The 72,089-nt window shown below is 37.0% G+C and overlaps 1 pseudogene; it reads left to right on the plus strand.

Moving 5' to 3' along the window:
• Nucleotides 1–31,924: 31,924 nt before the first annotated feature.
• Nucleotides 31,925–34,968, plus strand: LOC114085845 (histone deacetylase 3-like; annotated as a pseudogene).
• The last annotated feature ends 37,121 nt before the right edge of the window (nt 34,969–72,089 follow it).

The following is a 72,089-nucleotide window of genomic DNA, read 5'->3' on the forward strand; positions in this document are numbered from 1 at the left end:
GAATTAAAAAAAATCAGATAAAATAGGGAAATTATCAATCCAGACAAGGAAATTGCTATTTCAGAGAATTCAATATAAAATCATAAAGCTGGAAAGATTTTTATTGAATCCTTCTGACATATAAAGGACTCTACCTTCATAATGATAATTCATATTTCTGTTTAAAACTCTTCAGGGAGTCTCTCTAGCCATCCTTAAGGGTCCTCATTTCAGTTAAAACCAATAACTCTTTAAAAATCTCTGAAAAGTATTCACAAATAAACTGTTAATATTCTTCAGCGATCCTTAGTATATATCAAAACAGAGCAGGCAAATGGCAGGAAATCAATGTTAGTTGAATGGTTACATGAACGAATTTATTTGCATCAATAATAAGCTGAATTTTATTAGTTTGGGAAAAGTAGAATATATTAAAAGGCAGAGGTTTTCCAAATGAAAGAAAGAATTTAACAGATACCTCTAAGATGAAGAACTATAAAGACAAACATGAAAAAAAATGGAAATCATTCTAGAGATTCTAGCAATAGTTAAATTGTATTGAATTTTTTTCTAGTTTATATGCTACTATACAATTCCATAAATTATTTAACTGATAATTTCTGTTTTCTAAATTTCAAGACAGTAATGAAAATTGCCTAAAGTATTTATTTATAAGACCCCACAATACTTTAGTTCCATTGTATTATCCCTGAGTCAAAAAGTACTTCAAAAAATTCTATCTTTTCTACTCCTGTATAAAATTCTAATCATTGCAAAATGGGTGTCCTATTTTTAATACTGTAAATATTTCTTTATGTAAAAAAAGTTTTGTAAGGCTGAGGTTGTGGCTCAATGGTAGAGCACTTGCCTTGCACATGCAAGGCCCTGGGCTCGATCCTCAGCACCATATAAAAATAAGTAAATAAAGTTATTGTGTCCAGCTACAACTAAAAAATAAATTTATAAAAAAAAGTTTTGTGAATTTCTGGATGTCTCTAAAGCTGATAAAAATGGATAATGTATTTAAGTCTATTTTTAACATGCCTTTTCTTTTTCAGCCTCCAGTGATTACTTTGGGGGAGACCCTGAGACCCTTGAAAGCCCCCAGTCAGGGCAAAAGACCTAGAGTTCAAGTGACTGAAGAGCTTGGAAGGAAAAAGATCAAGCAGAGTAGAGAGAGGGATGGAGGAGAGAGGAACTTGAAGAGGTGCTTATCCTAGGATATAAGGGAACTGAAGGAAAGAACAAATCAAAGGAGGCAAGAGGACGAGAGGGAGGAATAGAAGGATGAGAAAGGGGAGGTCTTAGAGATGCTAGCCTGGGGTTTTCCCAAAGAGACCAGTGGAATCAAAACTATCCTTAGCAAAATTACTCTAACAAGAAGGAGCTGGGGTAGCAAAGCAGGAGGGATTCCAAAAGAGGGGTCTGGTCAGCTAAGAAGATCTCAAGAGAAGCAGGATGAAACAGAAGTCTCACAAAGGGCAGGGAAAACATTGTAGCCTATAAGTCAGGGAATGATCCCCACTTAAGACAGAAAGCCAGGAAGAAAGGCTTCCAACCCAGGAGGTGTCTTTCAAAAGAAACCTGATGCTAATGCAGTTTTAGAGACAATAGTCAAAATGATCAAGTCAGACTTTGTCCTGACCAGCTTCACTAGATGTTTTCCTAGAACAGTGTTTCAGGAGTCAGTCACCAGTGACCTTTGACCATTCAGTGAGGGGTGAAGGCAGATTCTCCAAAGATGCCCACTTGAAAATGAGAGCACCATAATTGATAAAAAAATAAAATTACCCGTTCATTTGTTTAAAATGGTAGGAAAGACATTATTGAAGAAATTCTATCATGACAAATATACGGATCTCTACAATGGAGTGTTGCAGTCGGGGAGAGAGACTGAGCTCCACAACAAATATTGCAAGGAGGAGTGGTTGTTTGTAGACAAGGAGCAGGGTTGGATCCTTGAATAGAAAATTGCTAAGAGGAAAGAAACATCAGGGTTAAGGAGGAATGCTAGCGAAACCAATGTAGTAGGATTCTTAATGAAGGCAAGCCAGGGAGATCAGACATCACCCAGTGGTAGAAACTGAAAAACCCAATTAAATATTGCAGGTGAAAGATTCTGGCTAAACTGTCTTAGCAGGATTCTTGTTAAATCAGGACAATGCAGAGATAAAGGTGGAAGCCCAGAAGGGCATAGTTGAGAAGAGTGTTCAGAAGAGGCTCATTAGAATCTGGTCAAGGACAGAATCTCTGACACCTTCCACTCTCACTATGAGCCACTTTGCACAAGGCCTTGTAGTCTTGTTGTTCCACTCCCCATGGCCTCCTGAGAAAGCCTGACTACACCCTGCATGCTCAGCCTTGCCCAGCCCAGCTCCATCACTCTTCAAAATCTACCTCTGCTTTTACAAAGAAAGAAGAGGAAAACGGGATGAAGAAAGAGGAAATACTAATTGTATTCTACAAAATTATAATCTACTTCCTTTTTCAAGAGTGGAGAAAGTTGTCTCAGATTTTTAAAAAATTCAAAATTGCAATATCATAGATTCCATGTCAGAGTATAAAATTATCCTAAAATCAACATTAGGAGCCTCTGTCAGTCTCTAAAATATTCTATACCCACCCTATTTAATTGCCTACTTATTTTATTTTCTAATTGAGATGCATAAACAATTCCCTTTACTCCCATTTTTCTAAATTAGTAAAGATTGTTTTTCATCTGCTGTAAATGTCCCACAGACAAGGTATTAAATGTGTGAGAGCTGACACCTATAAACCTGAAAGAAGAAAGCTGAGCCCTTTAAAAAGTGAGAAAGGGAGAAGATTGCTGTAAGACACAAGTCCTGGAAATCCTCAGTTTGCAGATAGGTGAGTTAATGATCATTTTTTATCTCAGCTGGAACCATCCTGTACTTGCAATTCATTATGCAGGCAATTACCAGTAATAAGAAGCTTCACCAGAAACACAGCAACTACTTTTTCAAGACTATTTTAAATTATAACAGCAATGGTTACCTGTCCGGAAATTAATAGATGACTAGCAACAGGAATATGTTAACAAGCAGAGTTTAAAGACCAGAGAATTTTATAAAGTTCTTTCTGTGTTACATTCTTAGGGGGGGGGATCAATACACTGTGAAAAGAGAGACAAATAGATCAACAGCGGTGATTAAGGTGCATGCTGTTCTCACTCACGTGTTATTAACCCATAGATTTATTAGTGCGATTTGAAATACCATCCACTCCCCATGCAGGAAATGGCTTAATTATAAGGTTAGAGCACAGAAAACTAGCTCCACATTCCTACGTTTTCTTTCCAATCCTTTACTGCCCTCTTATGGAACCGACATAGGCCCCTGGTCCTTGGATCCTGATTTTTCACAATTTGTTTCAGTCTTATTGTCAGGAAAATAGAAGAGTTTGGGAAGTTATAAGAAAACAAGTACCATATACCACACTGTGGTCTCTGAAATCCACCTTAGCCAAGAACTTACTAGAGAATGCTATTTACATTTACAAAAACATGTGTGGTTACCAGAGTTCTGAAACTTGTCATGACCATTGCTATTATTGAGTGAATCTGTATACCGAGGCTATCATCAACATAAAAAGGCTTTTTAGTATGCTTCTAATGCTTACATTGCAAAGAGGTGGTTTGAAATATGATGCTATTCCTATCAGATCAATTTCAAAGAGTGTGAAGTAGAAAGCCCATCCCAGTAGACTTCCAAAACAGCAGTATTTGGAGTTTGAAATATATAAGATTGCAGGGAAGTCGTCAAGTATGTACATCTTGTCCAGTTTATGTGGATAGAAAATCATAATGAAAATAGAGGAAGATGAGTGCAGTGCAGGACATATCTGTTTTATTTCTTGTTGTATGATATATGCACTTATTATCATAAGCTATAAGATGCAATGATCGCATCAATCACCTCAGCAGCCTACACAGTACACACAATGTGCTGCTTATGCTATAAAATAAAATAAAGCTATTAATTTCTTTGCCTCGGTCAATGAGCCAAGACCGTGAAAATGAATTGTCATTGTAAACACTTGCTAATATCACCCCACTAATATTTGTTAAAATATGTGAGGATGGCAAGTCAAAACATGTGAACTCTTGATTTTCCCCACACAGCAGTTGGCCTCAGATGATTCCCCTTCACTGATTTTTTTCTATCTTAAAAATTCTAACATGAGAAGTAACTCCAAGCAAGGAAAGGAGAAAAAAAAAAGTCAAAAGCCAACACTGCTATTTGTGATGTATATAATTCTGAGTCACTTCAGCACCACTTGCTCATGTAGACAAAGAAACAAGTTCCATTGATTCCTACTAGTCTAACCTAGTACTGTTTCCTTTAGGAATTAATGAAAACCAATCATTTCCTGCATTATAATGACTCTGTCTCCCCAACAGCAGTGCATTCATTGCTGCATTTTGGAAGTCTACTTGAAGTTCATAGTTCTTCTACTAATACTGTGATGAATATTTGGTACAGCATAATAAAATAACCTACAAATTATAATTTCACTTTCTGCTCTGTATAATTATAATTACTTCCCTTAGGAATACAGGGGAGCCTTTTGTCAATTTGCTAACCCTTATTTTTTTTTCAAATGGAGCAATAAACAGATTTGAGATGAAGGATTTTGAGTGAAGAGTGTTTAAATCACTCATGTGCAGAGGCTAAAAATAGCAACAGGAGCAACAGCGTTTGAAATACAGAGAAACCCAGATGGATACTCAGATACCTGTGGTTTCGGCACCTCTTAAGAAAGTAAGTTTTTGTAAAAATTTATCTCACAGCTTCATGTTCAACAATAAGAGCAGCTAATGTCTACTGAATCTCCAAATGGGCCAGGCTTCCTATTAGCAATGGTAATTTACATTACCATATTTAATAGCCCAGCTACGTGTTGGAGCAAATATTGTTATTGTCCCAATAGTATAGATAAAGAAAGTAAACCTAGCAAGTTTGTTTCTACACAGAGTTATTATGGTGAGAGGTTAGTGTAATCATCATTTAAATTGTCTTCCCATTCCTGTTTCTATGCATTCACTTCTACCCCTCAGAAGGAAGAAACCATAACCAAGAAGTAGTAAAATCTAATATTTAAAATAACGAGAGAGTCTGATTTAGGATGGCTCAACTTACCATATTTTGACCTTACAATGGTGTGAGAGTGATACACATTCAAGATAAACTACTTTGAATTTTGAATTTTGACCTTTTCCCAATACTTCTTTTATGATGCTGGATAGTGGCAATGAGCTACAGCTTCCCATCAGCCACGTGGCCACAAGGTGAGCAACTCATACATTACAGTGTTATGTGTTGTGAAACTATGGGATTTGGTAGGTTAAACACTTTCAAACTTTTGATATTTTTCAACTTACAATGAGCTGACAGGAATGTCAAGGTGCACCTGTGCCTATAAACATACAGCTGAATTTCTTTGAAGCCTCTTAAATATACAGTGCAGTATGGGTGGGAGACACCATTGGAGCGTAGAAACCAATGGGTTGGACCAACTTCAAACATCCTACACCTAGAATGAAGAACAGGGATGAGATAACATGGGAAAACATAAACACCTTTCTGCAACACCTGTGTATTACCTCAGCTGTCCAAGGCACCTGTCAACCTCAATGATCTTTACAGAGAGTTAGAATAATGGAAGAAGAAAATTGTAGATACCATAGGAAAAATGATAGGACTCCTTGGTAGTATATGTTATATAATTAACAAAAGGACCCCCTGAATTCATGGGATGAAGTTAAGGTAGTGGGTTTCTTATTGAATTACAAGAACATAAAACAAAATTTTTTAGTTTCTTTATTACTAAAAAAATTATCCAGTTACTTTTGCTGAAAAACAAATCACCCCAGGGCTTCAGGCAGAATCATCATTTTCCCACAATTTGCAAAAATGACAAGCAAAATGAAAATGAGAGAGGCACCTACTGTGTGTTCTCTAAGCCTTTTAGAAAACAAAATTGTTCCTTTGGTCACACACATGGGAATGTAGAAAAAAAGTAATGTTTTCGACATGAAAAAGAGACACTGTTCAAAAGGGAATGCCCCACTAACACTACAGTACCAAAACTGAAGATGATAATATCACCGGGCATTCTGTCAGCATTGTTGTAAACAAATCAGCTAAGGGCAAGATTCTTGCCAAGAGAACTAGTGTACATATTGAGAATATTAAGCAATCTGATAGCCAAGAGAGCCTGCTCAAAGTGTGAAGGAAAATGACCAGAAAAAGGAAAAAGACAAGGAGAAAAGATATGTGGATTCAGCTCACTCCACCCAGGGGAACACTTTGCAAGAATCTATAGAAAAGAGCCTGAGCCACTGGAAACCAACCCAGTATAAATCCATGGCACAATTAGTGTAAAACATAAAATTTAAAAAATGTTAGATGGTTAAAAATTTGTTGGTTAAAGCTTTTATGGCTTCCATGGGTCAGATATTTGGAGATAACTGGGCTAGGTGGCTAGGGTCTTCCTAGAGCTCAGAGTACAGGTGAGACTGTACTGGGCACAGTCTCTTCAGAATGGGCACCTCTGGGCACCTTTCTTCAGAATCTCAAGCCCCCTCCATCTGGCCCATGTGCACTAACTTGGATTTCCTTAAGCTTAGCATCATCAGGGCAGATGCTTACATGGCAGTAAAGGTTAAATATTCTAGGAGGTAAAATGGAAGCTGCATCACCATTCATGACCAAGCTTAGAAGTCATGCAATGACAATTGTGTCACAAGCCAGTCTATTAGTCTACCCAGATTCAAGAGGAGGGAATTCAGATTCCTTCCTCATGGAGAGTGGCAAGGTTCTAAGACAGCCCATGGCTTAATAGCTATTGTTGCTTCAATCTTTGGAAAAAATCCAACCTTCCACAGGCTATTATTTTCACTGTCAAAGTTATGGTAGACCAAGACATATGAGTTATAGATAAATGAATAAAAGGACCATTATACATACCTTTGCAATCACCACAACAACTCCCCATTTTCCAGATTTACTATTATTATTATTATTATTATTATTATTATTATTATTATTATCTATTATTGAACTTCTTCCTTCATTATCCTAAGTCTGGGAGTCCTCTCAACCCAAGATTTTGTACTTTTCCTCTTTACTATCTCTTTAGAAATCTCATCCACAATTTCTCCTCCATGACTTGAAAATCTATTTTACTGACATAACCTTTCTCCTAAGCCCAAGATACAATTTTCAAACTCAATATTGAATATCTATAACTGAAAGTTTCAGCAGTATTTAACACTCAATATATTCCCTTAATAAGGTCCTTCTTTTGATTGTCCTTTCTTTATTGACATCCCTATTTCTGTAATAATTCAGAAAGTTATGCCAAAATTCTATGTAGGACATCTCATCCGCTTTGCTACCAAAATTTCATTTAGCCAGTTTCTAAGTCCTATCATTTATTTCTGCAACCACTCATAGATATATCCATCACTGTTCATTCCTATGGCTAATAGAAAGGGGTAAATTATGTGTTCTAACACAAAAAAGACTGTCATTTTCTTCCCAGTAGTTTTTTACCACTAACATCTCCCATCTAACCCATCCTATTATATTACAATCAGTCTAAACATTCAAAAACACCCTGTTCATTAGGTGACATTGCTGCTCAATATTCTTCAATGATCTTCCTTGTATCTTAAGTAGAATCTTTCATGCACTTTATTCTACAGTTCTACTTTATATTTTACTTCTTTATACATCGAACACAAATAATTTTAACTTCTTTAAATTTATTCCAAATTCTCCAACCATAAGTCATTTCTTCCATTTGGTACACCCAATACTTCTACCTGCAGTTCAATTGCCACCATGTGCATGACTGCTTCCCTGAAATAGTGAGATGTAATATTATAACCTAATCATTATTAATTCATGTATATATTTATTCAATAAATATTAATAAAGGTCCAGCTCTGTTCGGGGCATGATTCTAGAACAAAGAATAAGGCTAGGATAAAAAGCAAGATTTTGTTTCCTTAGAGCTGATGTTCTAGTTTGAAATGGGATGAGAAAGAGACAAACCATAAACTAACAAATTAATAAGCAACGTAATTCTTAATAACAAAGAGTATAGTGAAGAAAACATGGTCATGTAAGCATTACTAAGGTGGACAGGGGACTACTTTAAGTAGGAAATGACAGAAAACTTCTCCATGGAGATGATATTTGTGCCAAGGCGAGATTGTCACAGAAATAAGATCACAGGGCTAGGCATGTGGCACATGCCTGCAATCCCAGCAACTCCAGAGGCTGAGGCAGGATCAAGACCAACCTCAGCAATTAAGCCAGGCCCTAAGCAATTTAGTAAGACCCTGTCTCAAAATAAAAAATAAAAAGGTGCTGGGGATGTGCCTCAGTGGTTAAGCACTCTGTGTTCAATTTCCACTACCAAGAAAGAAAAGGAAAGAAAGGAGACAGCCAATCAAAGATCATTGTACAAATGAATGTAGGCAGAAAGAACAAGTGTAATGACCTTAGCCTGCATTTACTATGTTTAAGTTTGCAGTACTGGGTAAAGAAAACAATAACAACAACAGAACAGTATACCTGGAGAGCAATGATTAAGGAAGAGAAGATTGCAAGAAGGTGGTAGTGGTTAGACATGTGTATTAGTCAGGTAGGTCTTCCATGACAAAGTTCTACAGGCTAGGTAGCTTAAAAAACAGATATTTTCTTTATCTATCTATCCATAATCTTTCTATCAATTCTGGAGGGCAAAAGTTCAAGATCAAAGTATTGGCAGGGTTTGTGTTGAGTTTCCTTTGGTGGTAAGTGGATGCCTTCTCCTCCCACATGGTCTTCCTTCTGTGTGTGTCTGTGAGCTAGTTTCCTCTTCTTATAAGGACACAACTCATATTGATTGAAAGCCCTAGTGAACACATTTTAATTCCCTCTTTAAAGATTCCATCTCCAAATACAGCTATATTCTGAGAGGCTGTTTAGGACAGCAACATATGAATTTGGGGACAAGTTGTCCAATTTAGACCATAACAAAATGGTGTATTGACTTTTCAGCCATCATAAAACATGTCCATTGTATTCCAAATGATGTGAGGGAGTCAGATAATCTGATGTACATGTTTTAAAGAAGACTGCAGCTACTGTGTAGAAAATAGGCAAGAACAAAAGCACAAAGACTAGTCAGTAGTCTATTGAGAGAGTCCAAATGAGAACTGATACAAGCCAATTTCTTCAAACTCTGCTTTTGCAAGAGTTTAAATTCCCAATTTAAAATGATTCAGTTTAGGATTTTTCACCTTTAGAATGATGCAAAAAAATAAAAATTAAAAAAGTTATATATATATATATATATATATATATATATATATATACATACATACATATATATATATGTATATACATATACATATATATATATATATATATATACACAGACATTCAGTAGAAACCATATATCAAATTCTAACATTTGATCTTTTCCTGAGCTAGCAATATGCACTAGAACACTCTTTTGCAATGCTGTGCAGTAGCATTGAGCAGCAGCTCTCAGTCAGTCATGCAATCATGAAGGTAAACAGTACCTACAGTTCACTTAATTGCTGTATGCATCCGTTACTATAATGAAAACTCTTAGGAAGAATAACTTTACAAAGAAAATAAGTTCCTTTAGTTCATAGTTAAGGAGATTCAAAGACATGGCACTGACATCAGTTCATCTCTGGTAAGGGCACTTTTGAATATATCACATCAAGTTGGGAGCATTTGAGAGAGGAAGAGATCACATCTCTAAACAAGAAACAGAGAGACTGTTTAATGAGGGAGTGCCCACAACCAATCTAAAGATCTCCTACTAGGTGTCCCCAGGCCTTAAATTTCCACACTGTCTCCCAAACCACCACCCTTGGAACCAGCATCCCAATACCTGAACCTTGGAGGACAAACCACATTCAAACTACAGCATTTGCCAAGTTATAACGTCCACATGGTCAGGTGTATTAAATGAATTTTCAACTTGTGATATTTTCAACTTGCAGTGGTTTAACAAAATCCTCTATAAGTTAAGGATCATCTGTACAATCAAATCCTGATGAAAAAATATTAGAGATATGATCCATGCAGTATTTCTTTATTAGGCTTTTCATTACCAATTTTTATAAAATGACTTCTTTATCAAATGTGGAAGAACAAATTTCAAGGTAATACAAACAACTGGTACTTTAGTATCATATGACTTTACACTTCTTCAAAATACCATGTTTCTTCATCTTTAAAAAGAGAAGTTTACACTGAATGATCTAAAAAGTTTTTTTTTTCTACTTCTAAAATTATAGATTTGAGCTGGCTTTAAAAAAAAAAAAAAGAAGAAGAATTATAGTTCTTGGAATGTCAAGCCCAAAACTATTTGAGACATAGTCTATGAATGTTTTAATCAGTTTAATATCAAATCTAAACGTTTTAGACCAGGAGTTCAGAGATAACCTTGAATTAAAATGAATACCTTTCAAGAAATCTGTGGAGATCATTATAAGCCATTGTTTCAGTCTCACAGAGAAGAGGCTTTTTACAGCTTTTTAGTTTATCATTGTTCAGTTCCTGAATCTGAAATGGACCCTTCAGACTCATCCCTCAACATATCAAAGGCTATGCCTGTTTTTAGACTTACATCTTGTCCAGACCATTAAAATCCCATTCACAATCACAGACTTGACAATCATGACTAGTCACTCATCTTTCAAAACCGTCTCATAAAGACAAATTGCAGTCTTCTTCCCAACTGTACTTCTGTCCCCTGATGGTACTGCATTCTGAGAAAGCCTACCCATTTCCACAAGGCTACACTCACCCTTACCTTATGACCTCTCCATTTCTGATTATATCAGCCAACAAATTCAAAATTGATGAAATGCAAACAGTACTCATTAAACCATTAATTTCATTGGCCTGAAAAACCCTCATACCACATTAATAGCAAAAAGCTATCCACTTCCCTTCCCCATAGTCATCAGCTAGTCCCCAAAGCCAGCATGCAGAAAGGAACACTAATAATATTGTCACATAGGTGCCACTTGGGTTAGTGACTTATTTCAGAGACCTATTCTACTTCTGAGGAAAGATTTGGCTGATTAGACAACTCCCTCCTCAGGAAAAATACTGCCTGTCATTTATCCTTTTATTCTACAACCAGTGTATCTTGACATTAGATACAATGACATTACAAGGCTTTTAGATAATATAAGCTTTTTTCTGTTGTTGATTCAATTGTTTGCACTACAGTTTCTCATTATTGTCCTGCACCAGACACTGTGAATCTTTCCTGGATGACCATAGCCCAGAAAATGCTCTTACTGAATAATAGTGATGGTCAGCAATCAGAAGTGATTGGTCCCAATTGAGTTCTTGTATAAATGCAGAAACCACACATGGAGACTAACTATAGAAATATTAATGAGTACTCTCAAAGCCTATTGCAAGAAAGTAGAGGTGAACCCAGATGGAATTTGATAGGAAGAATCAAAACTCAAAGGTGCTGTTTTCAATGCCTGTTTAACATAGATTTTGCATCATGCTCTACCCAGAACCAGCACCAAATGGGTTTTTATGGTATGAGGCATGGCAGGTTTTCTCTTTCTTCTCACTTAAGTAAATACTAATGTATTTACTCTTCCCTTCCACTATTGTCTGTGGATTTTATTTTTCAAATTTGCAAGGCAAGAACCCAGAAAGAAATTGGTGAAGTGGGAATCTAATCTCATCTCAAAACTCCAGTTTCATTACTACATGTATAACCTTAATTCCTGGTCAGAATTCCTGTCCAGCCTCCTGTTCTATTCTGGTCAATCATAGAAGTCTCCTCAGATAAACTTCTTTGGTTCCACAGCAAGTTCTAAGCACCCTGTTTCTTGTTGCCTAAGCCTTCATCTGTGCAGTTTTGCAGCATTAGGCATAAAAGATATTCCTAATGAAAGCATGGGATCGCAAGTTCAAAGCCAGTCTTTGCGATTTAGCGTGGCCCTAAGCAACTTAGTGAGACCCTATCTTAAAATTTAAAAAAATAAAAATGGCCAGGGATGTAGCTCAGTGGTTAAGTATCCCTGGGTTCAATTCCTGGGGAAGGAAGGGAGGGATGAAGGGAGGAAGGGAGGGATGAAGGGAGGGAGGGAGGGAGGAAGGGAGGGAGAGCTCTAATGGGCTGGGGATGTTGCTCAGTGGTTAAACACTCTTGGGTTCACTGACTTCCCATTACCAAAGAGAGAGAGAGAGAGAGAGAGAGAGAGAGAGAAAATCTCTCTCATGGGCAGGGGATATGGCTCAGTGATAGAGAAATTGCCTAGCATGCATGAAGCCTGGGTTCAATCCCCCGCATCACAAAACAAAAAAATAAAAATATCTGTCATGATGAAGAAGAGCCATTGAAATCTATTGCAAAATAAAGAGGAAAACCTTCTGCTATAATTCTCTAGAATACCCAAAGATGTCTTTATCCCATTTCTTCCAACTTTCCTAATCTCTCTTTTGACCAGAGATTCATCCCAACTCCTGTAATACTGACATTTGAAAAGAGAAGAGGAGAAGGCAAAAAGGGGATTCTGGCTTTCTTCACATCACATATTCACATAAGGACAAGACACTTTTACCCTTTCTTTGTATTTCCAAATTTCAATTATTATAGACATTTTCAAAATTATTCATCCTTAACATATTTAATTTATGTGACCACTTCCCTTCTACTACTACTTATCTTCCATATCTACCAAACTCCTCCCTAAACAAGTTGAAATGTGAACATAGGCACAATCATCCCCGGGTCCTTTAAAGATCTGTGTCCAGAAAACTCAAGAACCATAAATTCTATCATTAAAAAACAACTGATTAATTCAATAGCTTTTCCTCCTTCATTGAATTAATCAGTTGATTATCACAATGAGATAGTGATGGGAAGAGGGTGAAGATAGGAAACTATCATCTATTGAGTGCTATCATAGCCAAAAACTGGGATCAGCTTTTTATCACATTGTCTTATTTAATCCTCAAACAAGTTGGCAGAGATTTCTTCATCCTCATTTTATGAGGGAAAAGAAGACTTAGAAAAACTAAGAAAATTGCCCAAGTTCACATAAATAATAAGGAGTAGAGATGAATAATTAAGCTCAGGTACCTTGTTTGCTAATTTTGTACCTCAAAGCACCACTTACCAAATAATGAGGAACATATGTTAAGATTTTTTTAAGTACCCAGGGAAGACTTTTCTGGCTACATTTCTTTGTCTCAGTCTTCTATCTTCCTGCCAGCCTTGGTTCATGATCCTTAATAAGCCCCAATCTGAAGAAGCTAAGATGAACTAAAACCAGCCCCCACTAGACAATGAAAAAGCTGACTGAATATAGAACATCACTGAGATAAGAGGCATTAGTTAAGTTCTTTGCTCAATATGAGTTTTATGAATAGATGAATGAGTGAACAGGATGAGACTGATTAGAGTCTCTGATACAGTTAATGCAAAAACATGCTTAAATCAAAGAAGAATATTATCTTTCTTAAAATCTATAATTTCTTGCTTAGCTTCTTTTCCTCTTCTGAAAATAGCTGGTGAAGGGTTATTCTACCCACATCAAGGAGAGGCAACAGAGGACTTCAGTCCATAGACACTCCTACTACCTCCCTTGATGTTCAAGGGCCTCACCCTTCATGTTCTTCTGACTTTCCAAGCAGTAAACAGGGTCATATACGCCAGGAAGAGATACTGAGTCATTGGAATCTGGCAAAAAGTGGTCAATTCTGGTGTAACATGATCTCTTTTATATTTTAGAGATATTTGCCTGGTAAGGTCATAGTAAGGTCAGATATATGGAAATTAAAAAGGCTGAAAATAGAAAAGCCACATCTGACCTTTTCTCACTGAAAAAAACAAAGCCAGAGGTCTGTTTGTGAGTATATAGTTTATTTGGGGGAAGGGACCCCAAGGAATAGACACAGCAGATTTGGGAAAAGTGAAAGAGGAAAAGTTAATCTGAGAATGTGCTATTTAGTAGGTTACCACATGTGCCACTGGGAGTCTATCCTACTGATGTCTTGAGATATCAGAAAACTTTCTCTGGAAGAGAATGTTAATTCTTTTGCACTTCCAGATTTGTTCATGAACCAGCATCAATTGACTAGACTCTTGCAGGAATTCCAAACAGCAGCAGTGGGAGAGTACAAGGGAAGAAAACAAAAGATATGTGGTGCAGTTGAATGAAGAGCTATCAGACTACACCTACATGCAGCTAATTGCCTCTGCAATAACAGTGGAAGAAAGAGAATGTAAAATAAATATTTAAAAAATGGTCAACACTATTTGTCCTTTGCACTGCTTGGTTCTGTTTGTGTCCTATATTAAGCCCCAGTTCATCACCGAACCTTAAGGCTGGTGTGTTCATGATCTGTGCAAAAGATAAGAAAATACTACTAAGATTTACAATGGATAAGAATCCCAATTCCAACACGGAACCAGTTTTTCCATCCAGATTGCCTCTCCCTCACCCAACACTCCAACCAATACTTTATCCCTATGGAGCTAAATCCACAATTGTTTTATTCTTGACTACAGAAGCTGTTAATTGCCCATACACAATTATCACTGTTCATGAAGGCAAAAAAAAAAAAAAATCACCCCCAATGAATATTCTAGTTTCTAAAGAAAAACTTTCTCATTCCATTTTGTATCAGTCAACCCTAGAATGTCACAGTAATCAGGATCAACTTTTTTGTCTTTATCTCTTAAAAAAAAAAAAAAAAAAAAAAAACTTAGCCAATAGTTATAAGTGAAGGTTTAGTGGAATGTTTATTGTCACCCCAAAATGAACATTGTAGCTTCAGGTTCAGTGAAACTGCCACACCCATGAGTCATGAGGATTCCAATCTAGCAAAATTTAATATTGTAGGGACACAAGCGATAAATTCCAAAAATGCTTCACTGGAAGTAATGACTAAAAGGCCAAACCCCTTAGATTCTGGACAGAGCACCACACATTGGTGATATAATACAAATTAGAAGATTGCATCCCCAACACCATATGGAGTTGTCTTTGTCCTGGCACATTAATTAAGCCTTTAATAGACCATTCCATTATTTTATTGGGCCAGCTGCTTCAGGGTGATGCAGTATATGGTTGGATCATTGAATCTTATGGTGATGTACCCATTGTTGCACCTCTTTCAAAACAAAAGGGGTCTGAAACAATGTTAAGCAAGATTCCATATCAATAAATCAAGCATTTGTAAATTATTGGATGGCATTCCTTACAGAGACACTTTAGGAAATATAAGTACATACAAAATAATCATAAATTCCACTGAGAACAATATGCTGTCTTCTCCAGTGGCTAAATGGCCAACGTGAAAGCAAAGTGCCAGATAGAAGGCCCAGTGTCAGTGTCTGTTGCAGGCAGGCTGTGCTTCACCAAAGGCACATTTCAGATTCTGTTGGACACAGTCATGGCCTCCATCACTGCTGTCACTCTATTCATGGGACCATTGCCCAAGTACTAGATTAACTTAGGAAAGAGGCTGACTGAATTTCACAGGTTAGGTCACTCTATTGTCCTATCCAGCTAGTTGCTGAATACCTCCTCTGTAATAAATGTTTTCTAAGCAGACATTAATGTGATGTGGGAAGATTTATGTGCTCCGTACCCACTCACATTGTCCATCCACCTGCTTCTGCTCTAAACTTCTTTCTTTTTTAAATATCTGTTTAGTTCTGGATGGACACAATATCTTTAGCTATCTATTTATTTGGTTTTTTTGTTGTTGTTGTTGTTGTTATTGTTTATTTTTGTGCAGTGATGGGATCAAACCCAGTGCTTCACACATGCTAGGCAAGCACTCTACCACTGAGCCACAACCCCAGCCCCTGCTCTAAGCTTCTTTATCTTAGATCTTCTGGTGTATTTATTCTAAGTCCTCTAACAAAGCAGCTGAACCATTTGCTAATGTCTTGTAATCTATGATATTCAATTTCCATCCATTTCTCCCTCCATACAAGGAAAAAAAAAAAAAACAAGTGAACTACTTGCAGTTTGATTTCCTGGGAGAATTTCCCCTCTCTAATGTCCTTAAAGACATTCTCCTCATGTGGCACCATAATTGGCAGCAGCACGATTTTAGCTACAGTAAGACATTGAGCCAAACAATGTGAAATGCACCCAATTTGTTCTACTTCTATTAATTGTACTAATTGACCATGGGGAACACTTCATGAGTCCACAGGTGACGGTTGCAGAAGAGGCATTGGTGCAACAGAGGGAATCCAGGACACTTGTCATGCAATTTCCTATGCCCCCAACCTGCTTATATTTATTCCTGAAAAAAAAAACATTTGCTCTGAACAGTGTGCATATAATATTGAATATGCCACTGTCACATCTTCCCAATCTCAGGAAACTATGGATTTGAAACTATCCAAATGATGATGAACAACTCAAATTTCATACTCAATTGATATTCCATGGCCAGACGGTCAGTGTACTGGGGTCTAGAAGGATGACAAGGATGTTTTTTAAATATCAAGCAGTCATCCTTTGCTGTAGCAGGTTTTGCTTCAGAAACTTTGGGGACTATGTTGTGACCCATCATGCAGCATCACTGTCCATTATGACTACCTCTGGCAATACCAGTTCTGTTGATAGGCAGCTTTCATCACAACCTGGACTCACATCACTGCCTCTCTTGCTCTGAACCACACAAGAGTTTGCAGCATCCCAAGTAATCCAGTAAGTGTAAGAATAGACATGTGAAGATCTCACTAATATACCCACAGTATGTTTTACTTCTTGCTTATCAAATATGATACTATTAATTAATATAATGAAGGAACATGATGTTTTGCAGATACTTAAGATGATAATGCTTCCTGAGGATTATCTTGTGATGGGATTTGGGGGCAATACAGTGAATGTGTACTGCTATCCTTCCTATAGAAACATAAAATATCTTTGTTCCTCCCAATTCTGAGGATTGAGAAAAATGTACTTGTCAGATGAACCATGGCATACCAAAACTAGAACTCTGGAGTTGATTTTGTATAATAAAGATTCCAACTGGTCCAACACTGAGGCTTGGGACTACTAATGGTTTATGTTTATTGTTGTCCATTGTCATCTGTCATATCTGTTCAATTTTTGCAAAGACCAACATATAAAACTTTCTGAGGAATGACGTTCAATGTGCTTTTGCTTACTCAAGTCGGAAAGAGGTCAACATAAACTCATCAACATTTATCCAGATCATTCAACGGAGGTTACATGAAGGTTTTAATTGTCTCATTGCACATTTGTTGGAACAGAGACAAGCTCTCACAGGCAACCCAACCAGCAGGGGCAGAGAGGACCCAGCATAAGCATGTGTATGACTAAGTGAGATAAAAGCTTGCAACTGGAGACCATGATAGTTGAAGCACAAAAACGGCTCAAGAAAATGTGAGATAGAACCTAAAATTGCCATAAGCAGTCATCTAGCATATAATTGCAATATTTTAGCATTCCATAAAAAGCTGAGCTAAGGTAATGTGAAAGATGTGATGAAAAGGGAATAGTTTCAGTAAGTACTGACAAGGAAGCTGTTAGGCAAAATAAAAGGCAACTAAAATACCATTGCCTAAATTTTTTCTGTCAGAATTCAGGATGCCTAGTGACAAAACAATTCCTTGGAGAGCATGAATTTAAAAAATAGCAGTTTATACCTAAGCAATCTTCCTTCCTATAAGCTTTCTGTTCCAAAATGTAAATTTCTCTATCTGGTTATTGATTATATCACCAACTACCAGAAGAAATTGTCTATACAGCAATGTTTAAATCTAAGCCAATTCAGACAATTAGGACATTTTTAATTTTACTGCTGGGCCTGTAATCCCAGCAGCTGGGGAGGCTGAGGCAGGAGGATCATGAATTCAAAGTCAGCCTCAGCAAAAGCGAGGCACTAAGAAAATCAGGGAGACCCTGTCTCCAAATAAAATACAAAAATGGGCTGGGGATGTGGCTCCGTGGTGGAGTGCCTCTGAGTTCAATCTCCAGTATCCCTCCAAAAAAATACAAAATTTTAATTTTACTACAGAAGAAAATGTGAATAGTTTAAACCACTCTAAAATAAGTAAATAGCATTTTGAATATAAAAGGAAATCATTAACTTCTGTCAGATAATGTAACAGATAAAAGCTAACACTATAATGTTCCTAATTCATGAGTGTATGTGATAGCCAGATAGTGTTCAGATTGGAGATTCATTAAACTTTGAGTAATTTAGTAATATTTTACCTCTTTACATTACTGATGACAATGTCAAATGATACAGCCAATGTGGAAAATAATTTGATAGTTTCTCAATAAATTAAATGTAGAATTATCATAGGATCCAGAAATTTCACTCCTGGATATGTATACAAAAGAATAAAAACAGGTTTTCAAATAAAAATCACATAAATTTTCCTCTAGCATCTTTAGTCACAATGGGTAGCAACTCCCCAAATTCCTATCACAAATGAATAGATTAACACACTGTGATGCATCCATAGACTGGGAATGAAATATGACATGTGCCACAACTGGACAAACTTTGAAAATGTTATACTGTGTGAAAAGAGCACATATCATATGTTTCTTTTATATAAAATGTTGAGAATATGCAAAAATATAGAGATACAAGATTAGCAGTTGCTGAGGATGGGGAAAAATAGGTTTACAGAAGGGGTTGCTCTAAACAGTACAGGGCTTCTAGTTGTAATTCTAAAAAAATGTTCTCAGTTGACTGTAAAATGGCTGTATACCTGCAAAATATTCAAGAGCCATTGAATTGTATATATGGGAGTCCATTGTATTATATGTGAATTATAGTTTAATAAAATAATTTTAAATGAAAAAACTTCCCCCTCTTTTTAAAACCGTGCATCTATGTACACGTATTTTTCAAGAATGATTTCTGTGAACAAAAAAATGCATACCTCAGATTTCTTTTGGAGGCCCCAAAGTAAAAGGTATACTGAGACTGTATAATAGTACATAAATTGATGGGGCATATCATTCTCTGCACTGGAAAAAAAGTGAAAACAAACTTCAAAATTTTAAAACTAGGTCACAAAAAGTATTGAAACAAAGAAATTTGACTGTGCCATTGTGAAAATTGGAAGCTGTTTTTCTGTGTGTATAGGAAAGGCTTGAGCCAAAGGATGCTGTAGCTTGTTTTAACAATATTCCAGGAAAGCTGAGTTTACTTGCTGGTCAATTCTGAACCTATTTCTTGTAAGAGGATTGGAAACAACCTTTCTGAATAATCTCCAAGTGTTTGTACCAATTTTTTTCAAATCCAACAAATTTAAATCATTGGAGATAGTGACAAAAAGACATAAAAGTCCTAAGCAATTCTCTGAGAAACTGTAGAAATCGTAAGTAATTGGAATCTAGTATTTTTCCCCAAACCACTAGTGATTTATAACAGTTTTTATCAGGCTCTCTATATTAAGCCAGCCATCATTTCAACTTCAAAAAAAATATTGTTAAAACACAATAATAATAGCATTTTTAGTAAATTGCAGGATACAACTTGACCTTCCACAAAAGAGTTGAGAGGAAGAAGCAGACCAGGTGTTTCACGACATGGATTCTGTGTTCCAGTTCACATCAGGGTCAATTATTTATAATTACAAAAAGGTAAAAAGAAAGCAAATACTTCTCCTATGAACATGTTTTCTTCCTCTAACTTTACAAATAATCACTAAGGAAGTGACCCCATATCAATTATGTAAAACATCATGCATATCACGGATTAATTATATTTATGATAATCTCAATGCACATTTAATAATCTCTTAACTTTTCCCTTACACATATGCATCATAAAGAACCAAACTTCTGGTTACAATGTGTATAATCAAGACAAAGGACATAAGTTCATAATTTCTTAAGGATAAAATGCCTTTGTATTTAAAACCTGAGGATATTTTAACATGAATATCTCCCCATAAGTAACAAGACAATTCCTGGGAAAGTTAATTACTCCTGAGTACCAAGCCTATAGTTAAGCTAACAAGAAAGGACACCTGATATTTTTCACACTGGCCAATTAGCCAGGTTTTCCTCAGATAACTCAATCTTAGGACATTAGCACATAGTTCACTCAACAATATTTCTTGTAAAACAAAAAGCTTCTTTGTTTAATTGAACACTAATTTTTAATATAATGCTAAGGGAATTTAAGAAAACATTATTATAGGAAAAAGAGATAAATGTGAAAGACTGGTCATTCACGATTTTGAGGACCTCACAACTCATAACAATAAGTAAGTACATTCTAAAGAGAAATTCCTAACAGCTCTAAGATTTAGCAAAATACAAAATGGTTGTCTTATTTAGTTTCCCCCACAAGGAAATTCTGAGCAGGATTTCTACTCAGCTGGTTCAATTAGTATTCTATCCAAGAAAGCAGGAGTGAAGGGACAGGAAAGTCAAGACATGGAAAGCAGAACAGGGAACTTGTGGTACATTAGTGAAGTTGTGCCAAGGGTCACAGAGGTGCCTCTCTGCAAGAACCTCTGAGAAACACAGAATGTCTGCAGGATGGCCCTCCCCAAAGGAGGGAGCCTGGGCATTTATCTATTGGCCTGCCCATTGGTTGAAGGTTGCTTGGGGTATTAACTGCACCACACTTTGAGACTGAACCTACAAGCTGTCCAAGGAGACTTTTGCTTTAAAGGAGGTCTTAAGACAGAGAAACGGAGAAGCCTACGGTAAATACTTGAGGTGGTTAATGATGAGCAGATGCTTAATTCTGTCCATAACTGAAGTTTTTTGATGAATAGAAGGAATGAGATAGCACAAAAAAATGCAATGGACTGAACATTTATGTGCTCCAAAAATTCATATGTTGAAATCCTAACTCTTAATAGGATGGTGTCAGGAGGTAAAGTCTTTGCAAGGTAATTAGGTCATGAAGGAAGAGCCTCATGGATAAGATTAATGCTTTATAAAATAGAGCACAGGGAACTCTCTAACCTGTTTTTCATCATTTGAGAACACAGCAAGAAAACGAACATCTGCACCCAGAAGGAGGCCCTCAATAGAACCTGACCATGCTGGCACCCTCGTCCTGGACTTCCCAAACTGGGAGAAATAAATCTCTGTTGCACAAGCCACCCAGCCTATAGTATTCTGGACTTCCCATCCCTCACAACTGGGAGAAATAAATCTCTGTTGCATAAGCCACCCAATCTATAATATTCTGCTACAGCTGCCTGAACTAAAAAGGAAAAGGCATCTGCTGTATCATTTGACCCCAGGTCCTACTCTTCTTTTTCAGAGAAGTTTGAAATCCTAAAGAGATTGATGAGAAGGAATAATTCCTTAATGAAAAGGAATCCAAAGTATTATGGCATTTCCCTTACTGTTTTAGTCAGATTTTTTGCTGCTATGACAGAAAGATCCAACCAGAACAAGGGTAGAAGATGAAAAGGCTCACTGTTTCAGAGGTCTCAGTCCGTAAGTGGCTGGCTCCATTCCTTGGGGCTCAAAATGAGGCAGGACATTATGGTGGAAGAGTATGACAGAGGGAAGCAAAGGGAGAAATTGCACTCTACAGACACAAAATATATATCCCACAGCCACACCCCCAATGAACCACTTCCTCCAGCCACAAACTACCTGCCTCCAGTTACCATTCATTAATCCTATTAGGTTAAGGCTAATTAACTAATAAACTCGATTAATTCACTAATTAGTGAATTAATTCACTAATCACTAATTAGGTTAAGGCTAATTAACTAATAAACTCGATCATTTCTCCTCCAAATCTTCTTGCATTGTCTCACATGTGAGCTTTTGGGGGACACCTCACATCCAATCCATAACACTGTTCCCACAGGGGAGAGGATAGTATTGACTTTCACCTGCAAAGGGAAGTGAGGAAGGTTAAGAACTCTTCTAAGTGCCTGTGAAATATTTGCAAGAAGAGAGCCTTGCATCTCATGAAGCATCTTTCTCCCCACCTTGAAGAGATGCCTACTTTGCCTCTGCTGCTAGAAGATTAGAGAACCAAATAGTTTTTTGATCCTATTGATACCACCAGATACTGGTGATGACTTCTGCTTCCTCACATGTTGAAGTCTGAACATTAGAGAACCACGCTGAGGCAAGTATATAAAGCAGGGTTTATCCAGAAAGGAGTAACAGACTTCTCCTCGGAGGGAGAAGGGGGCCATAGCTGTATCCTGGTATCCCCAGAAGTGAGACATTCTGCCATTTTTATGTCCTAGGCTTCCTTTGTTCTCCTACCCTCTTCCCCTTATCTTTCTCCTTCCTGCGTATGTGTCTAGGCCCATGAATGTTGGGTGGGATGGCCCAAAGGTGAGAAACAGGTGGGCTGAAGGGGAAAGGGCAGGATGGAGCAGCCCAGGACACATTAATTAACAACCTCATGGCTTCCTGTAGGGAGGGGCAATTTCTGGGATAGGTTACCTTAGCAACAGGTTGGAGCAGCTGGAGGTTCTTGATAAGGGTAGAGGAAGGGCTCTGAAGGAATTAACATTTCAATCCCTCAAGGGATAGTCTCCAACTTGCTGGACTCTGTCAAAATTGGCCTCCTTGATCCAACCTGACTCGATTTACCTATCTATGCTGACTGTCTATCTAATTCTAGCTTCACTACCGTATGTCCCTTATATTTTCCATCCTCACTTGGAATTCTGAAGCCATCAGACTATCTGGTGTAGTCTATATGTGCAGAACAAAGAGGAGAGAAAGGAGCCATAAGATCAAAGTGCCATCTACCATGTAATACAGGAAGGTTACTTGAGCTCCCTTTGGCCATATAGACCTTTTGCATGACAGGTTAGAATGTTCTTCAAAGAATATTTCTGCAGGATGAGGGACAACAGCAGAAAGGGGCTCTGTGGGCTGCAGGTGGCAGCTAAAAAGGAGTCCTAAGTGGCCACCCCAGTGTGAATTTTCTGATTGAGTATAGCAGATCTACTTCCCACAAAAATTTTCTCCCTTCTTATTGGACATATGTCTACCAACCTACAGATTATTTTCCCAAACTTCTCCCACTAAAATAAACCACATGTCTAAGTTATCCTCAACGTAGGGTAAGAAGTAATGGGCACAACTTTTGCAAAACTTGCTAAGATAAAATTGTTTGCTCTAGATTCATCTCTTTCCTCTTCTCTCCATTTGAAAACAGACATGTGCAATGCAGCTTTTGACCATGCAAACCAGGATAACATCCTAGGGAATGGTGTAGCAATGAGATGTAAGGAAGGGGCAGATCCCTAAATGACCTCATGGAGCATAGCTAGACCATTAAGTGAGAGAATAATAAATCGCTACTTTATAGAAGCAAGTATTTCTCAACATTTTTACATTATTATCCCCCAAAGGAAAAAAATAAATTTTAAGTCAATTTGATTAATTACAATTTTAACTTAATTGTTTTTTGCCAAATAAAAGAGATAAGAAATAAAAACACTAAGAAAAATAATACTTGTATTGAGCTTTTGGAAGATCATGAACCTTTGTAATAGCTAAGATATTCTTCATCCCTCCTCCTTCAAGATACAATTCTTATTTTTACTTTGAGAATACGTGATAATATGATATTAAGATATCATTATTCAATCTCCTTTTTAAGGTAGCTTAATATTCTCTTTCACTAATATAGTAAGCAGACTAGAAGGGTGGAAATCCTGAGTCCCCTCACAAGAACCCACTAAAGAGACCATGAGGGAAGGCTGGCTATGACAGAGATTATCTGAGAATCCAAAGAGAGTTCTAAAAAAAGGAAAAAGAATTAGAAGATGAATACACCAGGTCAAAACACCCTAACGGGTCCACAGAAGTGAGACTCATGTTATTCCTGGGCTTCACCTTCCTGCAAGTTTATTTTTGTCAATTTTTGGTTGAATTTGATGTCTCCTTGAGGGAATAAGAGCTCAGAGCATCTTAGTCCACCATTTTGCTGACATAAACAAACTAAACTAAATGTTGATTGCAGTCATTTTGTTCCTGTTTTTAAAGTATGCAATACATTTCTGAGAGATGGGAAAAAATACCAGATAAAACACAGCGTTAGTAAAAAAAAAAAAAAAATGCACTTTACCACATTTTCTCCCATCTTTCCTCTTCCCCAAACCCTACTTGGAGAAGCCATAAGCAAAGGGCAGAGGAGAGGGGAAGTGAAACCAGGAATCAATCAAAACAGTATAGACCTTCTTTGCTTCCCCTAGAGAGAAGGGTGAGGGAGAAACTTGCAATTGGATACAAAAACAAGGTTTTGATTTGGACTGAACTAGATATTTTTAAAGATATAAAGGAATTAAAGGGTAAGGGTTTCATATAAGATGCCACCTAAAGGGGATGCTGAGATAGCCTCCAAAGCAGTAGAGACAGAGAAACTGACCTGATTCTGAATTGCACTCCTACCAACCTCAGTATATCCAATAGACTAATCACTCAATATCCTATAGGCAAAGCATATAGACTGTAAATGTGAAAGAAAAACTGAAATATCTTCTCCCACTAATCTTTAGCTAATATCAAACCTGTCTAATCTAATTGTGACTGCCCGTATCCTAATTAAAGAATAATCTTTAATTGCTCTTCATAGATGCCTGGTAGGATTTTCAACTCTGTTCATGGACATTGATTACTTAACATACCAATTATTGCTCTTGTAGCTTCTAGAATTCAGAATCCTTTGTCACATGGGGTTGTTTTATTTTCCTAGCCAAAAATTGTTTGTCACTCAGAAATTAATTTATAGTAAAACTATTCATAACTTTTCTATAAATTATATAGAGTGCTTAGCATCTTTATTTCTTTATTTGTTGATGCCCAAACATTTCAGTGTAATAACAGAATTATGGGCAGCATCCTTGAGAATAATACCTACATTTTCAAATATTGGTAGGTTTATTTTGTTTAATTTTTATTTCTTCTTTATTACACATTATTTTCTGTTTTCTATTGGTGCATCATAATTATACTTAATAGTGGGATTCGTTGTGGCATATTCATATGTGCACAAAACATAATTTGGTCAATTTGTTTAATTTTTTATTTCTCTAAGGATTTTTTAGCCTTACAAAGCTTTGGCACAAAAACTGTTACCTAATTGCAGAGGAAGAGAGCACTGCTTTTTAAAATATATTTTTTTAAAAGAAATGTTTTTTAAAGTTACAAAGCGATTCCTTACAAACTGCCATTAGAGAATCTGATACATTATTTTTACCCACTTATTTATGTCCAAAATTTAGTAATATTGTTTTTCCTCTGGAGGGTACAGATGGTAAGGGATAATAGAACAAAACACTTAAAAACAACTCTCTGCTGCTTATTCCTTGGGCTCACCCAACTTTTATAAGCCTAAAAGTCTCTCTAACTATAATGTATTTCCAGTTTTAAATGACACAAAGAGAAAGCAAGAAGAGTCTTTGGTAATTTTTTTAAACAAGTCTTTAGAAAGGCTAAAACATCCAACCCAAAAGCCCAGCAGCCCCCCAAAATATAATGAACAATTTCTAAAATACCTTTCTACTTCCAGTTCACTGTGGGTTTCCATTCTCTTTGATCCTCATAGAGAAGCCTCCCACACAATGGATATGAGCCCCTGTCTGCCCCAGGGTGAGATTCGCATCCTGCCACCTCCTCTGTCTTTCCTATGTTATGAAATGTTGTTTTCCATCTGTGTGGGCTCCCCACACCTGGGCCTGGCTTGGTTTCCCTGAAGGTTGCTTCCAGGGCTCCTTTGTGGGAAGGTTGAGCTAAGGGAGCCATGGGCAGGAACCAAGTCCTATTCAACTGTATGTTAATCCATTGCCCCAGCCAATAAGTACTAATCAAAGATGCTTTGTTTCACTTTGTTTTGTATCCGAATTAATTGAGACACTGGATGAAGATGAGGACCTGACCCATTACCATGGCATGGATCCTAGGTGTTTATTGTCAGGCAGTCAGACACTTAGGGTGCGCCAGGTGGGGTGTATTAAAAAGTCAAGCCTCTTTCCTCCCCTCCTGACACTGTAAGCCTGGAACCCACCAGGGTGCTTGCCAGTTTGGGTATTTGGTTTGGCTCAGTGGTTGCTGAGGAGGGAGGCTGAGCAGCCCCTGTTCCCTGCTGGACCGCCTCTCTGCATGGCTAGAGTGCCACCGAACGCTCTCCTCCATGACTAGATGGACCCACCATCCCAAACCAACAGCCTTCCAAAGAGCTCTCATTTAGATGAATGAAGTAATTTATAAGCCAGCTAGGAAAGGCAGCAAGAAAGATGGGACGAAGAGTGCTGCTTCAGCCCTTTCCGTGTGGTCCCGCATGTACCAGTAGCCTGCCTTGTCAAGTGCTCTTACTCGGATAAGCTGTTATCCTGCACTGGAGAGCCCTGGAAGTTTTTTTGGCCCATCGCCATTCGTTACCAGGAAGAAAAATCACCTTCCTATTTGAAGCTCTTTTTTCATCATGGCCCATTGGCCATGACTGATGTTGCTTTAAGTAAAGCAGTTAAAACTGCTTAACCTCAGAGAGTCTCGTACATAGAAAGCACTTGCTATAGTTAAGATAAAATCCAGAGGAGGCGAAATTGGGACAGAACCACCGGGGCCTCCTTCAAATTCCCCCTTCACCTCTTTCTAATATCTAAAAATGTAAGATCCTACTCTCAAGATAGAGTTTTTTACAACTCATTATAAAAATATCCAGGAATTAAGAAAGGAGTGCCCTGTTACACCTTAAGTCTTGCATAATGCTATTGATATTAGTCCACCTTTTAAGATAAGCATTCCAAAGAACAAGAACATAACATTTATTCCCACTATAAATAATAAATGCATAATTATATGCTTCATTTAGCACACCTTCCGTTAAATCATTTATAAAAAAAGAAAAACAAACTACGTGTCACTTTATATTTCAATCCCTTTTCAATATTGTTCCCATCATTCTTTATAAGTTAGAAAATGGTTCTCTAGTTCCTTCAGCAACAAAATTTGTTTAGCAATCAATATTCCTTTTATGCAAAACATTCTGTGAACTTTATCTCAAATAAGTTAACAGATGTCCTTACAATGAAGTCCTTGTGTTTGTCAACATACTTAAACTTCATGTGAAGATGGAACCACATGAGGAAGAAATGCTCTCTGCAGTTTATTAACATTTAGCCAGTGAGACATCATTTATAAGAAGGGCACCTGGCATCTTCTATTAGTTCTACTAAGACAATAGCCAGAGTCAGGATCACAGTGGCACATCAGAGGAAAAACGTAAAAGAGGGATTTACTTAAAAATCAGTCCAACATGCATGAAGTAAACAATTTTTAAAATCCATAAATAGACAGCTAGCTAATAGTTATTACATTCCATAATTTAGCATGATATGCATGATGGTTTTGACCTCCAAAATAATTTAGCGCCTTGAGCTGAGATTAAATGCAGAACATTAATTTTTCCCTCTGGTTGTCAAGCCAACCAAGAGACCCGTCAAATCCATTTAAATAAAGCCTGCATCATGTAATAATATTAAAGGGAATAAAATATTAATATGGGCCTGTGGTAGAACATTGGCCAAAAGAGCTGCAGTGAGGTTCCTTTAATTTATTACCCTGACAATCTGTCTTTCTGCCAAAACTAGGAGTTAAAGCACCATCTAAGAATTCTTTTTCTGCTGGAAGAGGAGCCCAGTTAAGAAAGGTTACAGGTCCTCCAGATGCTAGCATGCTTAGTGTCTGCAAGGAAGGGAAATCATGTGTCCCGTCTTAATTGCGTGAATTTGAGATGGCAGTGCACAAACACCAGGGATGAGTTGCAGTGAAAGTGAAATTTTAAAAGCAAGAGGAAGACATTACTGCATCAAGTGTGACTCCATGAGCCTTCCCCCGTAATGAATGGACCTCAATCTGTGCGTTGTGTACATGCTGCATACACCAAGCTCAATCAGTGCTGCTTCTCTCAAACACATGATGCTTTTTTTCTCTGAAGATCATGTTTTGGGGGATCACTTTCTAACAAGTTTGCTCTCTGAAGAGGGGAGGTTTTCAGAAGTTTCAGGGTTTCGAATAAGTGCTCTATGTGCATTCTGAAGACTATTTCCCTCCAGGAACCCCACTTGTTCTAAAGATTCTAGACTTTGAGTTTGGAGGCCATAAACAGTGTGGGAAACATGCAAAGCATGTGAATTATTGTATTCAAGGAGTTGTTTGATTGACACAAACACTCAAGCCATTCATTTTTATGAGAAATTTATTTTTAAAAAATTTTTAAATAAGTTCTGTTTAAACTTTGGATTCTCCAAACATATTCTTTAATGCTAATCACATTATTTTTCCTGATAGGTCACAAACCAAACAAAAGCCAGAGGCAGCTTTCTTGTTTCCCACCCTCTGCCCACACAGCACACCCAGCAGGGATTGTCCCTTTAAGCTGAGCTTCCACCAACTTCAAAGAGTCTCCCGCGTGTGAGGGAGCCAAGCATAAAACAGGGAGAAAGAGAAATCTGGCCACAGGAAAAGAACCTTTTAAAATTCCAATCAAAGCACTGAATTCTCCAAACAAGGCAATCACTCAGCAATAATCAGATCAGATGTGAAATCACAAAAGTTAGAACTGAAGGCAGACAGTTTACCTTCATCCTTCATGTGTAAAGAGAAGGGAGCATAATAGCAGTGACAGGAGACCTCATTGCAATTACAGCACAGGCTGAGACAGCCCATGTCCTCCCAGGCCCACCCAGAGTCCCTTGTCAAAATGCAATGGGTGCCATTTCAGTGTTCCAAAGGGTGGAGGTCATTGCATCAGAGTCAAAGGGTCAGTGGAGTTCTTTGACTCTGAACACACTGCATTTATTCATGTCTTATCTTAAATAAAATAAGCACCCTGAATTAACTAATTTGAACTACATCTATAACAAAGCAGTGGCTTTGCTAATTAAATCGGGAGGAAACCTGCATTAAGTGTGACTCCATGAGCCTTCCCTCGTAACGAATGCTTACTTATGAATTTACTTCCCATTCATCTCTGATATGTACCTGGTCTCAGGAAGTGTCAGTCTCCACAGCCTCTTACCTCAGGTACTAAGTAATCACACATCAGTCATCACTGTGAGGTGTCATTCTTCTTTATCAAAGCCCCTTGAGAGAGGTCACAAATCAAATGAAGAGAAATATGAGAAATATAGGTCTAAGTTTAAATTATTTGCCCAGGTAAAAGCAAAAGAGAGAGAGAAAAAATACAAAGATAGATATGGATAGATGATTGATAGATAGAGGATTATAGGTAGATAGATGATAGATAGATAGATATTTGTATTTAAAGGGTCATTCATTCATCTCCTGGAGCTAAGACAGAAGTTTGTGTGGGACTCTGCCTGAACTAGCATCTGGTACACCCACAAGTGAAGCGTGGGCTCCCTCAGAGTACAGCTTCCCTTATAGACTTTTAGGCAGTGTTCATTGATAAAGTTTTGGTAATCTAGGCTCTGTATGTCCTATGGAAGTTACATTAGAATATCTGACTTTTTGGGTTTCTTTCCAGGAGAGGTTTCCATCAGTCTATAAATACATATGAAGAACCTATCACTGCTCTTTGTTCTTTAAGGATGCCGCTCTAATAAATATAACCTTGTATTCAAAAACCTTGTAATTTAAAATGGTGAAAGAGTTATTACCAGTCAAAATTCAGAATGCCTAGTGAAGCTTGAATTTCAAATAAATAATGAATCCTTTTTTAAGTATGTGCAAAGTATATTTAAGTAGGTTTTTAAGTATTTAGACATACCAATGGATTTCAAATAGCAAATAAGATGTGCTTAAACTAAAATCGACCTGTTGTTTATCTGAAAATTTAAAATCAACTGGGCACCCTATATTTTTACTTTCTTAATCTGGAACCCCTAGGAGGAAGCAATGGCAGTAAAGGGAAAAGATTTGAAAAGTTTCTGGTGAACAGTCACTAAACAGGAATAAACCATTTAGGAGATCTCTCTTTGTGCCAAGAACTAAACTTCAATTTATCAAAGTACTATTATTAGTGAAAGAATAATTTTCAAACAGTGAGTTTTTTAGAACTTATGTATTAGATGTAAACTGAACCATCGATAGGAGAGCAGCTATTAGAAATCCCTTGTTCAAATTATTTTGCTGTAGTCCTAGCTACTTGGGAGACTAAGACAGAAGGATCGCTTGAGCTCAGGAGTTTGAAGCCAGCCTCAGCAACAGAGAGAGATCCCATCTCAAAAACATAAAATAAAAATCTTGTCCATTTATTTCATTAGGCTAAAATGCTTTCTGTGTGGGCTTTTCAACTCAGAAGGCATGTTCCGTCCCTGAAAATCTAACTTGAGGGCACCTTTTCTATCACGTCTGAAAATGACCTCAAATCTTAGGATTTGAAAATATTTTTCTGTTATTTGCCCCAAAACATGTGATAATAATTATAGAATGTTCACATCTGTTGAGAGACTACTTTTAGCTAAACACTGCACCAGGAACTAGGAAGAAGTGGGAAAATTCTTGCCCTCATGGTGCTTACATTCTGGTAGCATGCGGACTACTTACTTTGATATTACTAAGTACCATGGTGATGGTTGGGGGTGAGAGCCACACGACACATAGATTACATAGTCAGGGAAGGCAATTCTGACAAAAGTTATGTAAAAAGACACTGACCACTGAAGATGAGGAGAAAGAGAGTTCTAGGAGGAAGAAAGAGAACATGAACTAAGAGCCTGAAGCAGGAGAGAGGCGTTATTTTCAAAGACGACAAAGGTATTTGGAATGTGGCAAGAAAGCACATGTCTGAGCCTAATTGAGGGAAAATAACAACAAATAGATATAATTATTCTAACTCAGCCTGTCTTTGCTCTTCCCATTATTCTACTCCCCTGTATCCTGCAGTCCTGAACTGCTGGTAGGAGTTCATCAGTAGACTCCTGTTCCCTGACCATGTGCTTACTTATGAATCTCATTCTTCATCAGATGTATATTGTGAATTCACCAGATACAAGGCAATGTATAAAGACATAAGTATGATTCTGGCATGTGAGGATATGGGCATGAGTGGTTTTGCAGCAGCACACACGCAGGTCAAGTGGCATCTACAGATGGAGAGTAAAACCAACAAACACAGGCTTGGGGGACAGGAGTTCATAGTTTATGTGATGGCGAACAGAAAAAGCCATAAAATCCTGAAATACTGAGTCAGGAGACTCTTCTTCCTCTCTGAGCAGTGCATCTGGGGGAATTTCAGCATCTTTTCTTCTGCTGTACTACAACCTAACTTCGGAGCAGCGGTGGGATCTGTCTGCAGTTTCCGACTCATTTCCCAAAGAGGCATCTGTCAACATGCACACCACTTGCTTTTAGCGTGATCTCTGATAGGGATGAAAATCTTTCTAAACAAATCTTGGCATCTCCTGCTCTCCTAGTTTTAGCAAGTTAATTACTCTTCCATAAGATGTGATTTCCTGGGATTCAGTGAGCTGACATCGCCTCATGTTAATTTATTCAAGGCTGAACAGTTCCATTGATTAGACAACTCCACAGCACCAGGTCTCCATGCTTCTGAAGGTGCTCCCTTTGAATTTCAATGAATTTTAATGACAGAGGAGTGAAGCTGGTATGTATTCTGCCGTCACCTCTATGCAGGTCCAACGGACTTTTAAAGTTCTTGTTAGAAATAAGTATTGTTTTTGTGTAGTACTCTGAAGAGGATCCTCTTAATAAGTTACAGTAGTACTAAAGCTGAGGCAGAACGAGTTTATTGTGCAGTGCAAACTTATAACCTTTCATCAGGAGGGTGCTGTGTATAATGAAGAGTGTTCCATTAAAACTGGCATTTTGAAGAATGATGGCAGCATAGCACCGTGTGCACCCAGCAACTGACACAAGAGAAGTGTTAAGGTCAATTACTGACATTTCTGCATGAGCTGCAAACAGAGTGATGGAATGTACCCAGACAAACTATGTAACAGGGCAAAGCACAGATCAGCCAAAGAAGACAGTCAGACGTTGACAGGTAAGCAGCCCACCCTGACACAATGCTTAAGTGTTTCCGTGTGGAGACCACCTTCCTTACCTCTGCGCTTCTTCTCTCTCAGATCAGGCTGAAAACAGTTTGTTCATTGCTTTAACACACTTGAAAAGCACAGAAAACTTCAAAACATCACTCCAGAGAAAATTTATTAGGATACTGGACTCAGGAGGTTCTTCTTCGTGGTCCAGGAAAGATGTTCAGGTAGATGCCTAAAGAAGCAATGATTTTTCAGGACACTTTAATTTCCAATATGTGCTTACAGTAATTTTTGCTGTTATTCCCCTCCATTGCCTCAAACCTTCTTTTAAAATATGCTATTCTCATCAGCCTTAGTTAGTGATGCACTGAAGAAATAAAAGAAGTAGGAAATTGGTATCCATGGTATAGAAAAGGGGAGAAAATTTAGCAGAATACCCAGCAGGTACCAGAAGGAAGGAACAGCAGGCTGATTGGGAGGATTTCTAGGTTCTAGATACCTTGTGTCTTAGGTAAAGGAGAAGATTCATGGTGCTTCCATAGTTACTCTGAGTTCCCAAAAGCCCTCATCCCTTACAGGGATGGGGCCAAGGTTGGAGCACAGGAGCAGGGAACCCTAGGAAGCCCCATTGCCTGGTCCTGCAGTCAACTCTCCACCCTGGAGCATATAAGGTGATCTTCTTCAAGTTATACCAGGCCTCCCAGCATGACATGTGCAGCTTCCATTCCAAGGACTATCTTGACTTCCTGCAGGGAGTCAGCCCCACCAATATGCAAAACTTCATCAAGGGCCTTAATGCCCTCATTGTGCACAGGAACTCTGCAGTGTTTCCCCAGCTCTTTGAGTTCTATTAGTTTGCTGCAAAGAGCAATCCTGCTGAACAAGAATCTGTGATGCTGCCATTAACCAAGCTGGAGGTCTACACCAGGCCAAGGAGCTTGAGGCCTCTGGCTTCTTCTATGTCAATTTGGCATTGTAAAAATGGCATGTTGGAAATGTTCAAGTACCACCCTTTGATGCACTACATTGATACCAGTATCCATCATGGTAATGGGGTTCAGAAAGCCTTCTACCTCAATAACCAGATTTAGACAATGTTCTTCCACAAGTATGGAAATTACTTGTTCCCTGGCATAGCTGACATGTATGAAGTCCAAGAAGAGTGCCTGCGACTCCTGTCTCAATGTGCATCATTGATGATCAGAGGTACAACCACCTTATCAGTCTGTCATCAACCAGGTGGTATACTTCTACCAACCCACATGCGTCATGCTCCAGGGTGGAGAGTTGACTGGGTTGCCTCTACCTCAACATCCAAGGATATGAAGAATGTGTTGAACATGTCAAGAGTTTTGATATCCCTCTCCTAGTGCTGCGTGATGATGGCCATGCTCTCCAAACTTTTGTGAACTGCTAGACATAGGAGGCATCACTGCTGGTAGAAGAGACCACTAGTGAAGAGCTTGCCTATGGTGAACACTTTGAATACTTTACCCTGGACTTCACACTCCACCCAGATGTCAGCACCCGTGTTGAGAATCAGAACTCAGCCAGTGTCTGGATCAGATCTTCCAGGCAATCATTGAAAACCTAAAGATGCTGAACAACACACCTAACATTCAAATTCAATCTGTGTCTCCAGACCTTATGGGCTGTGAGGCAGATGCAGAGGAGAGCGTTCCTGAGAACTACAGCAGGTCAGAAATAGCAATAAATTCTGTGATGGAGACCATAACAAGGGAAAGGAGAGCAACAATGAGAAAGAAGAGCAGCTCTGGATGTTGTGTCTCAGGGAATTACTGTCACCTCTGGAAGGAGTGGAAGAATGTGGCTCCTTTGGTCCTGGGCTGGTCTCCCCCAGGGATTTCACTAACCTAGGAGTATGGGGATCATGTAACCCCTTCTCTTTTCTCTCTCACCATTATGACAGTGATACCTATCAAGGATAAGACAGAGTCAAGGATAGCTTTGGGGGGGACATCATGGACAGTGGGCCCTAGAGGCCACTCCTTAACCCCTCTGGCCCCTTATTCCATTCCTGTTTCCCTCCAATCCACAGACTTTTAGGAATGAAGAGGTAGACGGGTCTGAGGTTCCCTCTGACTTCCTTCTCTCCTGGGTCTTCATACTGCAGGCCTTGCTTTTGGGCAGGTGAAGGATTGGTGAGGACTGGGGAGAGAAGGGTAGCTACCTAAAACCTTAACATGAGATGGTGGGGAAAGTACAGTTTCTAGTAGGATGAGATTGTGAAAATGTCCTGTTCTAACTTTGAGATTTTCACCCATTTTGTCACTGTTCATATCCAGTAATTACAAGTTGGTAATTTTTGTTAAGTTTAAAAAAGAAGAAGAAAAACAAAGTTAATCTGCCAATATATTGCTAAATATTTTGGATCACTAACATTTTGTGTAATACAAGGAGTAGAAGCTTGAACCATATTATCAAGATATTAAAGGAAGGGCTAGAGATGTAGCTCACTCCGTGGTACAGTACTTGCCTAGCATGCACAAGGCCTTAAATTCAATCCACAGTATCATAAAAATTTTAAAAGATATTAAAGAAAAGTGGGCCTGAAAAAGTTGGAGGAATTGAGGTCATTCAGTTTGTAGACAACTGGTTTATACAAATGCACTAATACTAATTTTAGTGCATGTATTCAATCATACAATTATTTTCTCTTACAGCTGAACTTAGTTTTTAGATTTTAATTCCTAAAGCATTCTGTCTTCCCAGTACAGATATTCCCTACTTACAGTGGTGTGACTTGTGATCTTTTGACCTTGTGATGGTGCAAAAGAAACTGTTTTGAATTTTGATCTTTTTCTGTGATAGCAACATGCAGTAAAATACCCTTGCAATGCTGGGCAACAGCAGCAAGCTGCAGCTCCTGGTCCACCACATGATCACAAGAGTAAACAGCCAGTACTCTACTTGTATTGCCTTGCTAAGCCATGATGTTCAGTAAGGTAAATGTATTAAATGTATTTTTTATATATAGTATGTTTGATGTATGATGGGCCCCACCATAAGTCTAGGAGCATCTGTACTTAACAAGAAATAATTAAACATCATGAGCCCTGAATAGGCACTTATTAAAAATGAAGTTGTTTTGCTAGTTTTTGTAGTGATCTGTTAGTCCAGATATTTGTTAGGCACTTACTCTGTACATAAGGTATATGCATAACAACGAAAGGAGCAGACAAACACAAATGAACAAGTATATATGAAGGGCATCAGATGGTGATGCCTGCTACGCAGAAAAGCAGAAAACATAAAGGAGCAGGAAAGACAGGAGGGTAGCAAAAAAGAGGATTGCTCTTTATTTAGGGTGATTAGGTAGACTCCCCTGAGAAGGGAACATTTGAACACAAAGCAATTGATCCAGGAAGAGATACCAGCAAGAGCAAATGATCTGAAGTAACCTCACTTAGCATGCTCAAGGAACAGCAAAGGAGGCATTGTGCCTGGAGCAGAATTTGCTAGTGGAAAGCAGTGGAAGATGAAGTCAGGGGGCCATCTAGGGTCACACTCAATGGGGTTTGAGAGTGACAGCAGAGTTTTGAGCAAAGAAGTGACATATTTTTTTTCTCTAAACATTAACAGGATTTCTGCAATCGTTATATAAAGAGTAAGTAGTAGAGTAAGGATGGGGTAGAAAGACCAGTTAGGGTATTTGCAACAATAAGGTAGGCTTGTCCAAGCTGACAACAGGAATACTGGTGAGATATATCAGGTTCTGGGTGTGTTTGAAGGTACGTGGATATTAGCTGTTGGAAACCAACCATTCAGGCAATCATTGCTCTATAGCTATGAAGGTACCCATTGTCCCCATCTAGTTCACTCCCCAATCCAGTCACAGCCTCTTAATCTACCAAGGGAATTTTCAGTTAGTACTCACTGGAGTCTGCTACATTGTAGGCAAACTACTTTTAATAGAAACAACCTTCACAAATGCTCTGATATCAACATGACAAGTATTTCTTTGCTTCCTGCTCCATCTTTACCTTCAGCAATCTATTTGCTTCTCACTCCACATAGTGGCCTCTGGATAGCTTTTTAGGAAGTATGGCATTCTCCAAAAGAGAATCTCTGTCCCAAAATTACCTAGCTAGCTATCTTTCTAAGACAGGCAGAACTTGCAAAAGACTCCCAATTCTTTTTGGTAATAAAATTCCTGATCTATGCAATGGCTTTTCCCCATTTCTCAAGACTACATGTTAACAAAAGGTCACAAGCTGGCTCTGGTTCCCTGTGTACTTTGCAAGGTAATATAGTTCTGAAAAGAAAAGCTTAACTTAAAGGTCAAGATACAAAATCTATTTTTCCTGACTATAAAATATTGAACATTTTCTTAGATTCATGGACCATGCTTGCCTAACCTGGATAGTATCAATGACATTCCTTTAAACTAATAATAATGTTTACGTTATCAGAAAATTTAGGAGAAAATGATACAAAAATAACTACACAAAGGTACATTAAAACCTTTATCACTTAGAAGACTTTGAAACTGACTTAAGTCCACCAAAACTAACTATAGACACATACTCTTTCCATAGAAACCTACTTACACATAAAACCAAACACATTTGACATGTATGCTTAATAAATAAATTTAAGTAAAAATTTTTTAAGATTTTTTTTCAACAGCATGGGAGGGTTAGATGAATTCTAGATAGGGAAGAGGGGTGGGAGGGAAAGGGAGGGGCAGAGGATTAGCAAGGATGGTGGAATGTGATGGACATTATTATCCAAAGTACATATATGAAGACTCGAATTGGGTGTCAACATACTTTATATATAAACAGAGATATGAAAAATTGTGGTATATATGTGTAATAAGAATCGTAATGCAAAAAAAAAGTACATGTATAAAGGCATGAATTGGCATGAACGTACTCTATATACAAAGATATGAAAGTAGTAAAGGTGGGATATTATAAATTCTATATGTGTAATAAGAATTGTAATGTATTCTGCGTCATGTATTTAAAAAAAATAAAATCAATAAAACTAAAAAAAAACAAAGTTAGCTTTAAATTCAAACAAATTGAATTCTAGTATCAACTGAGATCCTAATTAGAATAAGATATATTCCATATTAGTATAAATATATCAAAATAGATTCTATTGTCATGTATAAAAAAAGAACAAATACAGTTGGGTTTTTTTTTTAGAATAAATTCAATTTTAGAATCCAGAATATGTTCCCTTTAAGAAAAACATCCTCAAGGAGATTGAAATGAAAGTTTTAAATAAGACTGAGGAGAAATGAGCTGACACTAGGAACTCTGTCTCAAGGACCAGCACCCAGCCCCGTGGCCGCCCACACTGACTCTCTATGATTCATGATATTTGAAGAATTCTGCCCACTGCAGATGGGTTTCCCTCAGCCAATTGACCCCACTCACATAAACCTAAAAACTTTCCAGTTGCCTGAATAACCCTGCCCTCCCTCATTCTCAGTTTTCTTCCCTTCTTCTTTTTCCTCATATCTGGGGATATTCCAGTGGATCATTGGCCACACCACACATTTCTTCAAAACATCATTGCTCTTTGCCATCCAAGAAATACTTTCTATTTTTCTAAATTCTTTAAATCATCAACTAAGCATATTTCATTTTCTTCATGTATTAATCATACAAAAGCAGTGGCAATAAGCAAACTAAGGAAGGGAATGTTTGATTTTCTTAAACTTTGCCATTTGTGTTTCATGGAAACATGAAATAAGGACATCAACTGCTTCAGATGCACATGGTGCATTCACTCTACAGTAACAAAGCCTCTCATATCTATGTACCTGGCTTAATAGATATAATATCAAAGATCGTGTTTTATTTTGGTTGATTTTTGTTTTGTTTTGTTTTATTAACAAATAGAAATGATGTAAGACTTCTGCTCTTCACACCTTTAAAAACTGCTGAAAAAATCTACTACAGTTTTCAAATAGTTCCCCTTGTTTAAATTCATTTCTGTAAAGTGGAATAACACAGATACAATTAAATTTCTTTTTAAGTTATATATAAAGATGCATATTAGTTATTATTCTGTTATTTACCATAGCACGTAAAGAAATAAAAATCAATCCTACAAACTTTTTCTACCATTCGAGTTGAAAGTAGTAAAATAATTTAAATATGTTTTTGCTTCATAATAAGAATTTAATGCTTATCCAAGGCAATAGATAAAGTTTTTTTGGGTAACTTGATATCAAGATGTTAAAATAACCAAATATATGTTGAAACTGGTGGCTAAAATAAGGATACCAAATCTAGAATGCTTTTGTCACATCTGAGATGAGAATTTATTCACTTATGCATACCCATTCCCCCCCCCCAAAATGCTTAGCACATATTATAACAAAATAAATATTGGTTTAATGAGTAAATTTGTACTCTGAATTCAGTTTGTCTTTTTTCTAATATTTGCTCATATGGAACCCAAGATGATCCTTCCACAAATGTCCTTGCCACCAACCTTAGTAATTAGGTCCCGGAACCATAAATTCTTGTAAACTTTATCTAATGGCAAGATATTTTATTCCTGTTTGCTAGTTTGTGTTTAAGAATTAAACAATAGGGCAACCAAGTTTTTTTATTAATTATTTTAGGAATCTAGAATATAAACTTGAATTTGGCCGTGGTGGAGGGATAAGAGGAGATCAATAGAGCTTAATGAATAATTGGAAGAAATAAATTGCTTCATTCTGTGTTGTTTGTACAAACATAGACACACACTATCTCCGGAGAATTTTAAAAGGAAAAAAGTGAAAACCTAAACAGTAACCTAACTGGACATGGAAAATGGAAGAAAAAATAACGAACCATGTCTTTCATGGTAGAAGGAAGGAAGATGAAACAAGAAATAATAACTACCCATTCTTATCAATTTTCCATCATTGTTATGACCACAAATCATATTTAGTGATAGCTCATTTTCTACATGGGTCTTGCTGTCAGGTTATACAACACACTTTTGACTGGTTGATATAGCCATCATACTTCCATGAACTCAAAAAACCCACAAAGAAATTATAGATTCAAACAATTTCAACTTAAGGAAGTATAAGCATTAAAACACAGTAATGAATCAGTTCTCCTGGAAAGCAAGTATTAAACCCATGTGGTTTAGAGTTTTCCTTACAACTATAACTTTCTAACAGGTAAAGTCTTCCAGAAAGTATGTGTTTCATCAACAGATTTGAAAAGTAGCAATTATTTTTATAAAAGATGGGGTTCATTATGGAATTTTCATTCTAATATTTCATGACATATTGTTAACATAAATCACTTTATCCAAAAAATAGTTGCCTTAGATACTATTTCAGAAATAACCAATGAGTGCTAAATGTGTTCCACCCAACTAATTTGGAGATCTGCCTTTTGTGTCCTTTGAAATTCTTCTAAGAGAAAGGTGGGATATTATAGCAATAAAAGAACTAAGAGATCAAGGTAATTGTTGCTTTTGAAAGCTTACAAAAATACAGCTGATTATGAAAAGAAGAAAGCATCATATTGAAAAAATGAAGATTAGATATTATTTATTGAGTTTTTTGAAAAGGGCAAAAACAATCTAAAAAATAAATAAGTAAGGAGGTATGTTTTTTTAAAAAATAATAAATGAATCAATCACTTTATTTTTACTGTGTAGATATGTACTTACTATATAATGACAACTTGACAATATAACTAAACATAATAACAGAAAAATTACAATAAATAAAAGGAATTAAATACACTCTTTGAACAAGATGCATTATTGTGTGTATATAGAGATGGTAAGTGAATTGAAGATAAATTCAACTATTATTTTTAGGTGGAAGATTCAGGTCCTCTTTCAAATAATACCTTACATATGTTAGCTATTCTATCACCACATTTGCATTATAAAATTGGCAATGTTGCTTCCATATTAAAATAAGGATCTTTTAGTGATATATTTTTAAAATACCTTGGCAATTAAGACATGCCATAAAGGTAGTTTATTCAGGCTAAAAAATAAGACAAATCACAGATTATTTATTTGTTTAATTAATTTCTATTCATTTTCAAAAATAATTTGAAACAAAATATATATTTAAAAAGTTAATAAATTGTGATTGTATTTCAGAACCATAAAAAATAAAATGCAACCAGGTAAATGATGGTCAATTCCTATAATCAGAAAGAGGTTTAGCAATGAGTTCCTTAGAGGAAATAAAAAGGTGGTTGTTTTTTTTTTTCCTGAAATCACATTCTTAAAAAAAAAAAAAAAAAACCCTCACATAAGAATTTATATAGGGCACATTAAATAATGTAATAGGTGGTGTCAGAGTAAATGAAGGAGCAATTTTCCCATTCCTCTTTCTTGTTGCAGCTTTCATAAAAACCAAGAGCATCCCATTTCACTGCAGTACAGGGAGGGTAGCTACAAAGGGCAAGTCTAATAACCAAGTACATTGCTTTTCCACCATCAAATTCAACTCAAGGACACAACTTAAAGCATGCTGAGGAGGAGATGCCAATTATCTCCCTGAGATGGTCTTCTCTAATAGCTTCTTTCAAATGGGCACTTTAAAAGGTCTGGAATAGGGTAATTTGGGCTTATACTCTTGGAAGGTATCCTAGTAAACTCTTTCATTGGGCATAAGGGGAAATCTGCATGCTGGGTGTACCATAAGAAGCTCAGCCAGTATTTTAACTCCGAGGGTTCCCACCCTATGCCTGCATAGGATATTGAACAAACACAAATCAGAGGAAAGGACAGAATTTTCCTCAGGCAGTATCTTTTGATTTACTCTTTAGAAGATGATATTTAATGCAAGAAAAGAAAGCAAGGTGTGTAAGGACTAACAAAATTATTTTGGTTCAACAAAATGCTTTATTTCCAGAATGTCTCTGTACTTTATTAGAGCTTAATAAAAAGGCTTAGAGTAATGCAATTAAGAATCAAACCTTTCCTAAATATTACTTGAAGAATTGTGGCTTAGAAAGAGAACTAGGGTTACTTCTCAAGGCAGGGGAGAGATTAGGGTTGGTTTGAGATTGTATTCCACTTTATTTTTCTTTCTAATTTTTATCTAAGATTTTTATCCTCTTCTGAATAAGAAATTTAATTTCCAACCCTTCACCAGCATATGTAAGTTCATAAATTCAGGTAAAGGGAGATCAGGACTTAAATAATACAGATTTATGGCATTGTCCTGATTTCATTTTCTATGTTCTTGAATAAAAATCAGAAATTCCAACTCCTTTTTGTGGATTTTATAGACTTGGAAAGGATGAAAACAGCAAAACAATATGCTTCATGAAATGCCTCCTCCTATCAGCAAAACATATATATATATATAACTGAGAAAAAAAAAATATATATAAATATATTATAAATGAATATATTATAAATATATATATATATATATATATATATATATATATATATATATATATATATATATACACACTCTGCCCAAGTGGAAACCCTCAATAGAAGTGAATAACATTCCAAAAACAAGAGAGAAGTCACTGATGATTTGGTAGCAGCCCTGGAACTATTCAACATGTTTTTCTTTTTCAACAAGGCTCAGTTTGGTAGTATCTAATACTTCTAAAACTACATAAAACTGCATGTATTTATTTTATCAAACCTCCTGCATATTCAGAAAGACCTTTCTTCTAACTCAGCTTTCAGGTAAATAAACTAGAGTCAAAGATACACTGGTTCTGCCTACTATGTGTTGCTTGATTGTTTTACCAAAGCAAGTGACTGCTAGGCTGAACATTCAAGCACATATGGTTTCATCAGAAAACAACTTTATTCTTTGTTCTACTTGTTCTTCAAATGCACTTGGGGAGCCTCGTTCTTTTCCTACTCCTACACAAAATCTATGATAAGTATGTAACTCCCTTAATCACTAGTAGATGACAAAAAAAAAAACACCTCTATTTACTTTCAATTATAAGAACAGTAATAAATATATCCAGCCTGGTGCAATTTTTTTTATTCTGAATTTTATGTGAAATTAAAACACCTCACTCCTCCTAGGTTAGTCAAGCTCAGGAGGCTGGAATGAGAATATAAACAATTTCTTTTCTCCCAGCTGACTTTCTAATTTATTTGGATCCCTCCAGATGTGGAGAAGAAGGCAGAAGAAAAGGAAAGGGCAGCTGAGAACGATCTTTGCTAATTTCTTCAGACACCTGCAGATGTCTGCAGCTCCCTCTTCCTGGAAAGGACGACCTAAGCTGACTCCTTTCTGTGGATGGCAAGTGTGGGTTCTTCAGTCCACTCTGAGAACAACTGAATAGATTTACAGAGATAGCAACGGGGAAGTTTGCTCAAACAGTTTGCTCATGGGTGGTCCTTCTGGCCCCGGTACAGAGTCCAGGCACACAGGACTTAAAATGCCTCTCTCTGGGCTCACATCTGGTTCCCAAAGACACTATCAGGCATGGTTGCCCCCATCACCAGCACCCAATTCATCTACTCTGTTCCTTGGTTTGTCTGCCATAGAAAGATAGTCAGGACCTCCTGCTTTCAGAATCCTGGAACATAGTTCCTCTGATTTCTCTGCAAGCTGGCTCATCCACCCATATTAAGGCTTCAGGAAGTATGGTTGGTGCTTGCTCTGATCACCCGATGCCCTCCATTGGGCCCTTTCTTCCCTATGTCTGCAATTGTGTGAGGCCTTAAATTCAGACAGAGCACTCACAGGGGGTCTACTTCCCTAAATGAACCCCACTGACACATCCTATGTAGGTGGCACTGAGCAACAACAGGAATATCTGTTATATCCTGTAATTTGTCCCAGAGATTAGCAGCAAAGGAAGTGAGGATACCCTATAGTGTGTCATTTGTCCATCTGAAAGTAGATATGGGTGAACATCTAAAAACAAAATTATTGGACCATTCTGGTGTCTTTCTTACAGTGCATTAGAAGTGCATAATTAGAATTCTGTGTGTTATCTCCATCATTACTTCTGCTCGGGAAGACATATCCTCAATTTAATTTTTAATATTCAATAAACCTTTTAGTCTTCCTTCCTGGGGAGGAACTTCACTAACTTCTCTGAAGATTAGGTGTAGAAACAATTTTCACTGAAAAATCTTCTCGGGGTGTTCAGCAATTTAATTCTTTTCATTAATCTGAGATATGAGTTTGCCCATGATGGATAAAGTTTTCCATCACTAAAAAACCTCTGTTCTAGATACAAAATATTTGATTCTCGCTATTTCCAACAGCTCCAGAGCCCTATGACTATGTTTGGTCTCCAGATAGGTGGCCACTTAAGTAGATTTAGAAGGTACATAGCTCACATTTAGAATGTCATTGTCGGCCATCTTGGGCTAAAAGAAAAGTCACACTTCATTAGCAAGGGAACAGAGATTTGATGTTTTGTACAATATATTCTGAGGGCCACCTGCCTCACTTGTCTGCAGAGTGTCATGAACACACATACTCCCATGCCCACACAGGATACTTCAAAATCCCTAAGGCTTTGATGCAAGGAACCTCAGACAGAAGAAACACTGTGATTCTTACACACACCAAAATTTGAGGATTCTGAGGTTTTCAGAGGAGCATCAACCAGAGAGCTATAGTTTAGAAAAGAATGTCTCTCAAAAGCCCATATCTTAAAGGCTTGATCTCCAACCTGTGGCATTATTGGCAGGTGGTGGAACCTATAGGAAGTAGAGCTTAGTGGGATAAAGTTAGGTCAGTGGGGGAGCATGACCTTGAAAGGATATTGGAACCCACCTCTTCCTGACTCTCTCTTTGCTTACTGGCTACCATGAGATGAGCTCCTTTTCTCCACCCCACACTCCCTGCTATGAAGTGTTACTTCACCGTGAGTCCAAAGCAACAGGGCCAAGTGCTGAAACTTCTAAAACCATGAGATAAGATAACTCTTTCCTTCTCATAAGTTGATTATCTCAGGTATTTTTGTCTGATTAACACAGAGAGAAATTATACTATTTAAAATAATTATACTTCTCTTTAAATATGTTTTCCTGACTTCCTTGCAAAATAGTGTCCTCATCTCCCCTTTTATATCTAAGGTTGAAACAGCAATGAAACAGGAAAAGTACTGATGGCAGAGTTAAGAGGTAGGAGAAAGGGATAAGAAAGGTGATATTCCCATTTACAACCCAGGGTGTTAAAAGATGCCATTTATAGGTGTTGAAACAATAAATAAAAGGATGAACCTATTACTTAAGCTATCAAGGTCATCTCAAATGTCTCAAAGTACCCAACAGAAGTGCATGGAAGGAACAGCAACAGTTTCAAGCAAGCTCAATCTATGGTGCGATTTTTTTAATCCTACATATTATTATTTTTTAAAAGTGTTTAAATATCCTTTACAGAATAAATTTTAAAGAAATACATTCTAACATTTAATGTGGCCTGATATTGATTCTTCCTCCCTCCAGGTCTAAGGGGTTGGTTCTGGGCCAGTCAGAAGCCTTTTCTGATCATTCTAGGACATTCTTTTCCCTTTAAGGCTGTAATGCTTTGAAATGTCTGCTTTGGGTGCCCTTATTATTAGTCATTCCATCACTGAAATCAGTATTCGTCTGTTGTCAAAAGGGAACAGAAGAAGGAAATTAAACTTTTTCTTTAAGAAAGTAGCCACAGAGCCATGACACTACCTATGTAAAACCATTAAGTATCCCTCTGCTAACAGTAGCACAGAATATAACAGTTAAATCACTTCATGCCTAATATAACAGAAGTTGTGCGTCCCTAGAGCCAGCACTGATGGGGGAAGGCAAGACCTGACCATTGATCATAAGCTTTTATGTCCCTGGAGTCTTTCCAGTATTGCCAACGTTATGGGAGTTTCATCCCTGAGAAGCCAAGTGCAAAAGATCGAAAATTGCCTTAATTTTTATTTAAAATGGGAAGAATATAAGAGAGAAAACATTTATTGAGTTCTAACAGTATGCTGAATATTTTGAAATTAATTTATTTCATTTTCTTTTTTTGCCCTGGAAGTAGATATTATTAATTACAACTAATTTAATCTATTAGGGAGCCTGGCATTCAGGGAGGTTAAGTATTTTGACCAAGATCCATTTAGAAAGCAGTGAAGTAAGACTCAACCTTAATTCTACCCAAAAAACTATTCAAAGCCACTGGCAGACATGCTGTGGGAACTCGACCACATTATTGGATTCTTTCAAGGATTAAGGATGATATAAAGAATGTAAAAGCCCCTAGCATCACACTTGGATTCACAGTCAACATTCAGCAAATCTTAATTTCCTTCTTTAAAATGAAAGCCTCCAGTTAAAATCTTATGGTATTAAGCAAGAAGAAATTTCCTACTGATAACCCCATCTTCAATGTCAGACTCCTTGAGGGCAAGAAATGTTAAATTCATCATGGCATCTGTGACACTTAGAATAGTACCTGTAGGAGATGTTTATTTTTATCTACTAACTCTTAAATGGTTAAACAAGATTAAAGAAAAGATTCAGCTCTGCATCCCAAAGACCAAAATAATGATTGGAAAATCTACATAACAAAAGGGACCAACCTGGACATTTGATACAACCAACTTGATGCACCCATGTTGAGACTGCCTAGTCAAAAGGCCAAGTCAAATTGAAACTCCCTGTGTTTTGCTCTTTCTTGAACCACATAATACATACAGTGAATTTCCACCCTATTTCTCCTCTTGATTCTGAGTCATGATGATATGTACTTTGACTCCCAATCCTTGATCCCACATCCCAGGATCTACTGGCACAGTGTCTAAAACCTACATTTACCAGGGTAGCTTGCAACATGAAGTGGGCAAAATCCAGAGCACTTAAACACAACTGGTAAATTTGTGATAATCCTTGTAACTGTTGACTAAGTGGCCATCGATAGTATTTGTGGACACTAAGGGATATCTGGACTTTGAGTTCTTCATGTTTAAATGAAGCTGTATGTATACAGTTCTGTGTTTGGCTCCAAGGGTTCCATCAAGATAGATAAGTATAAATGTCCTCCAAACTCATTAATAAACCTAATATATTGCAAATTATGAAATTTGTGATTCATATGAATGAATCCACATTTCCTTTACTCATACTCTATGCCACACATAGGGGAATGCATGCACACAACTACAAGTGGGTGTAGATGATCAGTGAGGGAGGAAGTTTGCAATATATCATAGCATATGAAATCTGAGATTAAAAGCCAAAATTACATTAGTTAGAATGGAACATATGCACTATAGTAAATATTACTTCTGCCTTTCAGCTTTTAATAAGAGAAGACATTCTTCACCTTGACTTTCTAAAACTTTTTATCAGCTATTCAGATGCATTTTTTACACTGAAAATTAATCCAAAGTCTCTGTTATGGATCAGCAACTTCCATTATAGCCAGCAGCATCTCACCATTGATTTATTATATATTCTCATTTGCCATGATACACCTTGGGTTTTCCCTAAAAACCTCATGAGATCCTCTTTGTCTGATGGAGCTAAATAAGGAGTCAAATTCACAGTGGTCACAGCAGAATTCAGGTGCGATTTCACTTGTCACTTTGAAGCACACTCAAAGCTTGTTTGCAGACTTCAACTTACTCTTGAACTTGGATGTCTGTTTTGCCTGATTTGCTCTTCAGCAAGTTATCATTTCTCTTGCTTTAATGCAAACCCTGAAAAATGCCAACTTAGCTGGACTTTTTACTGACTACATTTGAACAGAGGTCTATTTTACTACCGAGTTGACTAGCTCAATTTGTCTTCATGACAGCAAGTTAGATAAGAGCACTATTTTTATAGAGAAAAGAGAAGCATTTCATGAAAAATGAGTCATATGAAATCTACAAAGGATTGTGGGAAATAAGTCCTTTTTTCTGATTTTTAAACAATGGACACTTCATTCTTTTTATCAGTGGTTACCTAAGCATTTAGAGAACACTCTATTCTCTGAGATAAATCATACAATTAATGTTGTATGGTCTACTGGACCATAGAATCTACTCCCTGATAGGACAAGATTTTTTTAAGTAACAGTTTTCTGATAGTTTGCAGTATCAGAATGTTCAGATTCCTTAAGTTTCCTTGATTAAATGATAACATGGACATTGTAATATCATTTTTCCCTTGATTTCCACATGATGTTCATTACAAAATCCTTTCAGGCTTTATTTTTAAAGTGCTATAGACTCAGCGGTTTAAAAAATATTTATTTCTCAGTTCTGGAGACTAAGAATTCCAAGATAAAGGTGCCAACAGATTGAGGGCCACTTCCTGGTTCACAGATGGCAACTTCTTGCTACATCCTCATACAGTGGAAAAATGAAGGAGCTCTCAAAGGTCCCTTTTAGAACATCAATCCCTTCATGAGGGGGTCAGTCCTTATGACCTAATCTATCGCAAATCCCCATCTCCTAATATCACTTGGGGGTTAGGATTTCAGCATAAGAATTTGGAAGGAGAAATACATTCAATTCATACAATACATTAACAAATATGATGTCACAAATGATCTTATCTAAATACCTACCTAACCTTCATTCTTAGCCTCCTATTTAATTTCTTGATCACTACACAGAATATTATTTCCTTAAGAAAAGATTACCTGCCTCTCTAATAGGAGAAATGCATTAGAAAAAGCAAAGTATGCAGAGAGGAAGAAATCAAGGAAGAAAAAGATATCAATGAAGAAGAAGAAAATGCTGAGTCTTAACCATATTCACAGCTCCACCCTCAGGGGCTGGACAGAAAGGCTCCTCAAGTATGCCATGTGTTTTGTGTATTAATGTGACTTATGCTCACAACCAAGACAATCCTTCACCTCAAAACAGAGTGCAAAGGAAGAAGATGAACAGCTCCATTTAAAAAAACCCCTCATTCTTCTGTTTTTATGTTGGTGGTTGTTAACTGGGACCTCTAGATAGAATTTAGAGGCTCTGTGAACTTAAATTGAAAAAAAATAATGGAATCTTTCTCAATCTCTCCTGAAAATTTAGCATTTCATTTTATAATAAATATAGGAAAGAAGTATTGTTGGTATCCATCATTTTCTCACAAATAGCACAGATATTTTCATACCATTTATGGTTGTCATAGACATCTCAAAATATTGTTTATCTTCACCCCTAATTTGAAATAATATTAGTTATTAAACCCACTTTTGGATTGCATGCAATTTTCCTTTGTAAAGATGCTTGTACAATACAGCTGGCCTGCTATTGGATAATTCCTTATGTCATGGTTGTTTAGTTAACAATGAAATCATGTGCTTTTATCGTTGTGACTCAGATGATGACTTTGTTTTCTAGTGCTCTCTATCAACACTTATTTGTTGACTGAACTTGGAAGGATATGGAAACTCAAATGCTAAAGTTTTGCAAATCTAGACTGTTCGAATTACAATTCCTAGTCTGCTATAGGAGTACACAGCTTGTTCAACCTAAATAGGGCCCAGTAACCAAGTAGTTAGCCTTCACACTGATGAATACTTCAGAGTTTAACCTTAACTTGCCTATATTGTAAATGGTTTATCTCTTCATTTAATACATTAACATAAGCATACATATATTGCTACATTATAAATTCGTTTCATCTTGTGAGTAAAGTCTTTTAATATAATTCATTTCCTCTTTATCATGGATTCAGATGTTTTATTTTATGCATTTTAAACATTGTCCATAGAACAGAGTCATAGTCATTATCAGACTGCCCAAAGGAATTTGTGTTAGTTCCCAACTGCTAATGTGACACTTTACCATAAACTTAGTCACTTAAAATAAAACAGATTTATCTTAGAGACATGAGGTTCAGAAGTCTTAAGTGGGTTATCATAAGGCTAAAATTGAAATATGGACAGGGTTTCCCACCTTCTAGAGGCTGAAAGGAGCACCTGTTTCCCTTTACATGTAAAGTAACACATTCACATGTTCCAAAGCTCACAACATGGATATCTCTGAGAGTCTCTTATTCTGCCTGAGACAGTGTCTATAGTGTGCATGCACATACACAGAAGCTAGGAACTCTTGGTTTTCTACCACCCTTTTTGATATTAGAATCTTATCAATGATATCTTCCATAACTCAATATTACACACTTTTTATTTTTGTTAGAAATCTAACATTCCTGCATTACCTAGCACATGAGCATTTCAGGGAACATGTAAGAATCAGATAAATAATAATAATGATAATAATAAATACAATAATATATAATAATAAATATACTATATATTAATACAATAATAAATATAATAGTAAATATCAGATTCTACAATGTGTTTAAAATTATATGCTGCCTCACATCTTCTAAGAGATTAGTGATGACTACCTTCAAATAATAAACATGAACATAAAGTGCTTCAAACAAATAATCTGTTTACATAATTTTAAAGTTTTAAAATATATTTATGTGAAATAGGCAAGGATGTGGGGAAAAGGGTATACTCATGCACTGCTGATGAGACAGCAAATTGATGCAACCACTCTGGAAAGTAGTATTGAGAATCCTCAGAAATGGAATGGAACTACCCAGTTACCCCACTCCTTGGTACATATCCAAAGCATTTAAATCAGCATACTCCAGAGGGGCAGCCACATCAATAGTTATAGCAACACAATTCACAATAGCTAAGCTGTGGAGCCAAACTAGATACCCATCAGCAGATGAACAGATAAAGAAACTGTGGTGTACATACACAATGGAGCATTTCTTAGCCATAAAGAATACCTTTATAACATTTGCCAATAAACAGATGGATCAGGATACTGTCGTGCTAAGTGAAATGAGACAGTCCCAAAAAGCCAAGGTCAAATATTTTCTTTGATATGTGAAAGCTAATTCACATTAAGGGTAGGGAGGGATTAAAAAAATAGGAGTTCAATGGAGTAGACAAAGAGAAATGAAGGGAAAGGAAGAGGGATGGGAAAAGGCAAGACAGTGGAATGAGTCTTACAAACTTTCTTATGTACAAATATGAATAAACCACAGTGAATCTCACCATCATGCACAATTGCAAGAAATTAATTGAAAAAAATAACTATGGATAAATGGCACAAAGATCTGTAGAGTAGAAAGAAGGAAACAGATGATGGGGGTTGGGAGGGGACGGAGGGGTACGGGGAACTGAATTAGAACAAGATCTATTCCATACTTTGACAATTATGTCAAAATGGATTCTAGTGTCATGTATAACTGAAAAGAACCAGTTGAAAATATAATAAATAAATTTAAAAAATAAAATGTGTTTATGTGAAATAGTTAATAATTTGATCTCATAATAATTATGATAAAAAGTTTACTGATGAATTCTATGTATATATACATACATATGTGCACACATATATATTTCATAGATGTTTATACACAATATTGAAAAGTCATGTTTTTAAAAAGAAAGAGAATGAATTGGCATAAACATAAATGCTTCTCTACTCCTGGATAAATAGCTGCAATGCCATAGGTCAGTCAGGAAAAGTTTTGAAATACTTTTCACCTAGTTGCTTTCTTATTATAAAACTGCTGCAGAATCCTTTTTACTCTAGAATAAAAATCACATTATTATTCTCAAAATAAAATAATTCAATAGAAATAATTCTTTAGATACTCTTAAACACTTTTGTACAATCGTGGTTTTTTAAATTAAATGTGAAGCTTTCTAGAATCCAGTGGACTTTAATAGCTAATTTTTGTTCTTTCCCTCATTTACATACAAATTCTTTTCTCCCACTTTAAATGCCATCAAGTTATCTGAAATTAGTGGTGAGGAGGAAAAATAGGAACAGTGGAATATTCTAGGAGATAAAATAATTATTGCTTTTGCAGTTCAGTGGTATTTAACAAAGGAAGTCTGGGAGAGGCCCTCTGTCTACCTGTCTGTGTGCACATTGTATGATGGCCATCTCACAGAATTCACTTGTAATTCTCTCCTGAATAACTTTTTATAGTTAGCTTCATATCATGATTATGATCTGGGGTAATTTTGTTCTGCAACTAAATATGTAAAATCTGGAATTTATTTTGTTTTCTTTACGAGGAAAAAAAATATTTAAAGAAATGTGGAGAGCTGGAATGGCACTAAGTGAGTTAGGAAACCTGAGTTCTGGTCTCAATTGAACAATTACCTCTACCAACTATCCAGTTGTGAGAGCTTGAGTACAACATGGCCTCGGGGAACACAAAACCTCATTCCACCCCATACTATGCTCTATAATGTCTTGGAAACTACCATATATTCATTTTACTTTTTCTCCTCAGTTATCAGGCTCATTATTTCTCAAACATTTTAATAAATCTTAAAAATTGGTTTAAAGCAGCTGATGCAATGACACATTGATTTTTATTTCGAAGTCTGAAAAGGTGTATACTAATATGGGAAATGTAATCATTTTACCTGTTTCCACTTTCCTCATTGGAGAAAAAATAGCCCTAAAAATATTGATAAGACTACAACATTGTTTTAGGTGAACTGAGTTCTGGTAGATCAGGAGAAAAATTTGGTGGATATAAAAGGTCTAAAGAGGGTCAAGTATAAAGAGGAAAAGAAAGAACAAGGCTAGGAGCCAAAAAAGAAAGTCAAAGAACATGACTCCAGTGTGGTCTTTCCACAAATCATGTCTAATTTCTCTAATTATTAATGTCCAGGGAGAATTAACCTCTGGTGAGAGCAGTGAGCACACTGGTCTTTTCCTATAGAACAGGAATCAGCAAACTTTCATTCAAAAAAGCCAAACAGCAAATATTTTAGGTTTGGTAGATCATATCATCTCTGTCGTAACTATTCAACTCTGTGGTTGTATCATGCCAAAAAACATAAATGAATGGGTAGGGCTCATCTTTGTTCTAACCAAACTTTATTTTTGGACCTTGACATTTGCATTGCATTTAATTATCATTTCACAAAATATGGTTCTTCTTTTAACTTTTTTAAAACATGTAAAAATGTATCATCCATTCCCAGTTTACAGGTTGTAAATTAGTCAGTAGGTCAGATTAGCCTGCAAGTCATAGACATCATTAGCTAATTGCTGCTGTAGACCAGAGCAGAGAGGGAGAAGAAACTGCAGCATTTATCTCAGCTCTAAGAGAGTAACCCCAGATATTCTGCAATTGCAGGGAGAGTTGTGGACTATCAGTGACTGGGAAAGTAAGATTTAATCCATCTTAATCAGATCCCTAAGAATTAGCTGGGTCCCAAGTGATTGATACACACACACATAGATAGATAGATAGATAGATAGATAGATAGATAGATAGATAGATAGATAGATATAGAGATATATATCAACTGATATGTATATGTGTTTGTAATATGTAGAAGAGTTTAGACTTATAAATCAAGTATAATCATTAGAATTCTGAAAATTAAATAGTATTGGTCAGTGTAATAAGAAAAAAATAATAAAGAGACAGAATTAGTATAAGAACAGAAGTAGGTTTTACTGAACACAGGCATAAAATAGTACGAAATGAATCTGTAAATTTTCAGCAGAGATTATAAATATTTTGGAGTTAACACAAAAAAACTTTGAAGGTTAAGTTGAACTTTAAAAGCCTTAAAGAAAAATATTTCAAAAAAAAAAAAACACAGAGGCAAGAATAAGTTAGATGTGGGTTACTACAGAGAAATTAGTCTATATAAAAGGAAATGAAGAGGAGTCCACTCATCTACTCCTGCTAATGGAGAACCCCTGCTCTGAAGACCCTCCCCAATTCAAGGCAAGACTTCATCTGAGGCCAGAATGTGGGAGGAAAGGGAAGGTGTGTCTAGGAGCCCCTCAGCTGCTCTTGGTAAATGCTGAGACACAGCTCCAGTCTCAGAGTACAGGACGGGGCCTGAGATGCCACTGCAGACACAGGGCTGCTGACACAGCCCAGCTTATGTCAAAAGTTGTTGTCAAAAGCAAGTGAGAGGGCAGAGGTTGTGCCTCGGTGGTAGCACACTTGCCTAGCATGTGTGAGGCACTGGGTTCAATTCTCAGCACAACATATAAATAAATGAATGAAATAAAGGTTCATCAACATCTAAAAAAATACTTTTAAAAAAGCAAATGGGAAAATACTAAAGTATGTGGAATTGGATGGAATTATGGACTTCAGGAAGATTTTGATGCTTTTCTCTCCCGTACCTGGGCACCTCACCCACCTCCAAGGATGGAGCAAAGTTCTAATAATAGTCAAGGTTAAATAAAAAGAGTGGGGGTAGACCAAGAGTACATTTAAAATACTTCAAAAGAGGAAAAACTATCTTAAAATCAATAAAAAATAAATAGAAAATTCTGAAATAAATCTTTTGACTTCTTTGACCCCTGATCATTTGGTGGAGGGGGGTGTTTCCCCTTTAGGCACTGGTCTGCCTTAATCTGTTTGGGCTGCTCTTTCAAAATACTATTTAATAGAGTAGGTGGCTTATAAACAATAGAAATTTATTTCTGACAGTTCTGGTTCCTGGGAAATCTAAGATCCAATTGCCATTGATTCCAGTCTGGTGAGGGGCACTTTCTTGTCCATAGTGGGTGCCTCCTAGTTGGTCCTAAGATGGTAGAAAGGTAAAGGCAGTTCTGAGTTCTCTTTTATAGGAGAGCTAAACCTATTCACAAAGGCACCACCCTCATGACCTAATCACCTACCAAAGTTTCCACCTCCCCATCACACTGGGGAATCAGTTTCAATATATGAGTTTTAGGGAGACACAAAGATTCAAATCCTAACATGATCTCTGTGCAGTCAGCACACGGACATAAGCCCACAGGTGTTCTTTGCAGGGGAGAAGACTCTAGCTGGGTACATCTAACAGGAATTTTTTCATGGGTTCGTCTTTCCATGTCCTTTTTTATCTTCAGAGTAAAATGATTGTGCTACATCAGGATCAGAAGCGTCAGCCTGTTAGAACTTGAGCCTAAGATGAGAAGGAAAAAGGAGCCTCCCAACTCACACGAAGTTTGCTTACCAGGTAGGACAAGTGTGTGTGGTCAAATCCCTGACTGGTAATAAAGAGGAGTCCTTTGCAAGAATCACTGTCAGCACTTTATCTCCATTAGGGATCCATTGGGAGTGGCTGGGCTATAGGCAGATGATTGATGGAGAATTCAGATCAAATTTATTTCATGAGAAATAAATGAGAGGTCCATGCTGGAGGTCAAGTTGTCATTCTGAGGCTTCAGACAGGCAGAGAATGTGGGCAGCTGCAGGGGCAGATCTCACCAGCATGGCAGGAGTTTAAGAGTCACTGCAGAGAAAGAAGGAACAAGAGCAGGATTAGTCTGAAGGATGGGAAAACAGAGCTTACTCTGCTCACAGGAGGATACTTGCCTCTCAAAAGGTAATCTGTACCCCGAGGCCTGGAAAAGAAAAAAAAATCCCTTATTGGTACTCAGAAAGCAGACTAAGTCTATTTCCATGATGTGTCCAGGGAGAGACCTCTCTAGACACTTCCCAGGATAAAATCAGCATCTGTGCCAGCACTAGTAAGGGTAAAAAATAACCAGGACTATCAATCCTCCTTCCTTAGATCATAAACTGATCATTAGGTGCAAAGAGGGAACAGTTTTTGTCCACCTGGGATTATGCAATTAGATTCAGTCTGGGAGGTTTTATGCTTTTTTTTTTTTCCCAAGGCATCCATAGGGATGAAGAGTAAGAAATGAAAAAGGCTGACAAGGGACAGCATTCTGCTGGCATCTGCCACTCTACTGCTCTGAAACATTGAGAGTGCAAAGAGTTACTGGGCATTGCAGAACACACCTTCCATGATCATGGTGCCTACCTTTCTTATATAAGGTTGTATTCTGAAGATGGAAGGGAAGGTGACAGCCCTGACTGTTATTCCAAGAGAAAAAAAAAATTGTGAATAGAGCTTGTACTTAATGACAGAGACTGTCAATGCTCAGATTTACCTACTACATTATGTGACATTTAACTTGGAATAAAAAAGAAATGCAAAAGGGAAATGTCATTAGGAGTCTCCTGAATGTTTGGTTCACACACCAGCAAGAACAAAGAGCAGTCAATAGACCGTTTGTGCCTTTTGTCTGCCAGTTCAGATATGCCATGTTACTCTCAGACTGAAATGATAGGAAATGAGCTTTAATAATGGCTTCCTTCTGAACAACTTTAAAAGTCATTGGTTCAAGAACTAAACAGAGGAGTGATCATTGTTCCTGGGGCCAGGTTAATGCAGTTTTGTCTCTGCTAGAATGTTGAATGTATTCACTATTTAATGACCACTTATTTTCTCATCCATACTCATCATGTATATATTACATAAATTTAATATAATTTTGTTGAACAAAACTCTGTAACATGTACCTACATGCAACCATACAGCTAAATACTCATTCTTTTCTTCAAAGAGTTTACAAGTTGTTGATGATTGTTATTGAAAATTGTTACTGTAGCTTACTACTCTCATTTTAAATAAGATACAGTATGCAAAGTCATTTTTCAGTCAAATCCCATAAAAAAGCTGATTTTCAACACAAAAGTTGCTTTTCAGAAAAAAATAATAATTTAGAATTTCCAAAAACAAAGAGGGATAATATACAAATAACATGAGTTAGGCAGTAAAGAAATGGCACAAATTGGAAAAAAATCACACTATACTCTTCTTTTTATAATAACCCTTCAGATTGGTCAATTTGGGCTACATGATGATTACACCAAAAACTGATGAAGCTGGGCAAGGTGACCCACACCTCTAATCCCATGACTTGGGAGGCTAAGGCAGGAAGATTACAAGTTAAAAGCCATCCTCAGCAATTTAGCAAGATCCTGTCTTAAAACAAAACAAAAGAAGAAGAGGAGGAGGAGGAGGAGGAGGAGGAGGAGGAGGAGGAGGAGGAGGAGGAGGAGGAGGAGAAGGAGGAGGAGGAGAAAATGTAGCTCAGTGGTAAATTGTCCCTGGATTCAATTCCCAGTATAAAAAACAAATTGCTGATAAAACCATTTTTTTTACCAAAACATCCTAATTACTGAAAGAAAATCATGTGTGTCTTTACTTATTAAAAAAACTGGTTCAATTTTGCACCTTAACATTATTTTAACAATGTTCTATATTTTGGAAACTTGACTTGTTTGTTGAAAACCAAACTTTTTTCTAATATTATGTAACTGAATCTCTCTCTCTCTCTCTCTCTCTCTCTCTCTCTCTCTCTCTCTCTCTTCAATACATTGCTTTGGCAATATATTGCCAAAAACAATAAAATTAATTTTAGTTTGAGGACCTGCAATGAAGTTTGAACTTCTTGCTGAAGCAGTTAATCATAATGTAAAGGGAAAAAAGAAAAGAAATTAGCTTTAGAGAGCCTGAATACAGGAGATCTACAATAGTTAGTGATCATGTTAGAAATATTCAATCTCCTCTCTCTCCAGGATGCAATTTACCTTCCAAATTAGGAAGAGAAAAATAATGATACATATATTTAACTCTAAACCAAAGGATTGAACAATGTATTCAATGAAATAATATCAGAAAACTTCCCAAACATAAAGAATGAATTGGAAATCCAAATTAAAGAAGCCTACAGGACACTGAATGTACAAAATCACAACAGATCCACACCAAGGCACATTATAATAAAAATACCCAACATACAGAATAAGGAAAGAATTTTAAAAGCCAAGAGAGAAAGGAGTCAGATTACATATAGGGGAAAACTAATTAGGAAAACAGCAGATTTTTCAACCAGACCCTGAAAGCTAAAAGATCCTGGAACAACATATATCAAGCTCTGAAAGAAAATGGAATAACCAAGAATCTTATATCCAGCAAAATTAAGCTTTAGATTTGATGATGAAATAAAAACCTTCCACAATAAACAAAAGTAAAAAGAATTTGTAGCTAGAAAACCGGCACTACAAAACATCCTTGGAAAAATATTCCATGAAGAGGAAACAAAAAACAACAATGAAAATCAGCAGAGGGAGGTAGTTCCCTAAAGGAAAAACTAATCAAAGAAGAAAATCAAGTCAAGTTAAATAACAAAAATATACAAATATGGCTGGGAATACAAACCATGTCTCAATAATAAACTTGAATGTTAATGGCTTAAAATCACCAATCAAGAGACACAGGCTAGAAGATTGGATTAAAAAAAAAAAAGACCCAACCATATGCTGCCTCCAGGAGACTCATCTGATAGGAAAAGACATACACAAACTGAAGGTGAAAGGTTGGGAAAAATCATACTACTCACATGGATTGTGGAGGCAAACAAGTGTTTCCATCCTGGTATCAAATACAGTAGACTCCAAGCCAAAGTTAATAAAAAGTGATAAAGATGGACATTACATGCTGCTCAAGGGAACCATACACCAACAAGACATAACAATTATAAATATGCATGCCCTAAAAAATGGTGCAGTTATGTTCACCAAACAAATTCTTCACAAGAGTCAAATTGACCACAACACAAAAATCCTAGGTGACTTTAATACACCTCTCTCACCACTGGATAGATCTTCCAAACAAAAGTTTAATAAAGAAACTATAGATCTCAATAATACAATTAATAACTTTGACTTTACTGACATATAAAGAATATTTCAGCCTGCATCAAACAGATACACTTTCATCTCAGCAGCACATGGATCCTTTGGAGTGGGTCCTTCGGAGCTCACTGTTGGGGACTATGTCTCGTCCCTGATTCCTTTCTCTTTGTCTCTCTGCTTCCTAGGCACCATGAAGTAAGCAAACTCCTCTGCCTTATGCCACAATCATGATGTTCTGCCTCACCCCAGGGTCCAAAGCAATGGAGACAGTTGACTATGGACTGAAACCTCTGAAACTGTAAGCCAAAGTAAATCTTTTCCTCATTTAAGTAGATTTTCTCAAGTATTTTGTCTCAGAGGTGGAATATAACTGACAAATTCAGCATCTTCCCTAATAAACCAACTCATCATGTCCACCTACTTCACATGAGAAAGACATCACCCCTGGTCCCACAGGCCAGAAAACTCTGAGTCAGCTTCAGCTCTTCACATTTTCTCTATCCTCTGTTATACCTCAAGCTCTGCCTCTTCTATCACAGAAATAATTCTTAGGTTCATCCATCAAACTTCCCTTCCCCCAATTTAAGTCCTCATTATCTTTGTGGTGAACTAATGAAAACCATTCAGTGCCTCTTCCAATTTTTCCCTTCTTCCACAAGTGCTTTGCATTAACAAAAGCACTATCCTCCTAACACATGAGGACATCAGCACATCTCATCATCCTACTCAAAAAACTCAACACTATGAAATATTGGCAAGCAATTATAAGTGATGTTTGATTCCCCTACAGTGCAGCTTAACATTTACAGTCCATTCCACTAGATGCATCTACATAACGGATGCTAGGCTGAACTATGTTGTGTTCTTCCAAACACAATTTAGATGTTCATATTTCCAACCATCTCACTCACTGGTCCTCAGCCAAGAATTCTTTCTTGGCTATCACCACATCTCTTCCAGTCTGCACAAATCTGAAATCTCTGATTGGAAGCCAAAGAATAGAGACTTGTGGAAAATTAATCTTTGAGGCAAAAGAAGATGAGTGGATATGGTGTGGTCAGTTATTGGTAAAGTTTAAGGCTCAATGATAAATCCGAGTGTGCAGAAATCTGAAGGGACAAATCTAATTGCAAATCTCACTAAATTTAATAAAGAAAAAGACCTGCATCCTATACCAGGTCTGTAAAATGGTCACACTCAGTGATTTCTGCCTTTTGCTTCTTTGGGGGCCCTAATGCCCTACTCCCATGAATTTTCTCAAAAGCATAGACCTCTATAAGGTTAGAGTCTGACTGACAATAACAACACAGCCCATTCAAAATAGATGATAGGAAAAGTCCCTTGCTCAAAAAATATGAAACTACTTTTCTTAGGTTGATTAGCAGGTCGGGTTTCAGATATTTTTGGTAGCATTTGTTTTAAAACGTTCTCCCTTTCAAAGACTTTTCTAATTCTGAGATTTTTTAAATGCAATAAAATGACTGTCATGCAAGGAAAAGCTAAAAATAGCATATGCAATTTTATATAACCAGTCTCATTGTAGCATGTCAGGTCACCTTAATCCCTCAGTGAGTAAGCATTAGTTGAACTATTGAGATATTTCCATTCATTAGCGTCTTGTTTCTTGAATGTCTGTGGCATCTGTAACCAAGAACCAATTCCAATGTAGGTCATTAATCATCAGAGTTGCTTAGTGCCAAAAACCAGAGTGAAGCTGCCTATTCTGTTTTCCTTAAACTTCTCTACAAAATGCCACATAAATGAATAGTCATTCCTCTAAGAGAAGGCCAATCTTGAGTAGGTTCTGAATTAAATGCACATTAAGCCTCATAGAAAATTTCTTCTGGCAAAATGCATCATTTCAATTTTATCTGTATTTCATCATTTCAATTTTATCTGTAATTTATCTGTAACTCTTCAAGTTTTAGCAATAAAGCATGAATTCATGTATAATAAATATTTTGTCTGTCAGAAAAAGCATATTAGATTATTTAAAATATTCAGTTTTAACTGTATCAAGGCAAGTTATAGAAGCATTTTTAAGAGGTCAATAGATACTAATAACCACAGCCTATGTGCTATGTGGCCAATGAACTAAAATATGAAGCCTAATAATAAAGTACATTGTTTCCAAAATAAATAAAACTTTCCATAGGGAGAAATATTTTCACTTTTAAGAAAATTATGTGTAGTCCAATTGCATTTCAAGCTCTTCATACTTTTATGAAGCCCCGGAACACTGCGTGCCATTGGAAAAGACATGCTACTTGCTTTAAATGGGCATCAGAGAATTGGGGAAATTAATTTTATCCACAAACGGGTACAAATTATACGAAATGAAATTTGGCTTGATAATGAAGAATGCCCTCATATTCAGATATACTTAGAAGGAATTCAGTACCTTGTCAAAGGGAAAAGTTAGGATCAACTAAATTGAAGGACATGGAGCTTGATTAAACTATCAAAAGTTCCCTGTACAGAAAGCCATGGATTTTAAGAAAGCAGAAACCTGCTACTTTATTTAAGGTGTTTTCTTATAGGGTTATCTTGTCCATATTACAAACCTTTAACAAAGCATGCTGTGCACAAAATTGTGTGGAGTGAATGATTGAGGGAACCCAACAAGAAGTAAAATAAAGAAAAAGGACAACACATGGGAAAAGCAGAATGCAGAAGGAAAATGGAAAATTCAGAGGAAACCATGGTTCAGAGCCATTGGAAACTAAAAAGAAATGTAATTTACCCATGACTCACAAAGCTATTAGGCTATAGCTATAAAATAGGAGGCATTTACCAATTTTTGATGAATTTCAAATGGCAGTACAAGCCCAGAATCTACCTGGGTTGCCATTATTTTTTCAAAATTTATCAATATCTACTATGTACCAGCCACTATTCTAGACTTGGGAGATAAAGTAGGTATAGCAAATGGATCAGTATGGCCAGAGCAGAGTGAGGGGAGACTGGTAGAAATCTCTCCCAGGAACCCCAAAAGCTGAAGATAGACAGCTTTTTTCCTCCATCACTACCTCTGGCAGCTCCAAGGTGATCGTTCACAGAATCCTGCAATTCGGTGCCCACTGCCTTCCTCCTAAGGAAAGGTGAAGCCTGCTAACAATACACAGACCAGCCAAGGAGTTTCACCAGCCCCATCTTCACCCCCATGCTGGAGAATAATATAGACCAGTACTAAACCCAAACCATCAGTGTTCTTGTTTCTAGTACTTAATTACTGTTTTCCTTTTGCCATTGTTGCACAAAACCACTACATTTCCCTTCAGCAGATTTTGGCATATATACATTTTATGCAGTCTGTAGAAGTCATGGGTCTTTCTCAAATATCACACTTTTAGATTCATTAGAATAACATGCATGATATTAACACCGGAAATCTATCTATGCAGTTCTGACTAGCATCCCCTTGATGGTGCAGGGACAGAGGTATAGTTCACAATGATTTCTTTTTTTATATATTTTAGTTCTTAGCTTTATTGTCAAATAATCTTTCCCAAAGTAGTATGATTCATCAAAGCCTTTAAGTAATTTAAGAATTAATACAGACTTGAACAATGTTGGCTACATCAAGGGAGCAGTTAAGTGGTCTCATGCCTCTCAAACCACATTATAAAATGCCCTATCCCAGCATTTTATAATCCCAAAAGCCCAAGTACCTCAAAACAAACAAATAAATAAATAAATTATAAACACTGTAATAATTATTAAATCCCCTTACAATTCATGATTTAAACGGTGGCCTGCTTTGCCTTCCAAATAAAATAAATCCAATTGTCATCAACTAACTTTTCTTACTATATCTTCCCTGAAATAAAAATAAATAAATATTTTTAATATTTTTGAATCACTATAAATTCTTTAATGTGTCATAGAATTAAAGTTAGAAGGAAGTTGTGAATTATTTTCTATCAGCTTAATAAAATGGGTTTTGAATATTCAATATCAATCTACCCCTTTGAAAATATGCTGATTAGAACCTATTACTTGGTCTATTTTTTGGATTGCATGCTTTTGGTTACAAATCATAGAAAATACAACTCAGGGTGGCTTAAACACAAGGTGTTTACTACACAAGGTGATTGGTACTTCCTAACTCAAGACTGAAGGAGGCAGTCCCCGGGCTGCTCCGTAATGACATTAGGGCCCAGACTCCACCCTGCACTGGCCTCCTCAGTCCTGGGTTTGCACAGCCAATCAGCTGCCACAGCACCAGGCCCCAAGTCCTTGCATTAAAAAGCCCAACACCAAAGAGAACACTTGCTCTCAACACTCTTCTCAGAGCTGACAATCTCTCCCATGAGCCCCAAGGCTTTTTCCCTCACAGAACTGGATTGTATGTCTCCAAACCAGTCAGAGAAATGGAAAACGAGATTGTCATGTTGGCCCTGAAATGATCATGACTAATCTCCTAGACCTGGGTACTCTGTCACCCAAATAGCCTCAGGATTCTAATGACAAGGGAAGACTGAGGAAGCCTAACACTGCCTTCCACATATAACATGTGTCTTTTCCTTATAAATACTTTCTAAATTGTTTTTTTAATTGGTTTCATATACTTAACTATTCATAAAAGGAGAAGTTGAGGTCTCAAGAAATCCCGTGATTTTCCGACAGGCATTTGCCAAGGTCACATTGCTCATAAGCTGTCCCTTCTGAACTGAGGCCTGGTTGGCTCCAAGCCTCTCTCCATCTGAGCCACACAGTCCCTAATTCTACCAGTTCAAGCAGAGAACAATGGGCCAAGCCATCGCCCGGCTGGAATATCAGGCTCTGTCTGCCAAATATGTTTAGAGTTCCGGACTTTTCTCAGAAAAAAAAAAAAGATGCTCTTGTGAATCTTTAGTATAGGCTCCCCCAAACAAATATGTTTTATTTTAAAGAAAAACTCTCCCTGGAGTTGAGGTGACAGGGACCATCAGTTCCAGAGAAGAGAAAATATTACCTCTTCCAGTCTCTCCACAAGTTGGTGGCATGTGCTTTGAGATCAGCACTGGCCATATGTCATAGATGGCATCTTTTTGATGATTTGAGAGCCTCGTGATTGTTTATTGACTCACACCCAGCTTCACTCCACTTGTACTTGAGGAGAAGCTATTTTTCTATAATTTAGTGGTAAATGACTTTTGAATAATGAGAACTTGGAGGGAGGAAAGAGGAAGTTATATGAAGCGAGGCAAATAATTGAAGATGTTCATAATGCAAGTCATTTTTCTCCAGAAATAGCACCTGGTGAATTCCCTGTCTTTTTGTCTTGGGTACAGAAAAAAATAACCAAAACCAGGCTCTGTGTTGTCTTAAGATATTGATGTTCAGGTATTAAGTGGCAGAGCAGCTGCTACTCTCATAAAATTAGACAGTAGCAAAATTTAATGATCTCGACAAGCTGCTAATTATGTTTTCTGCTGATATATTCTTACTAAAAATTTCCTCTTCTTAGTCTTCTGTCTACAATCTTTCACCAAGGAAAAGTTTATAACCGTCTTTCTAAGTGTTTAATATATTATTTTAGGGTGAATGTTTACCTCAGGAATACTTTCAATCCAAATTTCATTTAATAAAATCATACTTACATTGGTAAGTAATAAGACACAAAGTAGAAGTACTGTAGGGGCCATATTCCCAGAACTGTTTTTAATTTGCTAATTGATATGAATTTTACAGATAGCTCTTTATCTCATTTTCCTTAAAATAGAACTTGAAAAAAAAATTTTAAATAGTGTATTTTGACATTGGCAGTTCTATTTTACTTTATTTTTAAAATGACTAGTAGAATCAGCAGAAATATAATGGGTTACATATATTTTATTTAAAATTGCCCACAGTTGATCTGTGGTGAAGGCTCATGTGACTTCACCTCTGCAAAAGAGCTCAAAGAGGTGACATTAAGGATCCATGGGCTTCGAGTGTTTGTGGGAAAAGAAAGGACTAAATAATATGCAATATGAGGTTATGTAAACTATAAATTGCATTTTACCATAATTTCTGGGATCTATGCATTTTCAAATATATTCCAAGGAAATTTGGGGTGGGGGGATAAGATTTTTGGTTTTTGTTTGTTTTTTTGGTGGTGGAGGTGGGGTTTTTTTTCATGTTTAATGTAATAACTAAGGAAATTTGTCAGTTCTTCCCCATTTTATATTTTTATTTGTTCTTCTTAGCTTAGAAGTATGTTTTTAAATGCTTTACATAGAGTGGGTTACTAATCAGAGGTCAGTGTGGAAACAAGAATAAGTATCAATGCTCTTAACATTTAAAATACAACTTTGAACACTACAGTGAGCACAGCTCTATCTGGCCAATAGAAACACCTTACATTTCAGAGCTTGACAGTTTGCAAAGTTCTATGCATCATCTCATTTGTTTTCAGGTACCCACGTCCTTAAACTAGTAAGTGGGAGATGGCCGCTCTTCTCCAGAGGAAGGTGGGGTTCCAAGGTGAGGAATGACGTCCTGTGGATTTTGGTGGAGCTCAGAACAAGACACAGACTTGGACCTACAGTAAAGCGTTCTGGTCATTTTACACGGTAAAAAAAAAAAAAATATATATATATATATATATGGAAAAAAATGACTGGCAAAATACCTTACTAGAAATACAGATGAAAATTGTGATAACTTCATTCTGATTTGTTTCCATATGAGTCTACAAAATGCTGCTTCAAACAAAAATTTCCTCAGTATGTAAACACCCCTGCTACAGTTAGTGTTCAGAGGACCCAAGCAGGAGGACAAATTCCTTCCTTTAATGGCACTGTTCTCTCTTGCTGATTGTTTGTTTAATATTTTTGCATTCTTATTTAAACTCTGCTTTCATTTTCTATGTCTGGAAAATGCAAAATTAATGAGACCATTGATATTTACTTGGCCAAATCTGTTTCATTATAAATCCACACCTATTATATGTTAACCAATTTAAATGTAGACCATGCAAATTATTCAGTACTAAAAGCATGATTTTGCCTTTAAAAGTCTTATTTTTTAACTATGATTAATTTCTTTTACCTCTTCATAAATTTTAACATGCATTAACATATTCTGACTTGTGCATATATGTAGTTCTGTGCCAGCCAAACACTGGGAGTGGCTAGTATAATATTTAATTTTATTTTTGGTCAGAAGGAGGGTACTGTGGAGTGAACCCAGGGGAAATTTACCCCAGCCCTTTTTTTTTTTTATTTTGAGACAGGGTCTCACAAAGTTCCTTGGTGCCTTGCTAAGTTGATGAGATTGGCCTTGAACTTGCCATCCTGCTGCCTCAGCCTCCCAAGCCACTGGGATTACAAGCATACACCACTGCATTCAGCTTGACTTTATTTTTAAAACAAGCTTATAGAAAACTATTCTGCAGTAGCACAAAATATTAAACATAGAGTTACTGTATGATCTAACAGTTTCATCCCCAGGTATATATCCATGAGAAATTAAAATATATGCACCTTCAAAAACTTATTCACAACATTCATAGCAACATTATTTGTAATATCCCAAAAGTAGAAACAGCCCAAATGGTCATCAACTGATGAATGGACAAATAAAATGTGGTCTACCTATACAACAGAATATTATTTGAAATTTTAAAAGAATGAAGTACTGATACTTACTACTACATAAATGGTCCTTAAAACACTATTCCATATAAAACCAGCCACAAAAGATCACATAGTGGATATATTCCACATGTTCAGAATAGATAAAATAGAAAGTAGATCAAAGATTACACAAGGGCTGGAGTGGACACAGGCAATTGGGGGTGGACAGGATGTGACACCTAATGGGGACATTTTTGAGGGGACTGTTGAAATGCTCTCACATTCAGTGAAAGTCATACAAGTTTGAGAATATACTTTAAAAATCACCATACACATCAAATGGGTAAATTTTATGGTATGTAAAATACATTGCAATAAAGCAGTAAAAAAAAAAATCACCTAGTACATTTTTGCCAAGTTTTCTAATTTGATATTTGGAATTGACTTAGTCAAAAGACTTGGGTTCAGATCCTGGCTTTGTTGCTAAGTAGAATGTAACTGCGCCAATCGCTTAATCTCCCTAATGCTGCCTCCTTTTATGCAAAGCAAGATGTGGACTAGCTGATTTAAGATCAATTCTAACTCTATAAACTAGGATTATCTTGATCTTTTCTTTCATAAGAGCAGCAGAAGAGAAGTGCTTTGTAATATAGACGGATCAGGATGTTACGCCTTAGACTGCTCTGGCTGTCTTTTATGAGAAATCTCAGACACTGTGAGAGAAGAGAATGCTATTGCTAAGGGCAGCTTTCCAGCTAAGAAAAGGTTGAGCTCACATCAATCACGTGGCAACCACAGAGTCCAGACGTGTGCACACCAGCCAGCTTGCAAGATATTCAAAAGCTTCACTTTTGAAAAATCATCTCTAAAATACATATATGATTGCTCTTTACTTAATGTCACCAGACTTTAAGGAATCTATAGATTTATAAAACTTGAATTGCAAATATTTTGTCCTATTCTACCTTCATTTTTCCCTAGACTGTGGAGTGCATGTTGTTGTTGATCTTGTTGTTGTTTTATATTTGCTAAAATATATAAATCATTGTCAAGTAGGTAAACGAATATCTCATGTGAAAGGCGAGTTGCTCATTTTGATTGTTTAAAAAGCTAAGGGAAAACTATTCCTCCTGTCCATGCAAAAGTTCGGCTTTTCAGTTTACTATAAATTCATTTCCTTAGTTCACTCTCCCTACCCTCACCCCATCCTCTTCTCCCAAAACAAAAAGCCTAGTAACCCAACAAAACCAGAAAGGACTTGTTATTTGAGTAGTATTCTAGTCACTCCAGCCACCTGACCAGCACCACCACTGCACACACATGAATAATTAAAATTGGAAATTTCGCATGTGTAGCAATCTAAAAGATACACACTTGGATTGATAACACTAATATTTATAAATGTTCATAGTAGACATTTATCTTAATATGTATGAGGTGCCAATTCACAGGAGTAACATTTAGGCAGGAGAATGTCATGCATATTTTCTCTAACCCTCCAGAAAGAATGAACTCACTTGCTCTTGAGAGAGGATAAGAGGACTGATGGGGAAAGAACTTGCCTTTTTTTGGTAGGGGCGGGACAGGGAGGGTACTGGGGATTAAATTTAGGGGCACTCAACCACTGAGCCACGTCCCCAGCCCTATTTTGTATTTTATTTAGAGACAGGGTCTCACTGAGTTGCTTAGCGCCTGAGGCTGTCTTTGAACTCTGGATCCTCCTGGTTCAGCCTCCGGAGCCCCTGGGATTATAGGCGTGTATCACTGCGCTTGGCTAAGAACCTGCCTTTTTGATACTCTGCAATGATCTCACATGTCTCTCCCCCCATCCTTCAGGTACCCAAACCTGAAATCCGAAGTATGTACAGGAGCAGGAGATAATATCCAATAGGACCCACCTCACCTGACAGTGAGGCAAAATCAGGCTGTTGAGGCTCAAGTACCAAGGATGCATTTGCAAAGTAAAATGAAAAAAAAAAAACACCAAGAAAAGCAGTCCACAAAACATGGTTTGATTTGCTTCCCATCTAGAAATATGCTCTAACTCATGGCTGGAAGAAGTCGTATCTCAAAATGGCAAAGTGGTGACCCAGGATTTTTCTATATATAAAACTTCATTGTCAGAAGATGAACGGGTGTACCTGCCGCAAATCATGGAACAAGACAGGGAAATGAACGTGGCACACCCTGTCTGCCACACACAATAAAGATTCCTTTCCTCAAGCTGCAGGCATCGTTGTTTGTGAAGCCCTTCAAGGCAAGCTGGGGAAGCATGTTTAGAAAACAAAGGACTTTTTAATTGCTGCTGACATGAATGAACCCTCTGAAACAACAGCTGTGTCTTGAGATTACATTACAAGGCATGTGAGCAGGATGCAAAGCATCCTCATAAAAAGCCAAAGCCAAAGAAGCCTTTTATTGTTTCTGAAAGAAAAAAGAAAAAAAATCCCCAAGACTGGGATGCCTAATTTCAATTCCTGCAGGATGCAGCAATCATATGTTTACAGAACAAAATTGAGAAACAACCTTTGTAATTCAGGGGCTGATAAGAACCAAAATCCAGGTAGACAGTTTGGGCACCCATAGAAAAATCAGTTAACAAGGTTATCCTTGCGCACAGCCTAAAAGTTGGTTCATGACAATGACATCTGGTATTAAAATACTGTCCCAAGAGATTATTTCCTTTCTATCTTTCTACTCACAGAATGTCTGCAGCTGGATATAAATTATGGACAAAAGAACTCATTTGGAGAAATATTGACCCAGTCATACTTCATAGGTTTATTACCACCCTGAGAGAAATGAACCTTGTGAAATTATAACTGCTGAACTTCAACCAAGATCTTTTCAAAGACAGACCTCAAGGGGAAAGCAAGAGAAGGTTAAGGTTGGGGGAGAAGAAAATCAAGAGTGCCTCAAGAAAAAACAGAGGAGGACCAAAGAAACAAGCTAGTGGATCTGACAGCGAGGTAATGATGGTAACACTATTTCTGTAATTCCATTCATCAAGGAACTTTATTTCAGATATTTAAGTCTTCTGGGTAGGTATTTCCACCAAAACTGTACACAAAATGTGGTGCATACATTCTCCCGCAATCTTCATCAGATTCTCGAAAGACTCAGTAAATTAAAAAGGTTAAGAACCACAGTTTGGTCAGGCGCAGTGGTGCACACTTACAATCCCAGGGGCTGGGAAGGCTGAGGTAGGAGGTTTCCGAGTTCAAAGACAGCCTCAGCAGAAAGAAGCAAGGTGCTAAGCAACTCAGTGAGACCCTATTTCTAAATGAAATACAAAATAGGGCTGGGGAGGTGGCTCAGTGGTCAAGTGCCCCGGAGTTCAATCCCCAGTACCTCTCCCCCACCCCACCCCCCAAAAAAAAGAACCACAGTGTGGCTGATTAAAGAAACTTGAAAAACCTTTGACCTTCCTTCCAGAGACAAATGGAAATTGGTTTCCCCTTCCCTTGAATCTAAAGTGGGCTATGACTTTTTTTGACCAATAGGGAGAATCAGAGATGCATCAACTCCAGTTCCAAGTTCCGTCTGCAGGAGAACAAGTGACTCCTACCTGGTCTTCTGGAGCCCTGAGCAACTATCCTGAAACAACTGTGAGAAGCCAGGCCACATAGGAGAGGCCCCAGACATACTGTGCAAATAGAAAAGGAAGCCAAGAGCTACAAGGCATCGGATATGTGAAGGCAGAAGCCGTCTTGGGGTTTTATCCTACAGCCCGTGGCTGCCAAACTGATCAGAGATGAATCACCCGGTCTGGCCCTTCCAGAATTTCTAAACTACAAAATTATGATCAAAATAAAATATCTGCATTCAATTATGAAATTCTAGCATAAGTTGTTTTAGAGCAAGAGATAATCATAACACTCGGGAATTTTTTCAAGTTTATGAATATTACATAGAACTCAGAACTTTTGGACAGTTTGTGAAATTGTCTACTAACACATACTTTTAAGCCAAACCTTTTTCTGTCCATCATGTTTCTTACTAATGAAATGTCATAAAAGAAGCAAAATCTTACCAAAATAAAAGCATAAAAAAATCAGAACTTATCCAACAACTTGTCTTCAAGCAAATGCCATATATGTTTTATTGTTCTTTACTTTATGTCTCATTTCTTTCCAGTCCTCTAACTTCCTTGTATGTCCTATTCATTGTTGTTGTTGTTGTAGTTGTTGTTGTTTTGACCTTGCCTTTTGAAACATTATTACATTATCATATACCTGTGGTAAAATATTTTGTTCTCCGGGCTGAGGCTGTAGCTCAGTGCAGAGCTCTTGCCTAGCATGGGTGAGGCACTGGGTTCAAGCCTTAGCATCACATAAAAAAATAAATACATAAACAAAATAAAGGCATGCTGTTCATCTACAACTACAAAAAATTATGAAAAAAAATACTTTGTTCTCAAAAGACTTAACTGATGAGGCCTTCTTGAATAACCTATAGATGCTTTGCTGCTAGTGAGATAGTTTCTCATTTCATCTTTGTTACAGATTGATTCAGGTAATTTGACCGACCACACAAGGGCATAGAAAAAAATCCTGATTTTTTTTTACTTGTTTAAATTTAAATCTATCCTTCGCTATGATTTTATATGGCATTTTACTTTCTTATTACATTGAGACAGAAGAAAACGTTAGTTATATATGTTTCAATCTTAAAGTGCGTGTGTTTTCCTAGAATTTCCCAATCCTTCCACTTACCTGAAACGAAAACATAGGAAGTCTTGCAACTTTTACATCAATCTTAAGCACAAGTCCTACAGGCAATTTCAAACTCTCATTTAAAAATTAGATTATCTAATTCCATATAACAATCAAAATTCCATAATAATTTTTACATTAATGTCCCATCTGTTTAGTTACAGCCTGCTACAAGCGAAACACCTGCAGACATCTTTCTGGCATCTTCTTACTCTTCCCCCAATTTTTCCTTAGCCTGCTAATCTTGGCTTCTCTGTGTCTAGCAATTATTTCCAGGAGAGAGAGGTAGTGAAGGAGAGAGCCATGGTGATGCCTCACTAGCATTGTTGAAAGTTGGCTTTGTGCTTTCTGGACCTGGCAGGTTTTTAGCCCACCCGTATTTCATGGGTACTTTTGTGCATTCTTCAGAAATTTCTCCATCTCTTCAGTTCCCTTGATGTTGATCAGGCATTCCCCTCTGGTTCATGTTTCTGTAGCCCCCTAAAACTCCAAGAGTCCACTTCCAGCTCTATATGCTAGCCTTCCGTTTTCCCTCCAGGCGTCCCACTGCAGTAAGATCTTGGATAACTCTACAGTGCAGCTCTCTTGAGAAGGAAAGAGGGAAATGTGCTATTTTATTTAAAACTGCATTGCCACCCTTTTCCCTAAAGCTGAATTTCTTCCCTTATATTGTAGTCAGCTTTTTCATTCCTGTGACCAAAAGACTTGACAAGAATGCTTTTAGAGAAGGAAAATTTTATTTGGCACTCATGGTTTCAGAGTCCACCGACCCCAGTGACCCACCTCCTTCAGCCACACCCTACCTACCTACAGCTACCACCCAGTTAATCCATATCAGTGGATTAAGGCACTGATTATGTTAAGGCTTTCAAAACCCAATCATTTTACTTCCTGGCATTGTCATACACATGAGCTTTTGGGGGACATCGCATATCTAAACTGTAATACCTTCCCTGACCATTGACAATTTGGAGACTAATTAGATAATGATACAGTTCGAGTCCATTCCAAATTGTGTTCAGTTGTGCTTCTATATCGCAACTACCTGCATCTTTTTTTCTTTCTCACTGCTGTTTGCCCTTCCCAAAATGTTCCCTCTACAAATAATATTTACTATTCTCCAAGGTCACCCAATAGCATTTTCTAATCTATATTAAGTGGTGCTGTGGGTTCCCAGAGTTAATGTCAATTCAAAAGGACGCTTTAAAGTTGGTTATAAATGATTTTTCATGGTGTTAGTGTTTTCAAGCCTTTAACTTTTAGTGCATAGTTTCAATTACCTGGCTTTGACATAAAGGTATAATTATAATGAAAAATATCTGCTAATCTCACCTTTCCTGGAAACAGTGCCTTATGCAAAGATTGTAATACTAGCTCTACAGAGAAATTTCTGGAAAAAACCATCTGTCTTTTTATTCCCTAATTATAACTCCTGAAGGAGACAGGTAGCAAAAATTATGTTCTATCTTTTTACTATGTATTTTTTAAATTGTAAAATTAAAAACAAACGTTATGATCATTTACAGCTATTTGGTGTTTCCCCTTCTCAGTGTTGAAGTGGTGATTTATTTTCATCACCTGAGACATGATACTTGTCTCAACAGGGTGGCATTTCCTGTTTGCCTTTTTCATTTTTTTACAGAACTTCCAACCCAATCTGTAAAATTCCTTAAAACACTCATTGTTTATTCAATTCCTACTTCACACTCATTACGCTTCTTCATAAAAAAAAAAAAAAAAAATTTTTTTTAAAAACCTTCCTCACTATGAAATAACTATCTTTTTTCAAATGCTCAGCATTTGAGTCTCTTTCCATCTCATTGCTTCATCTGATTTAACATTTTCCCACTGCCACCCTAATTTCTGAAAATATAGGAAATCCATTCTGTTGGAGAAAGAAAATACCACACTTTGTGTATATGATTCAAAAGGTGTCGTCTTCGAGATCTTTCTTTCTGTAATTGTTAACTTTGTGTCAATTTATCTGAGCCACAGAGTGCCCAGATTAAGCATATTTGTTTGTGTCTAATAGTGTTTCCAGATGAGATTAGATTTTGAATTAGTTAACTCAGTACAGTAGATGGCTTTCCCCAATGTAAGTGGGCATTATCTACTCCCTCAAGGGCCTGAATAGAACAAAATTTAGAGCAATCTAGGAGTTCTCCCCTAATGCATACTTGGTTGAGCTAGAACATCATTCCTCTCCCTTTTTCATATTTGTATGTATATCATCAGTTCCCCTGGTTCTCAGGCCTTTAGATTAGGCTGGAATTACATCACCAGCTTTCCTGCATCTCCAGTTTGCAAATGGCAGATCATAGGACTTCTCCATTTTCATAATTCACATTTTTTTGGATTTAAGTTTCTTATATAC

Source organism: Marmota flaviventris, chromosome 3 (assembly GCF_047511675.1).
Source record: "Marmota flaviventris isolate mMarFla1 chromosome 3, mMarFla1.hap1, whole genome shotgun sequence".
Classification (NCBI taxonomy): Eukaryota; Metazoa; Chordata; class Mammalia; order Rodentia; family Sciuridae; genus Marmota; species Marmota flaviventris.